The 72,089-nt window shown below is 36.2% G+C and overlaps 3 protein-coding genes and 1 long non-coding RNA gene across 5 annotated transcripts; 1 reads left to right on the top strand and 3 right to left on the bottom strand.

Annotated features, from left to right (window-relative positions):
* Positions 1–3,980: 3,980 nt before the first annotated feature.
* LOC145033680 (uncharacterized) lies at positions 3,981–4,810 on the bottom strand. The gene is made up of 2 exons (XM_078982246.1): positions 4,148–4,810; positions 3,981–4,055 (listed from the first exon to the last, which is right to left on the bottom strand). The coding sequence occupies exons 1-2, from the start codon at positions 4,607–4,609 to the stop codon at positions 3,996–3,998; spliced, it is 522 nt and encodes a 173-aa protein (XP_078838372.1). The 5' UTR covers positions 4,610–4,810; the 3' UTR covers positions 3,981–3,995.
* Positions 4,811–42,316: 37,506 nt separating this feature from the next.
* LOC145033679 (cotton fiber protein) lies at positions 42,317–43,143 on the top strand. Its single transcript, XM_078982245.1, has one exon. It carries the CDS (start codon positions 42,471–42,473, stop codon positions 42,945–42,947), a length of 477 nt encoding a protein of 158 aa, XP_078838371.1. The 5' UTR covers positions 42,317–42,470; the 3' UTR covers positions 42,948–43,143.
* A 4,179-nt stretch (positions 43,144–47,322) lies between these two features.
* Positions 47,323–49,396, bottom strand: LOC145033677 (uncharacterized). Of its 2 annotated transcripts, XR_013677651.1 has the most exons (7): positions 49,221–49,396; positions 49,013–49,126; positions 48,810–48,850; positions 48,538–48,624; positions 48,367–48,450; positions 47,556–47,612; positions 47,323–47,434 (listed from the first exon to the last, which is right to left on the bottom strand). It is a non-coding gene; the product is annotated as an uncharacterized LOC145033677 (long non-coding RNA). The 2 variants fall into 2 exon arrangements; XR_013677650.1 differs by having other exon boundaries at positions 49,013–49,396.
* Positions 49,397–67,207: 17,811 nt separating this feature from the next.
* LOC145035541 (zinc finger protein 6-like) lies at positions 67,208–67,789 on the bottom strand. The gene has a single exon (XM_078984067.1). It carries the CDS (start codon positions 67,787–67,789, stop codon positions 67,208–67,210), a length of 582 nt encoding a protein of 193 aa, XP_078840193.1.
* Positions 67,790–72,089: the final 4,300 nt, after the last annotated feature.

Below are 72,089 nucleotides of genomic sequence, written 5' to 3'. Positions count from 1 at the left end.
CAAGAATAACTCAGGGACTATAAATATAACTATAATTGATTTGTGAATTGCAAACTAGCATACATACCAAATATAAGAAAAATAAGAAAGGTTGTACATATTTTATTAATTAAAAATAACACATGTTGTTTAAATATGTGATCGCGCAACTTCATTTAATAAAAAGGTATATGTGTTTTGTTTTTCTATTGATTCTTGTAATTAAAGTTATACGTGTCAATAATTTTAAATGAGTAAGCATTTTAAACCGTACGAAAGATAAGGGATAGACGGTTTGAATTCTTGTATAAATAGCAACATCTTGAATTTAATTCATATATCAATGAAAGTCTTTCAAGAAATTATTTTTTGATATCGCTTCACATATTAGATGTTTTAGGCAATATAATAAGTTGGCAAGCAGTTTTAAGCTTGGAGCTAGGGGTGCAAACGAGCCAAGCTACTCGCGAGCTACTCAGGATCGGCTCGTTAAAAGCTCGACTCGAAACCGATTTTAAATGAGCCCGAGCCGAGCTCGAGCTTCATATTAAGCTCGTTTATTAAACGAGCTCGAGCTCGAGCCTATGTAACTAAGCTCGATTAGTCTCACGAGCCTAAACAAGCCTTTATAAAATATAATTTATTATTATTTTCATATATTAAAATAAAAACATATTTGGGAAATTATGGATTGCGAGTATTTATAAACGAGTTTCTTAACGAGCTTGAGCCGAACTTAAGCTTATTTAGGCACATAAAACGAAAAACGAGCCGAGCCTGAGCCCAAGTCGGGCTTGTATAATTCTTTACGAGCTCGAGCCGAGCTCAGTTAAAGAAAGCTCGAATCGAGCCGAGCTCGAGATCGAGCTTTGTATAACTTAAACGAGCCCGAGCCGAGCCTGACCAGGCTCGGACTCGGCTCGGATCGTTTGCACCCCTACTTGGAGCCATAATAGTAGTTAGTTTTCACTATCTAGTCCGGTGAGTGCATAGTTACTTTTATGAACATAATTTTAAAACAAGTATTAATTAAAATATTAAGTATCTGTTGAAAGTTTATATGTCAATTATATGCTTATTGATCAAAATATATGTTACATGTATATTTGATGATATACGATGTGTAAACCAATATGGTTCTATATGTGTTAAAATGTGTGTGTGTGTGTGTGTGTGTGTGTGTGTATATATACATATATATAATTAAATGATAATAATAATATAAGTATTATTTCTAAGTAGGTGGATATATATATATATATATATATATATATATATATATATATATATATATATTAATACATAATACTCTGTGTTAATGTATACACTAAATTAGGAAAGTGTTGCCTAAACAGAATTGATATTTTATATATTATAGTCTTTCCTAGCGATGAGACAAGTCTTAAAACTTAAAACGGATTATTAGTTCAATTAAGTATGGATATTGGGTAGCATCTAATTAAAGGTTGTGTGTAATGGGAATGGAGAGTAGAAGCTTTGCTCAATGAGATTAATGATCGGTGGAGTACGTCCTATGTACATAAGTACATTTTATACGAAGTCTTTTTCAAAGCTATATGTCTTAGGTGCTACTTATGTCGGGGTATTATTATGTTCTAGGCTACGAGTACTACTCATATCAGGGTACTATAATGTGCCAGAAATACTATCATGTACAAAGTCCTTTTGACAGCATTATATGTCGGAGTACGGGAGTACCTTATTAGTATTTCTCTATACTTTTGATGAGCTTTGTCTGTCAGATTTTCCTTTCACCAAGTAATTGAGGGAACTTCGTAGACTTCATAACATAATGGGTCATTAATAGACCATTACCAGGTATCTCTTATGGTATATTGCCAGATAGGGTAAGTCTGGGGGTAAAATACCTCACGGTGTCAGACCACTTGTAGGAAAAGTTTGGTGTTATATTGTCGGATAGGGTGAGTCTAGGGTAAAATACCCCATGGCGTTAGACCACTGCTAGGCGCAGTTATCTAGATAACTACCCCTGACTTAACTGTCTTGTAGTTTTTACGAACGGAAGTTCGTGGCAAAACGTATTCCATTCCCCTCATTTGATGTCTTTATTGATCCTCGTTTGGTGTCAGGGAATTTCCGATCAGCTTCATTGGTTTGTTATTCATATTGACCATTTAGGTTAGATCTCGTAAGATCATTAGGATCAGTATGTGGGGATCGACGGGATGGGATATATTGTTTTATAGATATGATATATCTATGTTAATGATAATAGTGGTTTTGCAGGTTTGAGATATTCATTAATATCACATTGTGGGATTGAAAACCTTGTATATCTCACTGAGTTTCCCAACCTGGCTCACTCAGTTTATATGTATCACAGGTAGTAGTGTAATACTACTGAAGACTCAAGTATGATGCTGAGAAAAGACATGCAATAGAGTTTAGGACCGCTAGGTCTTTACGTTGTTGTGTACGAGTTATGACATCCATAGAGTTGTATTATTTTGAGACAATATTTTGGACTCAAATTGTTTTAATATACTGGGAATTTTCATAATAAAATATATTCATATTTGTAAAGGGTAAAGAATATTTTTTTTCGGCTCTGAAAATTGGGGATGTCACAGTTGGTATCAAAGCATTAGTTTAAGAAAACTAGGAATTGTGATGATTTCTAGAGTTAAGCTTAGATTGCTAAGTGAAAATGTGAGGTGTGTGTCTAGTATACTTAAGGTTGAATACCTAAATTAATAATAAATAGACACAAGCACTAAAAGATTTTTAGGTTATATGCCTTAATTAATATTATATGCTAATAGAATCGTTTTATAGCATGCCTTAGGTTGAATACCTTACTTGCTATAGTTTGCACTAGCATACTTTAGGAGAGATTTCATATATGCTAATATGTGATAATAGTTATATAACATTCCTTTGGTTTCTTGCGTAGAACACTATTACTTCAAGTGATTTAATTTTAAGGTTTGTTGCTGACCTTCGTTTGGAAGAGGAAATTTTATGTGTTAGGAACTAGGTACAATATTTCTCTTTACCATTGCCTATCATATGCAGACTGACGGCCAGAACGAGCAAACCATCCAGATGCTTGAGGATATGTTGAGGGCCTATGTTATATATTTTGGTGGTAGTTAGGACTCCTACATTCCCTTAGCTAAGTTTTCTTACAACAACAACTATCACTCTAGTATTTGTATGCTGCCATTTGAGCTTCTTTAAGGGATGAAGAGTCGTACCCCAGTTTGTTGGGGGAGGCCATTCGCAGGGGCATGGGAAAGACCGAGGTAGTCCTTCAGACGATAGATCTTATCCAGCAGATCGGGAAAAGGTTGCAGACAAATCAGAGTCGACTAAAGAATTATGCTAACAGACGTCGATCTAAGTTGGAGTTCTAGGTCAAGGATATGGTTTTATTGAATGTATCACCCTGGAAGGGTGTAATATGCTTCAAGAACATGGGTAAGTTATGGCCCCGATCTATCAGGCTGTTTCAAGTAGTTTCCAAGGTAGGCAAGGTGGCCTATCGATAGGATCTGCCTAAGGAGCTCAGTCAAATTCGCAAGACCTTCCATGTTTCCCAACTATGGAAGTGTGTTGTTGATGATTCAGCAGTGGTTTCGTTGGACGATATACAAGCTAATGAACACCTGAACTATGTTGAGAGACCAGTGGAAATTTTGGATAGGAATATGAAGGCCTTGCGCAATAAGGAGGTGTCTTTGGTCAAGGTTCAGTGACAACATCGGAAAGGCTTCGAGTGGAGTTAGGAGCCTAAGGCTAAAATAAGGGAACATTATCCAAATTGTTATAATACTTTAAATTATAAATCGTCTAATGACTCGGTTTCTTTCATGTCTGAACCGAAACAAATCCGTCGCATGATTTTATATATATATATATATATATATATATATATATATATATATATATATATATATATATATATATATATATATATATATATATATATGATCAAATTGTAAAAAAAAAAAAAAAAGGATTTTCCATAGCTTTCAATCGTCTTTGTAGTGATCAGCATGAACTTCCGCTAAGCAGTGGCATGGAAAGATAGCCTGCAAAGAATCATTCAAACAAATGTTTAATTAACTTCGAATTTCGGTTTTAATCACAATTCAGAATTTGAATAATTCATCGATTCACTTACATTGACTTGATTCTGCAAAACCCTAGGCCGCTTCATGGGATTTCCCGGTGGCTTCTTCCCAGTGATATAGATAAAATCCTGCTCAATTTCATGGTAACACAGCAAAGGGAAGAACTTTAGCCTATCTGCCCTCTCCCAAATTCTTTGAACTCTTGCTGATTCTTTATTGCAATTTGGATTGCCGATCACCGACTGAAGATCCTCGGAACTTATGTTATTCAGCTTCGGTTTCCTTGCCGGAATCTTTTCTTCCTCGCCGGCGCTAACTTTTTCAAAACCGACCTTCTCCGGAGTAAACAACGGAGATGACGACTTAAAACTCACCATTATCCGGGAATCACCGATCGATCTTTTTCCTTGTGGATTAACATCGTCCTCTAATTTGATGTTTCTTCGCATGGCAGAAGAATTGGCATCATGTTCTCCTGAATTTGGAGATTGTGCATCATCGACGGTTTGCATTGCAGAAACTTGATCAACTCAAATGCACCCAAAAAGGAAAAATACCCAAAATTAATGTTTGGGTGATGAATTTATTATGGGAAAGCAAGCAACATCGACGAGGGTTTTGATCTTGATTGATTTTGTTTGTGTGTCTTCTATGTGAAAATCACCGCCAAAATGTGTAGTACATTACGTACGGAAAAAGCCACCATATGTTTATCTATTGTGTATGTGTCACTAGTAATTTTTAAATAATAAAATTTGTAATGTTTTATTAAGTAACTAGTGGTGTACCTTCAAATAATTTTCTTTTGGAAAGATATTGTATTCATCGACACTTTGGTTTGTCGGTAGTATTGGTTTTTTAGGGTATGAAAAATAGAATGATATAACCGGTTAGTTTTTAAAAAAATATTGAACATGGATAGTTAGTTTTCAAGAAATCTTGAAAATGGTTTTTTTTTTTAAAGAAAACGGAATGTTATTGTTGGTTAGTTTTTCAAAAAATACGAGTGCAATGCTAAATCGGTTAGTTTTTAAAAGAAAAAGACCATACAATTTCGTTATTGGTTAATTTTTCAAGAAAACAGAAATTACAATGCTAAAAATCGGTTAGTTTTAAAAAAACAAAAATGAAAGTGCCATATTATAACTGGTTAGTTTTTCAAAAAAATATATTAAACGTCTATATTATAATTGGTTAATTTTTAAGAAATCTTGAAAATGTTATTTTTTCAGAAAAAAAAAATTACAATTCTAGTATTGGTTTTTTTTTTTTTTTTTTTTTTTTTTTTTGGAACGGTAATTCTAGTATTGGTTGGTCTTCAAGAATTTTGAGAGTGCAATGTTGAAACAAGGTTATGCAAGGGGTTTATGTTTATTGATTACCTAATCTATGTTTGAACCGGACAACTGCATTGCGAGTATATATAATTTTAAGTATTTTCATTTTTATATTTTTAATTTTTAAAACATCTCCAAATTTATTATTTTTGATATGGACAATGAGGCTTTTTTCTTGTCTCTAATTATCTACCAATTCACACCAAACATTGTTATTAAAAACATTTAACTACAACATTTTATTATTTGAAATACAAATAAAAATAAGTGAAATGACCTTTAATGAAGTGCAAGACATTACCATTTTTGAAACATTTTATGCATTTTCTTCTATACAAGTAATGTTTGTTTACTTCATGTTAAAAGTTTTATCCAATAGTTCATAATGATATGCAAACTTTTAAACTTATGAAAATGAACATATATAAATTTTGTAATACATTGTTTTGTTAAAGTCTTTATTGTTCATTTAATTAAATTTACTCTTATCATGTTTCATTTAGATTGATCTAAATTACGTTGAAAAAAAATATTATATGATTATAAAAAATTAATATGTTGTTTATAACCTAACATGTTTTCGCTGTAGTAGCAACGTAACATCAAGCATACAAAAATAAAACATGAAATCATTTCAATGAACCAACAAATGTAAACTTTGGTGCTTCTTCTTCATCATCATTACTTTCAACTTGAGTAGGAACCTCTTGTTCTTTTTTAGGTTCCACCTTTCTTTTAGTCTCTTTTGCTTGAGCTTTTTTTTTTTTTTTTTTTTTTTTTCGAAGAAACAATAGGTGAAGAACTTCTGTTTGTTCTACCACACCAAGGTACAAATTACATGTTCTATGATGTTCTATGATGCAACCAAAAAGGTATTTGAGACAAGATATGTGTTTAGGGCACAAGAGCTCTCTTTAGTCTAACAATTGAAGCATCATCTACTTTTAATGCGTGTTAAAAAGAAGTCTAATAGAAAGGATGTCATAACTAAAGAGGGTAATTACTAATTGGTAAACTATAAATAACCGAAGCAACACATTTAGTATAAAAAATCTAGGCATTAAGCATTTTACAAATTTGTGTCAAATTCCAGTGAAGAGAAATTAATATATTGCTCGATTTGTCTTTGGAAAACGTCAAATGAAGAAAAAGCTTTAAGTAAATGAATTTTAGAAAAATAATTTATCAATAAATGGTGAAACTTACATAGTCAATAGGTGAAGATCCAAAAAAAGAAGTGTTAACCTTTCGGATGATGACAAAAGATACCAGAATAAGTACTAGAACCATAGAAAATATAAGATTTCAAAGTAATGTTAAATTAAATAGTTTTAGTTATATTCTAAAAACTAGATGTAAACCAAATCAAAACTGACCAAAGTCGTAGATATTCATAATAAATAAAAAACAAACAAACACATATATACAATACATCCATGAATCTATACAAGTTGCCTGCAATAAAATAATTAGATCATGTTCAAGCTTCAGTTCAGCCTCACATATACACAATCAATACGAAAACTAGTAAAAATATAAAATTATGTAAGAAAACTTAAAAACAATAAAGATTAAACCTCCAAGATGCAAGTTTCTGGCTCAAGCTTCTTCAATTCAATCAAAACTCTATGTTTCCATCTAGTATATACGCCATCGAGGAGAAGCACATGTTTTTTAGTTTGAACCATAAGAGAGAAAATGTATAATCCTAATCATGTACAAACAATTTTAGAAAGAATAAGGACGATACTTCTATATTTAAAAAATAGGCAAATACTTCGATACATCACAAACACCTACGTTAACAAAGAACAATATCAATTATAGATATTGCCATGGAAACATTTATGAAGATGTAAACCATTTTGAAATTAGGAGATAATATCATGTATATGTTCTTCAATCTTGAATTACACAAAAAAAAAAAGTTGAAATTAACATCAATCCATCCACAAGATTTGATAAAAACAAGAACATTAAGGACATAACATTCCCACATCATCAAAGCTTCAATTAGTTTTGAGAAATAAATAGAAAATATAGACAAACATGATTAAAAAGGAAAAAAAATCCATTTACTGTTTCTCTTCAAAATACAAAAAGTTGTATCGTCGAATCCAATAAGTTGCCAACATAAACTTTACATTGCTGCAATTTTTGTGATTTTAAGCTTCTTTGGTGAATAACCGCCCTTGCTAGTCTGGTATAGAGTGTTTCTCATGCATTTAAAGGATCAAATGATATAAGGATCTCATGCTACAATTTAAGAAAGATAAATAATAAGTGAAAAAGTGAAAGTGTTAGAAATGTAGTTATAAGAGCATTTTGTATCACATGGTATTTGAAGAAGTTGTAAACATTGTTTCCAACCTTAAATATTTAAAGCTTACCCATTCTATGCCGTGAAAGATGCACATATCACTCAAGATTCATATTTTAACATCAAATAAGCCTCTTAAACAATGAAAAATATATGCTTTGATCTAACTAAGAGCAGAGATCCAACTTTTGTTAGCATTTGAAAGCTACCTTATATACATATCCCATTCAGGTTCTGATAAAAACCAAAAGGCTTGGGGACACATAATCATATAGTACTTAATATGGAGAAAGACATATTTATAGTGTTTAGTATACTTCTAGACCTTCAATTCAACAATGAAATCATGTTGTGGTTCTCTTGAACAACAAAATGCATGAAAAAAAGAACTCCTTCTTCAGAATAACACAACAAAATTAATCTAATCAAACATGACAAGCCTTTCTTCCACTGCACATCTTTAAATAGTCTAGTGAATGAAACAAAAGGAATCACCAAAAAATTAAAACCTAATGGTTAAGGCGTTGTCTTGGATATCTCTTTTAAATCAAAACCCTAAATTAGATAAACCACAATACATATTGAAAAATAGTTTCAAAGAAACAATCATCTTTATTTACACTCCTTATTAACTCATAGGAAAAAAAAATAAGGTTAAGGAATGTATTGCCTTTTTTAGTGAACAGCATAGCAGGGGGCATGCTTAGCCACCAGTTGTTGGCGGAGATAGGAGCATAAAAGATGGTAGTATCAAAAACGATGAGTAGTGGCAAGGTTCGGGGGTGAGTTAGGGTAGAGAGAGATGTGGATATAGATTGTGGGGAGTGAGTTAGGGTAGAACACATAGCACATATTTCATAGTTAATACTTTATATTTATGTGTTAGAGGATTGTAACTATACACTCACTTGATCAGAAGATGATCGGACAACGGTACAGCTTGTAGAAGTAGTATTCTTCGGTGAAATCGGGAGATCTTCAAAAAACCCAGGCTTCTCGCCAGAAGAGTTTCGGCTCGGAAATGTCACTTCTCGGGATCTTCGGGGTTCGGGACTTGCTTCAGGGCTCGGGAATGATATCAGGGCTTCGGGCTATTTCTTGCACGCAAAACGATGCAAAAATGAGAGAGAAAGGAAGAAATGAGCAAGGAAACTCGACTGCCATCGACTTCAGTTCATAGGGACTGAAACCACGATATAAGCTTGGCATAACCCAAAATTACGTTGGGCGTAGTTCGGATCAGGCCGGTGACTCTTCCCCCTTCGGATAATATTCGGATTTTATATTTAAATTAAATATTCTAATTATTTAATAAACTTAAAAAATTCATATCTTTCTCATACGAACTCCACTTTCGACGTTCTTTATATCTACGCGTAGGTGAGACGATGCGCTACAACTTTCGTTTAGACTCCTTCGGCTAATTTTGAATTTATTTTTATCATCCGACGTCCGTTTTTGTCTGTCTTTTTATCATTGCACTAATAATAATGAGATTTTCGATTCTCGTTTAGATTGCTTCGACCAAAAATCACTCGATCTCAAATTCGAGTTTCGGGTTGCATACTGTTAAGCTGAAACTTAGAAAAATCATAACTTCCTCATACGAAGTCAGATTTGGACGTTCTTTTTATGCACGCTCTCAGTTTAACGTATTCTATGACTTTCATTTAGATCGCTAAGACCAAATATCACTTTAACGTAAATTCACTATTTACATCGTGTCGTGTCGTGTCGGTTCTGTTCCGAAACTTCGACAAGTCATAACTTCTTCATTATAACTCGGATTTCAGTGTTCTTTATATGTATGAAATCCTTGTAACATATACTACAACTTATTTAAGATTATTCCTTCAAAATAATCTTCCATCAAAAAGTCATTTTTGATGCTTATTGTCCTTAAATTGACTAGCCCTAATCTACGAGCGTTCCAGGCAGCTCCTTTGGTCATAGAGTAGCATTTACTCATTAAGTCCAAGAAAAGGGACAAAACTCATAGAACTCCATATGGCTAGATCTCTAAGATATACAAGTAAAGTTCAAGACTTTATACTTTCTAGAGCTTCCCAAAGAGATGATGATCTTAGATATACAAGCTTGAATCCCACACCAACACTACTCAAAGAATCCTTTGTGATTTCTCCTACACCAAGAACACACACAAACTCAAGCTCAAAAAACACAAGGGCTAGGTCTTACAAGATCGTCTCAAGGAGGTTTGTAACACCTAGTTTATTTAAATAAACAAGTAAATGTGAGTCCCGGACTAATTTTTGAAGAATTTTAGAAATCGGGGGTTAAAAGAGTATGTTCGGGATTAAATTGAAAAGATATGAAGGCTGAAGGGTTTATTGGTAATGCAGAGATCTATTATGAAAGAAATTTATGGGATTAGGGCTTATATGTAAGTTTTGGATTCAGTTTGTAAAGATTTCGGAAGGCAGGGTTAAAAGTGTAAAATATGAACTTATTTTGAAAGAAAAAAAGGGAGGAGGGACCAGGATTGTAATTATGGGAAAGTTGTAATAAGGACCGGGTATATATATTCCGATGACTCATTTGTGAACCCTAATTCTAAAGAAGTGTTGGTCGCCACCCCTCCACTCCTCCAGCTGCCATCACCGGTTTCCCTCTTGCGCTCCGACCAGATGGAGTTCCGATGTTGCCACCTACTGTCGTTCTAGTCGTTGGTTTTCCGCCACAACAGCCAAGCCGCCAGAGGCGTTGTGCACCCGAAAGAGCCATCGAAGTCCGATGAGGGAAGTTGTGGGCATCGTTGTTATGTGAGATGTCAATGAGTCGCCTTTTCTGCTCATGACTCCATCTTCTTTTCTTGCTGGCATTTCAGCAAGTCGTTGTGGTTGTTGCATAGCTTCAGTGAGATGGAGACCGCCATCGTTGTTGCTGCAGTAAGAGTCGCTACTGTTGCTGATGGTGCTGTTGCTGCTGTCGTTATGCACCGCCCAGTGGTGGTTGCATCCCGATTCTGAGAAAAAATGAGTTTGGGGGAGTTGTTGCTTATCGAAGAAACAAAAGAAGCTTTCGCCACCACCATGAGGTGGTGGCTACCATCCCAAAATAATTTCGGACGCCGCCTTGAGCCTCCAGGTGGGTGGCTGGAGCATTATATGCAGTTTGAAGTATATGAGTGTGTGCCTTGTTTAACCGGAAATTCGTGAGTAGCCACTGCCACCACCGTGAGGTAGTGGCTGCCGCCAACCGCCACCGTCGGCCGCCATGGTGTGGTTGTGTGTGCGTATTAGTTAGTGTGTGTGTGTGTTAGTGAGTGTGTGTATTTTGGATTAAAGCCCTGTAATTGTAATTAGCAAATTGAATAATAAAAATAATAACCACCACTGTAAGGTGGTGGCCGCCGCCACAAGTCACCATTGACCAACACTACCCGAGGCGGTAGTGGTTGGTGCCCCACACGCAAAGCTTAATGGGCTTAGAGATTGGTTTTGGGCTATTGGGTCATGTTTCGGTGGAAAACCCTGCTTATGAGTATTTGGGCCTTAGACTTATTCGACCCACTTTTGGGCCATTGAGATTGGACTGAATATTATACCCAATTATTCCATGTCATTTAGCTAGTAGAGTAAAGGACTTAATGGATTAAGTCCTTAATGGGCTAAGTGAGAAAACCCTAATCTTTTAGAATTTATCAGGACACACATGAGAATTATTTAATAAGTGAAATATTAAATAATAATCATTGGCAGAAATTAATTTAAGAAATAATGGACATAACGAATTAAGTCTTTAGTGGGTTAAGCCCTTAATGGGTTAAGTAGGAAACTTAACCCTAATCGTCATTTTATGTGAAACCCTAGTTACAATTGGGCCTTGAGTTGGACCTTTCGATTGGGCTTTGGTAATTGGTTTATTAATAGGCCATCCAAGAATAATCAAATGGAGTAGAGTAATTAGATGGGCCTAAAGTAAGGCCCATATGAAGGATTAGACCTAATTTGGAAAATTGGGCCATAGTTTGGGCCTTTAGGGAAGCCCATGTAGAGGTTTGGGCCCAATTTGGAAAATTGGGCCATATGTTGGGCTTTGATCCCTAGTTGACTTTGGGCCTATGGATTGGACCTTGGGTTTGGGTAAGCCAAGCTTGGGGTAATGTAGTAATTATCTAAAGTATGTAATTATAGTTATGTAGTGGAACCCAATTATTAATTGGGTGTTATTTTCATGTTGACAGATCGGGAATCTGTCATCTAGCAGCTGGGGTCGAGTCTGCGGGACTTCAGCAGTGTGGGATTGAGTCTGCAGGACTTCAGCAGTGTGAGGTGAGTTTTCCTTCCAGTAGGAACGGGTCTATGGCCACAATGTCAACACGTCTAGTTAGCAGTAGTTCCGGACTTTGGTCCGATGCAGTAGTTCAATGTACTTGATGGCTTTTGTGATTCAAGCATGTCTTTGTGTTATGTGTTCCGGACTTCGGTCTGATGCAGTATGCAGTATATTTGTTTAAGCTAGTTGATATGTTTATGCTATGCTATGTTATGTTCAATCAGTTTCCAGACTTCGGTTCGATGCAGGGGACAAGGTCCCAGTCAGTTCTGGATTTCGGTCTGATGCAGTTAGTTCCGGACTTCGGTTCGATGCAGAGGACAAGGCCCTGGTTATTTCTGGACTTTGGTCCGATGCAGTGGGCAAGGCCCAATATGTGTTTATATGTTATTGTATGGTATGTGGTAGTTTGGGGAGACTTACTATGCTCTGTGCTTACAATTTTCATTTTTGGTTTCAGGTACTCAGTTTTCAAAAGAGGAGCTCAGGAAAATTGCAGTGCACACACCATTTGTTCAGCCTGGGATATTTATACTCTGATATACTTGACAGTTGTCACAATATTTTGATATAAATTGCTTATGATTTTTATGTGAGGTTTATCAACTATGGTTTTTATTATTTAATTAAATGAAATTTTCAGACTGTGTTTTTGGTATGTTTCAAGTTGGTATCAGAACCTTGGTTTGAGGGATTCAGGCACACTTACAGGTGTAACTGAACTCAAACTAAGAAAATAGTAAAAATATTTTCGAAAGAAAAATGTTTTCAAAAGAATTTTTGAGAAAGAGACTTAAAAAGAAAAGTGTTTTGAAAATGAGAAAAGGGTGTGGTGCATGCGATCAGCTGAGCTCAAGTAAGTACTCCCAAATTACCGATACAAGTTTATGTTATGATTATCAGTTTCAGTTTCAGTAGAACAGCATGCTATAATAGGACTAAGGATCTAGGAGGATGCCTTATGTGTCTACTATATGTGTTTCAGCTTTATGAGAACTGCATGCTAGTATTGGGTAGATAGCAGTAGGATAGCCTGTTTAGCTTATGCCTGATAGTATGAGCTTAGCATTGTATGCTACTACAGTTTCTCCTTATGAGGATAGAACTGCTTGAGTAGTTTCATGTGTCCGAATGCTTCTTGCTTTGTGCTTTGTGGGACTCTGAGTGATAGGAGTTAGCCATTAGGTGAATACATCACATCACATGTGAGCAAGGTTGAATAATCTCATAGTGCTGGATTTAGCCCTATTACGCAGCTCTTGTCTGAGTCCAACCGTTGTAGGGACGAGTCTTTTACTCGAAGGATTATCTGAGCCTCATCACATGTGATGGTATTCAGGTGATCAATAATTGGCATTATAAAGAGGCCTTCAGCAACAGAGGACTGGATTTGATTGAGTCAGGGATTTCCCTAGGGCAAGCCTATGGTGGAAGTAGAAGAGATCAGCAGTAGTGGTGGAAGGGAACTGGTGGAGTCAAGGCAGTACTTGAGGAATGTATGGATAGATGTGGAAGGTAGTATGGGCCCGTACTACTGAAAGCAAAGGATCCGTACTCGAATCAAGGAGGGCTGAGATTAGACCAGGGAACTTGTAGTGTTTGAGATCCCTCGAGTTCTAATGAATATTGTGATGTTAGTAAGGGTATATTACTGAGTATAGTGACGTTACGTAGTAGACCAGATGGTAGCTCTGGTGTCGACGAGGGATCATGCTCGGACTCTGTAGCCAAGCAGCTCGATGATCAGATGAGGGAATTCATTCCATATGAGATTATGAGCATTATCATTGACCAAACTCCTGTGATCCTCAGTGTGATCAAGGTAGGCATTATAGAGATTGATAATGAGAGGCCGAGTGCATTATGCAATGAGATAGCAGTCATGATAGAGAACCGTGCATTGATGTTTTGGGAATTCAAAGTTAGTGAGGCTTCAGATTTTCATGGGGATTAAAGACCCCATTATTAGCAGCAGATGGTTAGCAGATGTCACCAACACTTTTAATACCAGACGTTGTCTCGAAAGGAGACAAGACCTTACTTACTTCTTATCTCTTAAGGGATAGAGAAAGATATTGATAGGAATAGGTTAGTAGTTAGTTGAGTGATGATGCGGTTGATGCTATGTCATGGGATGCCTTTTAGACTAGATTTTGGGCAAAGTGTGCCCAGGCGATTGAGGCGCAACAATTGGCGGAAGAGTTGTTAGATCTCCACTGGACGACTGGGACTGTGGCAGAGATCACTACCAAGTCTCAAGAAAGAGCTTATATGGTACCGCAGTATGCAGCAGATGAGGAAAAGAAGAAGGTAAGTTAACAGAACATGTTGTAGAATGATAGCAGGGAGATCATGAGTATATCGGGGTGCAAGACCCTAAATGATATGACTTCTTGAGCTTGAGAACGAGATATGGACTTGGAGCACATTGGTAAGAGGGAATTAGATCAGTTGCTTATATAGAGGTGTCTCGGGAGAAGACCCTAGATTTCGGATCAACTTTTGAGGGACTAACAGGGTTAGATTCAGTATAGCACATGCGGCAAACTGCACGATGGAGTCCTGAGTTATCCTTGGTTTTTGTCTAAATCATATTTTCAAAAGATGTCATAAGCCAATTGCATGCCAAGAAGCATTAGCGAATAGTGATAGAGAAATTCCCAAGATTACGGGATTGGGAAACTACAACATCATCTTGGTTTATTCCAAGACTAAGGAGCAGCACGAGAAGCACCTGAGGGAGGTGTTAGATACTTTGAGGAGAGAGAGAATTTTTGCAAGGTTTTTTCAATTGTGAGTTCTGGTTGCACGGGGTGCAATTTCTTGGGCACCTGTTCAATCAGAAGGATATTCTATTCGATCCGGCCAAGATAGAGGTCGTGATGCAGTAGGAGACTCCGAGGTCTCCAATTGAGATTCAGAGCTTCCTGGGTTTAGCGGGTTATTACCAGAGATTTATTCGGATTTTTTTAGAAGTTGTGTGATCTTTTTGATTAGATGGTGTCGAAACCCTAGCAAGGATAAGCATGAGTTCTAGCAGATTGATCATGGTAAGGTAGGAAGAATTGAGAATTTTTCTATTTTTGAGTGATGTAGGGCATTAGCTGAATCAAAGTAGGGGAGAATCACCCAAGGAATCCAAAGCAAGAGCGGTTATGAATATGGGATAAGTTTCACATCATTTCCAGGAAGGAAGAAAGCCCAAGCGGTTGTATGATTTAAGGATAGTGCGAGATAGAAGATCGAAAAATCTTGCCAATAATGAGATCATGTTCTTAGAATGTTTGCCAGCAAGCCTTAGGGAATCAGTTTGGAGATTCTAGTTAGGACATGGGTCTAGTTTTGGATGTTAGGTCACGTGTATGCTCAATGTCGGATGTGTTCGGATTAGCAATCAGCGAAAGAGATAGTGTGAGAAAGTGATGTAAGTCTGCGGGTGTAGCCATAGCATAAACTAACAGTCAGATAGTGTCAGAGTGTTGTAAGTCTGCGGGTGTAGCCGTAGCATTCACTAACAGTCATATAGTTTCAGAGTGTTGTAAGTCTGCGAGTGTAGTCGTAGCATTCACTAGCAGCCAGATAGTGATAGAGTGTTGTAAGTCTGCTGATGTAGTCGTAGCATTCACTTGGTTGGTAGATAGCATGAGCACATTGAAGGAACAGTAGTACCCACCAGTTCGGGTGTAACAGTAAGGATATGGAAATCCATGGATTGGATTTCGGAATTATCTGGATGAATTAGATCTAATTGAGCCAGTGATAGGACTGTAGGGACGCCACTGCAGTTTCGAGACCGAGGAAGCAATGAATTGCTAAAGGTTGTTTGTTATATAAGGCTATAATTGGTCATGCGGCAGTCGCATTTAGCTGTGGGTTGGTAACCTCAGGAATCGACATGTGGAATCGATCAGTTAGATCAGAAGGCCGCTAGGGCCACAATGACAAGATAACTAGTGGCAACTAGCTTTAGAGAAGGATTTGTTCAGATAGTTTAGTGTTTCAGGCAGTTCATTGTTCAGACAGTTCAGTGTTTTCAGGCAGATTAACATTTCAGACAGTTTTGGGTCTCCAACAGTAATGGTATTTTGGGATTTTATGTTCGGTTAGAGGCACATATAGCTTGGGTTATGCTAAGTTACTTACAGCAGGATTATCCGATTTTGGTCAAGTATAAGTGAATCACAGGGATAAATGGATCCGTGATTCTGTTTTTCTAGTGGGAGCCTTAAGATTTCAGGAGAGGAGTGGGCAGCTAAGAGACAAGTAGAATGGATTCGTCTATAATGATTCAGTATGAGTGGTCTGTTAGGGATTCAGATCATTTAGAGACAACAAATTTTAGACAGAGCACATGTAATCTTGTTACGCGGTGTTCGTTCACCTGAGGATTTTAGGGCTTTGCGATGATTGGTCACAACTACCCTAAGAAGGCTAGGGTGTGCCCAGGATTATGGCCATATTACATGTGTAGTTAGCGTGTAAGGAATGATTTCGAGGATGAAATCTAATTTAAGTGGGAGAGAGTTGTAACGCCCCGTTTATTTAAATAAACTAGTAAATGTGAGTGCCGGAGTAATTTGTGAAGAATTTTAGAAGTCGGGGGTTAAAAGAGTGGGTTCGGGATTAAATTGAAAAGATTTGAAGGCTGAAGGGTTTATTGGTAATGCAGGGATCTATTATGAAAGAAATTTATAGGATTAGGGCTAAAATGTAAGTTTTGGACTCAGTTTGTAAAGATTTCGGAAGGCAGGGTTAAAAATGTAAAATATGAACTTATTTTGAAAGAAAAGAAGGAAGGAGGGACCATGATTGTAATTATGGGAAATATGTAATAAGGATCGGGTATATATATTCCGATGACTCATTTGTGAACATAACCCTAAAGAAGAGTCGGCCGCCACCCCTCCACTCCTCCATCCGCCATCACCGGTTTCCCTCTTGCGCTCCGACCAGATGGAGTTACGATGCTGCCACCTACTGTCGTTCTAGTCGATGGTTTTCCGCCACAACAGCCAAGCCGCTGGAGGCTTCGTGGACCCGAAAGAGCCACCGAAGTCCGATGAGGGAAGCTGTGGGCATCGTCGTTACGTGAGTCGTGAACGAGTCGCCTTTTCTGCTCACAACTCCTAATTCTTTTCTTGCTGGCATTTCACCAAGTCGATGTTGTCGTTGCATCACTTTAGTGACACGGAGACCGCCGCCGTTCCTGTTGCCGTAAGAGCCGCTGTTGTCGTCGATAGTGTTGCTGCTGCTGTCGTTATGCACCGCCCAGTGGTGGTTGCGTCCCGATTCTAAGCAAAGACGAGTTTGGGGGGGGGGGGGTTACTCTTTGTCGGGGAAATGAAAGAAGCCTCCGCCACCACCGTGAGGTTGTGCCTACCATCCCAAAATGATTTCTGATGTCGCCTTGAGCCGCCAGGTGGGTGGCTGGAGCATTGGATGCAATTTGAAGTATATGAATGTGTGCCTTGTTAAGCCGGAAAGTCGTGAATAGCCACTACCACCACCGTGAGGTGGTGGCTGCCGCCAAGCACCACCGTCGGCCGCTATGGTGTGGTTGTGTGTGTATTAGTTAGTGTGTGTGTGTGTGTGTGTTAGTGAGTGTGTGTATTTGGGATTAAAGCCCTGTAATTTTAATTAGCAAATTGAATAATAAGAATAATAACCACCACTGTAAGGTGGTGGCCGCCGCTGCAAGTCACCATTAACCAACACTACCCGAGGCGGTAGTGGGTGGTTCCCCACAAGCAAAGCATAATGGGCTTAGAGATTGGTTTTGGGCTATTGGGTCATGTTTGGGTGGAAAACCCTACTTATGAGTATTTGAGCCTTAGACTTATTGGACCCACTTTTGGGCCATTGAGATTGGACTGAATATTAAGCCTAATTATTCCATGTCATTTAACTAGTAGAGTAAAGGACTTAATGGATTAAGTCCTTAATGGGCTAAGTGAGAAAATCCTAATCTTTGAGAATTTATTAAAACACACACGAGAATTATTTAATAAGTGAAATATTAAATAATAATCATTGGCAGAAATTAATCTAAGCAATAATGGACTTAATGGATTAAGTCCTTAGTGGGTTAAGCCCTTAATGGGTTAAGTAGGAAACTTAACCCTAATCGCCATTTTATGTGAAACCCTAGTTTCACATGGGCCTTGAGTTGGACCTTTCGATTGGCCTTTGGTAATTGGTTTATTAATGGGCCATCCAAGAATAATCAAACGGACTAGAGTAAGTAGTTGGGCTTAGGGTAAGGCCCATATAAAGGATTGGACCCAATTTGGAAAATTGGGCCATAGTTTGGGCCTTTAGGGAGGCCCATGTAGAGGTTTGGGCCCAATTTGGAAAATTAGGCCATATGTTGGGCTTTGATCCCTAGTTGACTTTAGGCCTATGGATTGGACCTTGTGCTTGGGTAAGCCAAGCTTGGGGTAATGTACTAATTATCCAAACTATGTAATTATAGTTATGTAGTGCAACCCAATTATTAATTGGGTGTTATTTTGATGTTGACAGATCGGAAATCTGTCATCTAGCAGCTGGGGTTGAGTCTGCGGGACTTCAGCAGTGTGGATTGAGTCTGCGGGACTTCAGCAGTGTGAGGTGAGTTTTCCTTCCAGTAGGAACGGGTCTACTACCACAATGTCAACACGTCTAGTTAGCAGTAGTTCCGGACTTTGGTCTAATACAGTAGTTCAGTGTGCTTGATGTCTTTGTGATTCAAGCATGTCTTTGTGTTATGTGTTCCGGACTTCGGTCTGATGCAGTATGCAGTATATGTGTTTAAGCTAGTTGATAACTTTATGCTATGATATTTTATGTTCAGTCAGTTTCTGGACTTCGGTCTGATGCAGGGGACAAGGTCCCAGTCAGTTCCGAATTTTGGTCCGATGCAGTTAGTTCCGGACTTTGGTCTGATGCAGGGGACAAGGTCGCAGTCAGTTCCGGACTTTGGTCCGATGTAGTTTCCAGACTTCGGTCTGATGCAGAGGGTAAGGCCCTGGTTAGTTCCGGACTTCAGTCCGATTTAGTTTTCGGACTCGGTCTAATGCAGTGGGCAAGGCCCAATATGTGTTTATATGTTGTTGTATGGTATGTGGTAGTTTGGGGAGACTCACTAAGCTTCGTGCTTTTAGTTTGCAATTTTGGTTTCAAGTACTCAGTTTTCAAAAGAGGAGATCGGGATAATTTCAATGCACACACCATTTGTTCAGCCTGGGATATTTATACTCTGATATACTTGACAGTTGTCACAATATTTTGATATAAATTGCTTATGATTTTTATATGAGGTTTATCGACTATGGTTTTATTATTTAATTAAATGAAATTTTCTGACTGTGTTTTTGGGATGTTTCAAGGGTGGAGGCTGAAAGGGTGAGGCAAATGGGGATATAAGGGGGATTACTGGCTCAACCAAAAAAATTATGTTTTTCAACATATGATGTGTACGCTCCATGTACATTGATGTACGCCCAGTGTACTACGGTGTGCCCTAGTACGCTAAGCGTATACATGTACATATGGCGTACTCCCATTCCTTCAAAATTACAGTTTTGTCATTAGGGCTTCTCATGGCTACTTCCTTCTATTACAGGGACCAAAATGACATGAATTAATATTATAAGGATGAATTTAAAATTACTTGAACACCGGGGTGTTACGTAGCTCCCTCACTTGAACTAGACTTCTTCCTTGAAGTCTGTTGTAGTGAACAACTGAGGATAATGTTCCCGTATTTCAACCTCCAACTTGCAGGTCCACTCGGATCCCGTCCAACTAATCATAAACATCGCATCCTCCTTGATTATTTTGAAAACATTTTAAAAAATAATCTTTAAAATCTTTTTCCTTAGTTTGAGATTTGATTCATACGAGTGTTCCTCCAATTCACTTAAACCAACGCTTTGATACCAACTTGTAACATCCATAAAATTCATGAAAATTTTCAACTTTTAAAACAACCCATAAATCATCATTGTTTACAAAATAATTTTCAAAATATGTTTAATGTCATAGTTTTAGCAAAATCAGAAAACTAAACACGAGGAAGTGCACGATCATGCCTTCGCCTTCCCGTGATCCTCTTAGTTACCTAAAACATAATCCAAAACTGTAAGCGCAAAGCTTAGTAAGTCCCCCCCCCCCCCCCAATACAAACACACAACAAATAACACATAAACAATAAACATGTAATGGATCCACAACTAACAGACTTGATTACCCCTAAGCCCACAATATAAGTCTAGCTTGCCTTCGGCCCACAACTTATGTCTGGCTTGCTCCCTGGCAAATTAGTCCTCAGACTGAATATCATTAAGCCCTCAATACGAGTCTTGCATGCCCTTCTCGACCCTCAACTCGTATCTGGAATTCTCATGAGCCCTCAGTATGATGTTGGCTGCTCATACCCCCAACTGAAAGCAACATCCTTATTTGTCAACTTAGTGAGAGGAACAAAAATCTTGGAAAAGTCTCTGATGAATCTTTGATAATAACTTGCTAATCCGAGGAAGCTTTGAATATCTGATGGAGATCTCGGCACCTCCCACTTCATGACCACCTCTATCTTGGCTGGGTCGACCAAGATACCATTCTGATTGATGATGTGTTCCAAAAATTAAACCTTGTGTAACGAGAAGTCACACTTGGAGAACTTGACATAAAGCCAACATGTCATCGATAAAAACAATCATTGATCAATCCAACATGGGCCTACACACACGGTTCATGAGGTCCATGAATGTCGCCAGTGTGTTGTTGAGCCCAAAAGGCATCACAACAAACTCGTAATACCTATAGCGAGTTCGAAAGTCCGTCTTCTGAATATCCTCCTCCCGAACCCTCATCTGATGATAGCAGGAACTTAAATCGGGCTTGGATAACAAAGATGCCCCTGAAGCTGGTCAAAGAGACCATCAATCCTCGGCAAAGGGTAATGATTTTTTGTCGTCAGCTTTTTCAGTTCTCGATAATCAATACACATCCGATGCGAACCATCCTTCTTTCTGACAAAAAGGATCGAGGCTTCCCAAGGAGAACTCCTCAACCTAATAAACCCCTTCCCTAACAGCTCCTGCAACTGAGAGGATAACTCCTGCATCTTAAGCGGTGCAAGATAGTACACTCATCAGGTATCGAGACTCTCAAGGGCCTGCTCAAATTCTCTCACAGAATACTAAAACTACGACAAAATGAAGATGACACAAACGATCAACTCACACCCGATTCAAACAGCACAAGCATAAAATTCATAGGAAAAGTACATACATAATTGATAATATAAGCAGTATAAAAAAAATTAACTAGAATATAAAGAACACATACCAGCCATGATGTCTGGAGTTGTGTGGGCCTCCTTTGCTGTCAACTGAAATGTTCTGCCCTGAGCCCTAGGGGCCTCAGACTTCCCCTGGCGGCCACCAATGATACGCAAGGTTACTGGGACTAGAGTCTGAACCGCCCTAGATGCAATCCGAGGACAATATGCCTTTATGTGTCCTATCTTATTACAACTGAAACAAACCCGAAATCCCTTGGGGCAATCCCTAACCATATGTCCCTCCTTGCCACACTGATAGCATGTTGATCCGGACGACAAGGTCCCATGTATCCCTTGCAACACTTCCCTCAAGTGTGGTCCTTCTGGACTCCAACTCTCTAATCAATGGGCTTGGACCACTTAGTCACCGGCTGCACCTGCAGTGGCCTCCTATCTCTCCCCTAGGTCTCCCTTTCCTCCCTATCATGGATCTCCACCTCGATCTCTCTCCTCCTTGCATTCGTCTGCAGCTCAACTATTGTCCCGTATGTGGTGTTCACCACGAACTCCCTAGTATCCCTCCTTAGAATACTCAAATACTGAGCCACTTGGGTCTATTCCATAGACACCTACTCAGGGCAGAACAAAGCTCTCTCATGAAACATCCTGGTGATCTCAGTCACCATCTTTGTCTTTTGCTTGAGAGACGGGAAATCCTGGGCCAACCTTTCTTGATAAAATACAGGTAAAAACTTATCCCTATACATCATAGTGAACCTCTCCCAAGTCATCGTAGACTGTTGTACAAGTGTGTAATCAACTGTCACAAACTTATACTAGTCCTTCGCTCCTAAGCAAAGTAGGTTCAATGCGAATCGAACCCTCAAAATTTCTGGACATGATCAGTTATATAAACATCCCTCAATGTTAGTGATCCATCTCATAATGGAAATCAAATCCTAGGTCCCATCAAACTCTGGTGGATTTATGTTGATGAACTCCCGGTACCACAATGAATCATCCCCCTATGGTCTTGCAGCAACAAGATCTCTGGTGGCTGCGGAAACAACAACCTCACTGACAGCAGCATAACAGTCATCAAAAGTCGCAATCAGGATGGTCTTAACAAACCCAAGCATCTTCGGGATAGCCTATCGGATTGTTGTGGCCACCTCTACGGCAACAATCATGTGGATCTCATCATCACTGGCACTCGGCCTCTCAGGGTTGCTGGAACCTGAACCTTGGGTAACCACCATATTGATACACATAAGAAAATTATCATCAAACAATATAAAGTGTAAATACCCACACTCACACCCTTACAAGCTCTTTAGTCCCTTGAGCTTATTCCTCGAGCCACGTGCATATCCAGTGCTTCCTGTAGTACGTGCCCAAAACTACCTTCCAACCCATATTTGTCTTGATTTGTACCCTCAAGATCCTAAGTCGCAAGGACCCTACCTCCTCACATCAGCTAAGAACTAGCCCTATAGGTTCCTTGGAACCACTACTAAGCACCTAGACACTAAATCTAAACTACTCCCCAACATTGTTCCGCCTCCTAACACCTCCGTTCTCCTCATCATTTTCTTCACGTATGCCAATTGTACATAGTACGAAACTCAATAGAAATTCAAATAAATGATTCTACCTCAAATCCATAACCAAACAAGGAACAGGAAGAAAGGCCAAATCAAACATTCTATGGCTATAAAATCCTAAATATGTACAACTATGTAGCATACATTAAGAAAATAGTAAAGGCAAGTTCAATCTCACAAGAATGAAGGCATCACAAATCAGGCAGCATTTCACACTAACTCTGCAAGATTCCTTATCATATCTCTAGCTAGCATGCAATTCTCTCAGATCAGAATATAAGCATATCTGCTCTGCACTACTCAAAATATAAATTGAGGTATTTTGGGAAACTTTCGCTTAAGCGTTGGTTGATTGTACACACTGCTTCTCTAGTTATTTCCTCTTGTAAAGAGTCTTCATTTCTTGTTATGTTCTTAAAAAATGTTCAGATCCTTAGTTTAAGTTTCGAATCACCCATAGATTCATTCGAATCTCTCAAACTAGGGCTTTGATACCAAATTATAACACCTGAAAATTTGGACCAAAATTTTCATTTTTAAATTACGAAAAATCATATTTTCACAACCAAGTTATCGAATATAGGATCATCCCAAAACAACAAGTATCATAAAACAAGTCCAAGTAGTAAATTCCCCAGCGCGTTTGCACAATCAGACCATCGCCTTCCCACAGTCCGGTGAAGTACCTGCCACATATAAATCAAAAACTATAAGCACAAATCTTAGTGAGTTCTCTAAGATACCACATATAACAAAACATAAATAAACAACTATGGGCTATCCACAACCCTGGGGCTATCAGCAGTCCTGGTGAGCTAACAGTATGCACGGTGGGTTATCAGCAATCCTAGTTGGCTATCAGTAACCCCGGTAACATATAATTATCATAACACAACATAATAAAGAAGCTACACCCAAATTGCCATCATAATATATCCACCCTACTATATAGGTAAAAGTGAGTGCAGAGACTCACCTGATACTGATGATACGAAAAACCTAGCATCCGACCTGCTAGATCTAAACTCCACCTAGTCAATCCAATAATTAATCCTAATCAATGATTAACGTTCAAAAACTCACACACACATCCTAAATCCCATAACTAAACCTTATAAGGGCAAAAGGACCATTTTTCCCTTCACATGGTCTAAAAACCCTAAAACTTAACCAAGGGTCAAAACAAAAGTCAACACTCAGCGCGTACGCTGAGCGCACAACAACCTACGTCGGGTGTACAACTTGGATCAACATATAATGGGATCGAGACCAACTACGCAGGGCATAGCCAGGTTTACGCCTAGCGTACCCCGTCTTTTCTCATTTATACCAACTTGTCTCTTAAACTGTGACATCCCCAATTTCACGGCCAGAAAAGAGCGATTTGATTATGCTTTGTTTTTAAAATCAGAGTAATCTTTTAAAGAAAACAGTTGCGGAATTTGTTCCCAAAACAAAATATGATAAGAATTTATCAAAGCATTCCTTTAAAGAAATGTATTTCATTATATAACAAAATCTTAGGATGTCATGTTCCGATACAGACACATAAGCATAAACAGAACTTACATTTATTTACACTAATGATTTACTTCTCTTTTAATCTCTCAGTGAAATATGTCTTCGTATTGATACCTGTGATACAAAGAGAACTGAGTGGGTCAGGCTTGGAAGCCTGGTGAGCATATAGAGTTTTCGACCCACAATAATGTAATTATTATATTTAACCATCACACAATCAACCCACTTACCCATCCCCATTATCTTCTTTATTTCTTAGTATTTTACCCTAAGAATTCAACTACCCGTCATCCATTCATTCCTAAGGATTGACATAAGGAATTGGCACAAAATCTATTGCTACATAAGGCACATCTACCAACATCATCCTTTAAGCATCTCCGCCAAGATTACGTCATACACTATGAGGCGTGACTGCCAGGTTTATGACATTCTCTTTTAGGCGCATCTTCCGACATTTTCCTATAAGCGCATCTTCCAGGATTATCCCATAAGCACATCTGCTAGTATTATGATATTCTCTATTTGGTGCATCTACCAATATTATTCTTAAGCACATCTGCTAGTATTATGACATTCTCTAATTGGTGAATCTACCAATATTATTCTTTAATCATCTTACATACCTTATCATTTACCTCATCATTTTATCACATACCAACTATCTCATCTACCCATGTTCTACCCAACAAATTAGTACATATAAAATACATATACAGTTTAACTCATTTAAAAACCATATAAAACATCCATTCCACACTTATCTCAAATAAACAACATTACATAAACACATAGCATGTATTTCAAGAAAATACTTCATATTTATGTGTTAAAAGAAAGTAACTATACATTCACACATATAAACAACAATATATATACACATAGCACGTATTTTATAAAATACTTCATATCTTTGTGTAAGAAGAAAGTGACTATACACTCACTTGATCAAAAGATGATTGGAAATCACTACAGCTTGTAGAAGTAGTATTTTTAGGTGAAACCGGGATCACTTCACACACCGGGTTTCTCACGGGTAGAGCTTCAGCTCGGAAACTCTTTTCTTCTCGGGATCTTCGGACTTCGGGACTTGCTTCGGGTCTCGGGATGATATCGGGGCTTCGAGGGGGTTAAAATAGGGCTTAGAGGGTGTATCGGAAGTGGGAGAGAAGGGATGGAGCAACCATAATCGACTGGCCCTTCAAATCTATTTATAGGGCAAAATTTGCCCTTGCCACGTCGTGACACCTTTTCCCACATCGTGGGCTTGGTCGTCACTGCATGCGTCATTGCAAGTTGTGTCTGGGGTACTCCAGGAGGTGTCAGAATACTTGCCACGTCGTGGTATCTGACAGTTTGGTGTTTCGTGCCCCAAACTTCAGAAATTCATAACATTCGCATACCAACTCCATTTTCAACGTTCTTTATATCGACGCGTAGGTGAGATTATGATCTACAACTCTCATTTAGACCCCGTTGGCTAATTTTGACTTTATTTTTAATATATTATAAATATATTACTTATATATTATTTTTAGTAGGCCGGGACAGGAAAACTCCGTTCGAAATTCATAACTCCTTCATCTGAACTCCGTTTTTATCAGTCTTTTTGTAGTTGGACTACTATCAATGAGATCTTCGACTCTCATTTAGATTGTTTCGGCTAAAAAACCGTTCGATCTCAAATCGAGTATTCGGGCTGCATACCGCTAAGTCGAAACTTCGGAATATCATAACTTCCTCACACAAAGTTAGATGTGGGCTTTTTTGTTGATGCACGCTCTCGGTTTAACGTACTCTACGAATTTTGTTTAGATAACTAAGCAGAAATATCACTCTAACGTAAATTCACTTTTTACTTTATTCAATGTCGTGTCGGTTCTGTCACGAAACTTCGGCAGGTCATAACTTCTTCGTTATAACTCGGATTTCGGCGTTCTTTATATCTCCGGAATCCTTGTCACGACCACTAAAACTTAGTTAAGATTATCCACCCTAAATAATATTCTACCAAAAAGTCATTTTTTACACTTATCGTCTCTAAATTGACTAGCCCGGATCTACAAGCGTTACCATTATCTCCCCCTTAGGATGATTACATCCCGGAATCATCAACGAATTAAGGCTTGCATAATGATTCCATACGTTAACTCTTCATCCTGGGTAACAACCATAGCTTCTATTTTTCCTTGAAAAGTATTTAACTCTATGGTTTTCTTGACTGTAGACGATGCCTAATCTTGCATCTGCTTTTCGTACTATGTTGTACTCTCAATCGTAACCTCCAAGTTACAAAATAAGTCCTTATTGTGGACTCCTTCTTCTTCTTAGGATAAATACTTTCCTTTATCTATTGTAACAGACCGATGGGTCGTGCTCTAATGACCACTCATCAAATGATGCAATGCTTAGAATCAGGCCTCTTAGAGTTAAATTCCAAAATGGAATGTACCTCCCTTCATATTCTAATGTGATATAATCACATTCCATCACGTAGCATGCCTAGATACAGACTCCTTTAATAACGAGCGAGATACCATTGGTCGCATTAATTTCAACCTTCTGACTTACGTCCGATGTTACATCAAACTTAGTTCTCTGAACCATGTAACATACTCATCGTAGTCGGACTCAATTTGATATGACCACTAGGGTCGGAATAACAATCATCTTACTAGTCACTACCGAAACAAGGGTAATGACACACTTGAACAAAACGGAATCAGTTACTAGCTTCTTGGTAACCTTGTGACTTTCCCTGATCCAAGTGCGAGTCTTGTGCTTCCGGTAGTATATGCATCTACTACCTTTCACACCTACTCATACTCGTCCCAAGTATTGTCCCGCAGTCGACCAAGTCACCATACAAGAAAAATCATACAATCATTCAACACACTAGATAAAAAAACTAGGGTTTATATTATTTCCTTGAGACTATTACACAAAAGTTCAAGTTCACCCTATACTATGCCTCTAATAGGCTACCCCACATGTTACTATTCACATCGCTACTTTATAACTTGATCTTTAGATATAAAATCCTTATTCCCGATTCCTTGCATTGCCCTCTGCTTCATTAAGGATCATTTGAAATTCCCTTGCTTTTGGCTTTGGCGGTGCCTCTAGCCTTGCTGCTTGATTTTTCCTTGGGCAGTCTTGCTTAAAATACCCCTCTTCGTTACATTCGTAACGCACCTTTTTGTTGAATATACATTCATCAGCGTAGTGCCCATGCTTTCCACACTTGAAACATGTCACCTTCGAGCCACATTTTCCCGAGTGCTTCTTCTTACACTTATCGTACCACCTTGTTTCATCTCTTCCTCCCCCTATAGACTTCAAGAATTTTCTTTTCTCATTAGAACCTGAAGTTCCTTCCAACTTTCTCTTCTCGCCAACTTCAACCTTGCTGGCGGTTCTCCCCTTGATCATATTCTCAACAGACATGGCAGCCCAAATAGCTGCCTCTAGAGTAGGTGCCTGACGCACTAGCACCGCATACTCCCATGGGAGTCCCTTTGTGTACCGGTTGACTTTTGTCAGCTCATCTGGGACGATGCGCAAAGCAAACTCCATCTTGTCTATGAAGGCATTAGTGTATTCATCCACTGACATACTGTCTTTCTTCAATATCAGAAATTTGTTCTCCAACTCTAGCAGGTTTTGGGCCGAGCAAAACTTACGCTTGAATTTCACCAAGAACTCTGCCCAAGACAGTTGTAGTGGCTCATTAGGGCTTAGGGTCTTCCCTAGAGTGTTCCACTAGTGAACAGCGCCACCTCTGAACTGACGCACTGCAAATATGGTTTGTAACTTGCCCTTGCAACCACATGTCGTAAAGGCTAATTCCATTTCCGAAATCCAATCCATGACTCCAATCGGATCATCCTTCCCAGTGAAGGTCGATGGTTCGCAAGTCAAAAAGTCTTTGTACTTGCATCCAAGTCCATCAATTCCCCCCTCCTGATGGTTTTGTCTAACTAATGGTGGGTTGGCTTGACCAATAGTCCCACTGAAGTTACCTCCCTCCGAATGCCCTCCATTCACTTCGGGCTCTTCCACTTGAATTGAAAGTTCTTCACGATTCTGCAAAACAGACGTCTCGTTTCTTCGATCTGACGATCCAACATTTTTTGAATCATCATTTGTATACCAGTCATCGTTATTGGCTCGGGTGCAGTAGCTACAACAAGTATTTGCTCAATCACTAGTGGTTTATTCCTGTTTTCATTTTCATTTCCAATTCCACTTCTGGTTCTTACCATTTTTTATCTACACACCAAATATGGTGAATTCAGAACCTCAATCACGATAGATAATTAAGTCATCCTTATCACTCCGAAACGTTTACATGCTAGTTCTAATATCGTACTCGTACGCTTAGAATCCTAAACACATAATGTTTCCAGATCCGGTCGGCAATAGACCATAGATCCGAACAAATAATAGCATCAATTTAGCTATCATACAAAACATTTAGCACATAAAAGCATTTTAGGCATCATTCCTAAAATAAACTAGTCCTTCTGTCAATTTAGGTGTACTCTCTTACATATTTTAGATACACTCCTCATAATCATTACTTATCATTCTAAGTTTAAGTCTAGAAATTTCCAACAAATTCCTAGTTCGCTTAAACTAATGCTCTGATACGAACTCTGACATCCCTAATTTCACGGCTAGAAAAGACCGATTTGTTTATGCTTTGTTTTTATAATCAGAGTAATCTTTTAAAGAAAACAGTTGCGGAATTTGTTCCCAAAACAAAATATGATAAGAATTTATCAAAGCATTCCTTTAAAGAAATGTATTTTCATTATATAACAAAATCTCGGGATGTCATGTTCCGATATAGACACATAAGCATAAACAAAACTTAAGCATAAACAAAACTTACATGTATTTACACTAATGATTTACTTCTCTTTTAATCTCTCAGTGAAATATGTCTTCGTATTGATACCTGTGATATAAAGAAAACTGAGTGGGTCAGGCTTGGGAGCCTGGTAAGCATATAGGGTTTTCGACCCAAAATTATATAATTATTATATTCAACCATCAAACAATCAACCCAATTACCCATCCCCATTATCTTCTTTATTTCTTAGTATTTTACCCTAAGAATTCAACTACCCGTCATCCATTCATTCCTAAGGATTGACATAAGGAATTGGCACAAAATCTATTGGTACATAAGGCACATTTACCAACATCATCCTTTAAGCATCTCTGCCAAGATTACGTCATACACTATGAGGTGGGACTGCCAGGTTTATGACATTCTCTTTTAGGCGCATCTTCCGACATTTTCCTATAAGAGCATCTTCCAGGATTATCCCATAAGCACATCTGCTAGTATTATGATATTCTCTATTTGGTGCATCTACCAATATTATTCTTAAGCACATCTGCTAGTATTATGACATTCTCTAATTGGTGAATCTACCAATATTATTCTTTAATCATCTTACATACCTTATCATTTACCTCATCATTTTATCACATACCAACTATCTCATCTACCCATGTTCTACCCAACAAATTAGTACATATAAAATACATATACAGTTTAACTCATTTAAAAACCATATAAAACATCCATTCCACACTTATCTCAAATAAACAACATTACATAAACACATAGCATGTATTTCAAGAAAATACTTCATATTTATGTGTTAAAAGAAAGTAACTATACATTCACACATATAAACAACAATATATATACACATATCACGTATTTTATAAAATACTTCATATCTTTGTGTAAGAAGAAAGTGACTATACACTCACTTGATTAGAAGATGATCGCACAACACTATGGCTAGTAGAAGTAGTATTCTTCGGTGAAACCGGTATCACTTCACACACTGGGTTTCTCGCGGGCAGAGCTTTGGCTCGGAAACTCTTTTCTTCTCGGGATCTTCGGACTTCGGGACTTGCTTCGGGTCTCAGGATGATATCGAGGCTTCTTGGGGGGGGGGGGGAAGGTTAAAACAGGGCTTAGAGGGTGTATCGGAAGTGGGAGAGAAGGTATGGAGCAACAATAATCGGTGGCCCTTCAAATCTATTTATAGGGCAAATTTTTCCCTTGCCACGTCCTGACACCTTTTTCCACGTCGTGGGCTTGGTTGTCACTGCATGCGTCATCGCAAGTTGCGTCTAGGGGACTCCAGGAGGTGTCAGAAGGCTTGCCACATCGTGGCACTGCTTGCCACGTCGTGGTATCTGACAGTTTTGGGGTTTCGCGCCCTGAACTTCATAATTTCATAACTATCGCATACGACCTGCGTTTTCGACGTTCTTTATATCGACGCGTAGGTGAGATTATGCTCTACAACTCTCATTTAGACCCCGTTGGCTAATTTTGATTTTATTTTTAGTAGGCCGGGACAGGAAAACTCTGTTCGAAATTCATAACTCCTTCATCTGAACTCCGTTTCCGGCTGTCTTTTTGTAGTTGGACTACTATCGAAGAGATCTTCGACTCTCGTTTAGATTGTTTCGGCTAAAAAACCGTTCGATCTCAAATCGAGTATTCGGGCTGCATACCGCTAATTCGAAACTTCAGAAAATCATAATTTCCTTATACGAGGTTAGATGTGGGCGTTATTTTTATGCACGCTCTCGGTTTAACAAAATCTACAACTTTCATTTAGATCACTAATGATAAATATCACTCTAACGTAAATTCACTTTTTACGTCATTCAGCGCCGTGCCAGTTCTGTCGTGAAACTTCGGCAGGTCATAACTTCTTTCGTTATAACTCGGATTTCGGCGTTCTTTATATCTCCGGAATCCTTGTCACGACCACTAAAACTTAGTTAAGATTATCCACACTACATAATCTTCTACCAAAAAGCCATTTTTGACGCTTATCATCTCTAAATTGACTAGCCCGGATCTATGGGCGTTACATAAACCCTTAAGACATTTACTCCCAACCATAGATCTGGCCATTCCATGACGTCTAAACCATAAATTTATCATCTTTAAGCCTTTTCATGGCTAGAAAAGTCTCAAAGAAATATTTATGAATTACCAATACATTCTAATCCATTTTTCTCATGCATCTACTTTAGTAAGTGATCAAGCTACCATTTTTATGCAACCATAAGCCCTGTAATACGTGAAAGGATAGCTAAACCCCTAGAGTGCTCCAAACTTATAAGGACCCCTAGAGTGCTCCAAACTCATAAGGGTCAAATCTTTGCGTACAAAAACCTTAAAACTTCAAACATAGAGATTTAATAAAAGACTTGCCAATGTGCAAACTTTATACCTGAAAATGATGCACAAGGATGGGAGTTTCCTAGATCTATAAGCTTTCTAACACCTTCTTCTTCTTTACTAGATTCCCTCTTCAACTAAATGCACCAAAAACACCCAAATGAACTTGCAAGGCTCACACAACACTCAAACTCAAGATTAGGGTTTAAGGAAGGTTTGGAGCTGATAAGGGTGACGAAAAAGGGGACTTAATGTTCTTTAAATAGTGAGAAACAAAGAAATTAGGGTTTTAGAGTCTGGGCTAGTATGCCTGCCATACCACACGTACGCCCTACGTACTAGTTGGCCATCCGTGGTCCACACTCTGCATGGGTACGTTGTGCGTACCCTTAGATAGGGGTGAGCGCGGTGCGGTTCGGTGCAGTTATTAGCCAAAACCTCACACTAACTGCAGATGCGGTTAATCTATTTTCAAAACCGCTTGGTGCAGTTATTTTTAAGGTGTAGTTAGGCGGTCATTTTTGCGGTGCGGTTTTTTTTTTTTTTTTTGTGCTGTGGTTATTAACCACATGGATTTTGTGCGATTATTTTGTGTGATTTTTAACCACAGTATAGAGCTCAAACGGTTTTAAGAGTTCAAACATATTACTTGTAATGATAAAATAACCATAATGTATAAGACAATTAACTTAATCACAAACAACTAACATCTTAAAAACGTAAAAATCAATAGTAATTAACAATAAATATCTTAAAATTGTCTAATTTCACCATTTTCAAAGTTAAACATAACAGAAAACTAACACTTTTTTCTACTAGTAATTTATCCATCTTTCATCCATGAAACTTGTCTTATTTTTAATATTTAATATATAAAAAATTAATAAAAAAATTGTATATAATATATGCGGTGCAATGCGTTTATTTTGTGATTTTTGAAAACTAATAACCGCACCCACCGCAAATTTGCGGTTTTTGAAAAACAGAAAACCTCACCATCAATTTTTATTGCAGTTGTGGTTTATCCGTTGCTATGCGGTTTTTGCGGTTATTTTTAGTTGCGGTGTGGTTTTTGCTCACCCATACCCTTACGTACGTCCGATGTATGACTAGAATCATACGACTCTTCTTCCAAGGGACCAAATGTGCCATTTATATTAAAGATGCAAGAAATATAATAATTATAATACTTAAAATCAGGATGTTACATATAATCCTAAAGAGATAACTAAACTAAACTAGTTTTTCATATATGAAATGTTGACATGCTTAATGTAGGATAAAAGATAGGTACGAAGCTAGTGGTAGGTTTCAACATTATGTAATTCATGCAATATTTTTGTGTCCACTATTTGATCAGTAAGAGGATCATGTTTACACACAGGAGATTGCAACACCATCATCTTGTAGTATCATATTGTGTAGTATAATGCAAGTATACATTATATCTGTAATTCTCTTATTGTGTCAATTGTTATAATATGGCCTAACATGAATTAAGGAACATGAAAGCACATTTTAAGTCCTTTCTTTCTATTTCTCATTCCACCTTGAACCATTTTTTTTATCTCTATTGGATATGGATATGATTTCACAAATACTGTCCATGTTGGATATATCTCATCTACAAAATAGTGAACTTGCTTTTAATGTGCACCGTTCAAATTAAATGAACACTTGGGGTGCTGTTCCCTAGTATCTCTCATCAAAAAGTGGTTATTAGTATAAGGAGTTAAGATCAATGTTCAAATCGTCTACACCACAAAATTCATACAAAACCATAAAACTTGTGACTTCATTGCTTCTAGTATCATTGTTGTATACTAATACTCACCTCTCATGTATTGGCCTCTCAATTCCGCTATGAAATTTCTCCAACTCCAATTTGTTGTGGTCAATGATACCAAACATTCCATAGAATTCATTTCCAGTTTCATATGCATGGTATAAATTGACTGTCGCTGGATGTTGGATGACACAAATATTTGGATTTATATAATTGGAAAACACCATATCAGAAGTTTTGAAGACTATCATTTGAAGTTCTTTTTGACATGTTCAAATACTCATCTAACGAGTCTGGGTCACTTCCGTACACTATTTTACATATTGGTTTAGGTGCATTTTTCTAGTGCACTGAAACTTCTCTGATGTATTTCATCCCTTGTTTTCTAAAAAATATGGATAATTCATCTCTAGATCACCAACAATAGAAAAAAAAAATAAAAAAAAATAAAAAAAATAAAAATAAAAAAAGTCGCTCATCCGACACCTTCTGCGAAATTGTTTGTTACTAACGGTTGAATTAGTTGCCAAGAAATGTCATATTAGTAGTTGATTAACCTCTTAAGGATTTTTTTGGCTTAAGTTCTTGTATGATTAGTTGTGTCGGAACTCGCATTATTCTAAAGAAGTATTTATGCAGTACGAGATAATGTAACCAACAAACTAGCGTCGGTAGGTTTATCGACGGATGAAGATGATCCATAGGGATTTTCTTGATTACTATTTTTCTAACATTTACATTCATTACGTTGAAAGGTATATATGGAATTGAATGGAATTATAGAGAAAAATGAATGAAACTGAAGGTCAGATTGTTTAAGACGATATAAGTGGTTATTTATAATTAGAATACAAATATATATATATATATATATATATATATATATATATATATATATATATATATATATATATATATATATATATATAGCAACATAGTCTAGAAATGTGTTTTTAAATGAATCTCTATAGATGGGCTTGTGTGTATATGTAAGATGATGATTCGTTTAAGATGCAATTTTATTGAGATATTAAATATTATTCTATATTTTTTCTTAGATAAAACTACAAAAATGATCCCTGTGGTTTGTGAAAATCATCGTTTTGCTTCAAAAAGTTATAGACTAGCATCATTGGTCCACCACTTTGATTTTGTTATGAGTTTTGTTCAAATTGGTTTGAATGTTTTTAAAAAAGACAAGTTTCGCCTTTTTTTATTTTTTAGTTATTTACATTACCATAACTACAAAATTAAAAAAATAAAAAGTATTATGTGTTGTCACCTACCCTTCCCCTTACTATCTCTCTTTACATTACATACACCACCACCCCTTGAAAATTATAAATGACAAAACCACAACTGTCAGAAGTTATGAATGACACGACTACAACAATTCAACATAACCTACCTGAAACACTGTATCTGTTGGAAACCATCGCCACCTGTTGGAAACCACCGCTACAACCACCATTCTTTCCAGAAACACCTCCAAAACCTTCATTCTCTTTGTAATATGTCACTCTTTTTTCCAATGTCTTTCTCTTTATCTTGTGTTGTTTACCAAAAATCGCCAATATAGTCACAGCCAAAAATGGCATTTTCTCTCCACTTTTTCTCTTCTTCGTAGATCTGGAGCGCCATTTCCTATCTTCTCTTACGTTATCAACAAGAAACCACCGCCTACCAGAACCATAAGTTGCCACCTGAATGATGGGTTTTAAATACCGCCATTACTAGGGTTTTTGTTGGATTAAGGTGTCTAAACTCATAACTAAATTTGTATATACTTGTAATTAAAAACAAAGTCCTTTTTGGGTTAACTTATAACTAGAATTTTATTAGAATGACATTTGTAGAGAGAAGATAATCTATTAGTTTATTATGTGATTAATAAACTGATTGGAAATTATGATAAGTTAGTTGTTAATATATTATGTGATTAATATATTCATTAGAAGTAGTAATACTTAATTAAGAATTAATTTGGAAATTATTTCTAGGTTGGTTAGAATTAATTGAGAATGCAATGGTCGAGCTGCAATTGTTCAATAGTTGAACAAAGTAAGATTCTAGAACCTTCCATCATATGGACGGTTTTGAGGACCCTATTAGGGTTTCTAGAAGCCTCCAAATGATAAATTGGAAACTAGAAATTTACTTGATTTGAAATATTTTTATTATATGTTCAAATTTTGGATTTCTAGGGTTTCCAAGCAGTTATAAATAGTTGCATACCCCTAATCATTTCCAACATGCCCGCATACTTGGAGAATTTCGACTTCTCTTGTGTTCCTCCTCACTCCTCTCTTGTCTTCTAGTTTTAGAGTTTGAGTGTGAGCCATTAGATGCATCATACTTTTGGTGCTTGCTTTCTGAAGATTAAAAGAAAAGGAATAGAATAATCTATTGTCATAACATTTTAAAATGTATGTAACCCTAATCTCGTGATTTTTTTTATTATTGTTAAGGTTCTTGTAGTTCATTTTATGTTTCTTTCAATGTGTAAAGACATAGATCGTTATAAGTTTCATGTACCCTTCATTGTTAAGAGTATTTCTGCAAGTACATAATTTCTGGAACCTATAAGTTCCATAAGTTTTCAGATCAGGTGTGATGACAACGAATATGGAACATCGCATATCTAAAATGTCTCATTTGAAGATTCTTTGATATTGTTTGAATATTTTTTTCATGGAAAACTCAACCCTAACTGTGTTCTTTTTTTTCATCGCCCTTCTTCGGAAATCTGGAACATCGCTATCATCAGTGAGATATCCAACAACAATGTTGCCATCGCCCTTCGTCTTCTTCGGTAGTTGAACTCCTAGATCTTCGATAGCTGGCTAGGAGGTGGCGTTTCTACAAGTTTTCTCCACTATCGTTTTTCAGATCTAGCAGTTGGTGGCTGAACCCTAACGGTGAGTGACAGTTGGGTATGGACGTCTCTGGTGATTTTTCTAGTGAGCAATAGAGAGAGAGAGAGAGAGAGAGAGAGAGAGACTGAAGGGATGTCATTAGGGGTGGGGGTATTAGGTTAGGTTTATATTTTCTTTTTGTTTTGTTTTTAATTAGGAAAATTGTAAAATGAATAAATAAATTAGAAAAAAATAATAATAAGAGCAAAATTGTCATATTAAAAAATTATGAACAAAAACTACAAAAAAACTTATTATGGACCAGTGGTGTTAGTTCAAAACTTTTTGGATAAAAATGAAATATTTTTGCTAAACACATGGATCATTTTTGCTATTTTTTATTCTACTTATCCTTTTATTATATCAAGAGAATTGTCAAAATAAAAAAATGAGAATTATAAGAGCAAATTAGATATCCACATGTTATAATCTTATATAAGTATGTTATAATATTATATGAGTAACATGATTAATAGGAAGATAAAATAGAATGTAACACCCTAATTTTCATATATTGATTATATAACAAGTAATCGTTCCAACATCTCCCAAGATCAATTAAGAACTTACTTATAGACTAAACTATAGTGGAAGAAAAATAAAATAAAATAAAATATAGTCTTCAACCGAAGAGCTTCAGGTGTTACGTCTTTGCGGAACTCCTTTGTCGCTTGTTGATCAATCCTTCTCCTTAGCCATCTTACTACCACTTTTTAAATAGTTTCTGGGTTGCGCACATTTAAAGTTTCTAAAAGGGTAAGCCTATGGCTAGTGAGTTCATGTTGCACATACATGTCCATCACTTAAAAAAAACAAAAGGTTTGGTTGTATAGTTTCAATAAATCATACAACGAATATATCACCCGATGACATGATTTAGGGGAACGATTAATTATCCAGAGAAAGAACAAAATGTACATTTCCCTTCTCCTTGAGACAACTCATCATCCATTGTAATAAAGTACTTTAAATATCCAAGGAAATGAGTATGATTCTCAATCCCCATCCCCGCTGATCATACACATCTGTCATGCTCACAACGATTAAACACCCACTTGTTCCTGCTAAACATCGATCAAAAAACGCACACAATAGATAACAAATCCAAAATAACATTTGTACGCAACCATACTTATCAAAAACATATTGTCAATAAATAAATAAAACCATATAATAAATGCATGATAAACATTTATGTGCGAACAACCACAGAACACAGAAAAAGAAACTCATCTTAGAGCTGATAAGTCCTAACCGAAGCTTTATTGCTAATCTGCACCCTTAACTTGCTAGAAAGCTCTGAAAATTTTAAGAACTTTTAGCTCCGATTTCTCCTTCGTTTCTTTGCCTTTTTTTGCATTTCCTATGGGGTTTTCATTCGATTCCTCAAGCTATATATAATGCCTAAGTTTATAACTGATGAAACCGCTTTATTTTCTTGAATTTAATTCTTCTATTGAAGGTGAAGGGTTTTGTGATTAAGCATCATTATTTTTCTTAATTAAAGTCAATTACTCCTAATTAATCACCCAATATATTATTTCAATAATATAGTAGAATTATATATGTATTTATAAGTTTTTTTTTTATTTGAGTTATCACTAACTTCCCCCATTTGAAAATTTTTGTCCTCGAAATTTGTATTCAGTAAACAAATATGGGTATTGGTCTTCATATCTTGTTCGCTTTCTAATGTTGCATTCGATTCTTTGGTATCTCTAATAAATTAATCACCTCTACAGCTCATTCGTTAATCACAAGGAGGTCTAATAGGTCGGAGACTCTACCTTTACAAAACTGCACCATTTCTTTCCAAGAGAATCCGTTCAATATGAATTTTTCTCCACCTGAAACACTATTAAATTCCTTCGTTTAACCACCTAACATTTTGGTTGTTCGTGTACATCCACCAGTTATCCGTAATTTACTGAATTTTTCAGGTAGTTTTTTGGACAAGCTTAATTCCAACCATTTGTTTCTCCTTTAAATCAAATCAACATAGTGGTACACTTCATACCATACAACTTAACCAAAATTTCACCAAGTATATTTCCCCCAATGACACAATTTAAAGAAAACATTTTAGATATCTAGAGAAAGAACCAATGGTCCACTTCCTTTCCCACTTGGCACAACACATCCATTATGCTCAAGCAATTTAAATATCCAAAGAAATGAGTAACATCTCAAATCCTATCCCCTTCGGTCACAACACACCCGTTATGTTCTCGACTTTCATACACCCATGTTCCCACTAAGTGTGTCATCATACACCAGTTAAACAAATCTACAAACTTTCTACTTATCCTCTACCATGGATTCTTTCTGACTCTTCTTCGGACCACCCAGTAAACTAACAGTTACATCAATTCTTATCGTTTTGAATCTTACTTGATTTCCTTCCTTTGCTTATGACTTAATGTATAAGTGAAAATATTAACCTTCCATAATCCGTAAAGATCTTACACCTTCTTTTAATCTTGGTAATCCATGGACATCTACAACGTCCCATCCTTTTCAAGCACGTCCTGCAACTATTAAATAAACCCCCTCATCCTTGTTGGTGCTAACCAATAGGACTCTTGAGAACTCCCTTACAAATGGTACACATACAATATAATGTTCCCCTATGTGGTACCTACACCTAATAGTTCTCTTATTACAATCTATGTTAGCTTTTTTTTTTGACAACCACTTCATTCTATCAAAATCTCATAGTGCTACAGGTTCTAAATTTAGTGATGCTAAATAATTATCTATTTTATTCAATCAATCATTAAATTTCTTTCTTATGACTACAAAATGATCATCATCAATCTTTATTTCTAAAAGCCTTTGCACCAATATTTAGGCACTTACAAAAAGTAAAAACAAAAATGTTTTCATCGACATTCAATAACACCCATAATATAGAGTTTACTAAGAAAGTACATGCCACTTTATCGGGGTATCCTGAGATTCCTGAGTTGTCATATAGAAAACTCTTCCTTTTGTTCTTGTTGTTTCTGCCTTTTCATCTCCCGAACGATTCCATTTCTCTGTCATCATGTGTTGGTTAATGTTTCCCTTATTCTGAGGACAGTTTGACCTGATGTGATCTGGGGACTCACACCCATAACATACTTTCCCTACTTTACAATCTGAAGCGATATGTCCTACCTTTCCACATTTGTAGCAAGTTCTTTGGTTTATATTACACTCCCCTTCATGGAAGCGTTTGCACACAGTACATCGTTCTTTCCCAGACTGTTGCTCATAGTTGCGATCTAAACCAGAAGTCTTTCCTTTCTTTGAGTCTGTATTTGAACTTTCCAACTTCCTTTTTCTTGAATCCTTATTCTCACCCTGGTGATTCTTTTCGCGCTCTCGGCCTTCTGCGACGTCTATAGCAGATTGGAAGGTACTTGGTTTCTAAATTTCTACAAATTCACAAATGGTAGTTTTTAGTCCCCAAATATCCCTCTCAACCCTCCTTTCCCCCGTAGACACATAGAGCTCTACAAATCTAGCTTTCTCGGTGAACTTAGTAGTGTACTCTCTCACTGTCATATTCCTTTGTTCCAATGTCAAGAATTCTTCTTCCAACTGCTTGAACGCCATTCGAGGACAAAACTTTCTTTGAATATTTTTGTAAACTCATCCCATGTCATCCTCTTGGCCGCATCACGACCCTAACTTCTTTCACCATATCCCACCAATAGCTAGCCTCTCCTTTTAACATTGTCACAACATAAATCACCTTCATCTGCGCATTTGCTAGTATTAAATGTTCCCTCAATCTCCATGATCCATGTTGATGACAAAATGGTATCAATTTCTACATTGAATACGGGCAGCTTACAATTCATGAATGCCTTGTAACTACAACCCCGCCATTCATGGTTGTCATGATGCCTTGAGGGTTGTGCAATACTTAGGTCAGGATTTGTATTTGGTGTACTATACTCATAGTCTTCTTCACCTCCGCCCGAGTTACCTTCATACTCACTCATTATTTCATCTCGTGCCTGAGCAACTACATCTGACAAGGTAGCGTGTATCCCTCGAGCAATCTCATCAACCAACTCTTCTCTAGTGATCATGATTTTCGCACGACCCCTTCCACGACCTCGACCGCGGTGGGAGCCGGAGCTACCCTGGCCAAACGGTGCTGTTATAGCTCCTCGCCCCTTCCTCTACCCTTGCCTCCTCTTCCTTGGCCACGTCCACAGCTCGCATTAAGGATCATTGGAATTTTCGGTACATCTCCAGCTGCTCTAACATAAGCTCCAATTGGAATGTGTTCTTCTTTCGGGGTGACCCTAGCAAACCTTCCAGATCTCCTTGAAGACATGATATCTACAAGCTTAAGTGTTTATGCAAACACCTAATCTGCTTAAACAACACTCTAATAACAACTTGTAACACCGCAATTTTCATATATAGATTATATAACAAATAAATGTTCCAACATCTCCCAAGATCAATTAAGAACTTACTTATGTACTAAACTACAGCGGAAGCAAAATAAAATAAAATAAAATATAGTCTTCAACTGAAGAGCTTCGGGTGTTACGTCTTTACGGAACTCCTTTGTCATCTTGTTGATCAATCCTTCTCTCTAGCCTTTTTACTGCCACTTTTTAAATAGTTTCCTGGGTTGCGCACATTTAAAGTTTCTAAAAGGGTAGGCCTAGGGCCTAGTGAGTTCGTATTGCACATACATGTCCATCACTTAAAAAACAAAAGGTTTGGTCATATAGTTTCAATAAATCATACAACAAACATATCACCCGATGACATAATTTAGGGGAACAATTAATTATCTAGAGAGAAAACCAAATGTTCATTTCGCTTTTTCTTGAGACAACTCACCATCCATTGTACTAAAGTATTATAAATATCCAAGGAAATGAGTATCATTCTCAATTCCCATCCCAACCGATCACACACATCTGTCATGCTCACGACGATTAAACACCCACCTGTTCCTGCTAAACATCCATCCAAAAACATACACAATAGATAACAAATCCAAAATAACATTTGTACGCAACCATACTTAACAAAAATATACTGTCAATAAATAAATAAAAGTCACATAATAAACGCATGATAAACATTTATGTGCGTGCAACCACACAACACGGAAAAAGAAACTCACCTTAGAGCTAATAAGTCCTAACCGAAACTTTATTGCTAATCTGCACCCTTAACTTGTTAGAAAGCTCCGAAAATTTTAAGAACTTTTAGCTTCGATTTCTCCTTCATTTCTTCATCGTTTTTTTTTTTTTTTTTTTTTTTTTTTTATATATATATTATTATTATTACAATTCCTATAGGGTTTTCATTCGATTTCTCAAACTATATATAATGCCTAAGTTTATAACCGATGAAACCCCTTCATTTGCTCGAATTTAATTATTCAGGTTTTATGATTAAACATCATTATTTTTTAATTAAAATCAATTACTCCTAATTAATCGGTCATTATATTATTTTAATAATATAGTAGAATTATATATGTATTTATAAATTTTTTATTTGAGTTATCACATAGAAGGGTATTTAAATTTTTAATTTTCATTTATTTGAAGATTTTCATATAGACGGAACTCACATTTTAAATTTGTTGTCCAAAGTGCTAATATGATTCTTAAAAATAGATACTATAAAACTCGCATATTGCAATGGTCGTATTTAAAAGAAAACAAATATATGTAAATAATATGATCAATATAACGATGGAAATATAAATATATACATAATAAATTCATAACAATAATTATAATAATATTTATTTCTAAAATATTAAAATAAAATCATGTTACATTATAGAAAGGTATATAATAAAAGTACAAAAATTCAAAACTTGGAAAGCAAGAACCCTAACGGCTATCTCCCCACCACCTTTCCAACCTCCCATTTGATCTCCCAAAAAGGCAAAAACACCTTTTGACAGCCTAGACCGCCCCACTACCTCATGATTTAGTATATCATTTATAACTCCATACTTGAAAGACGCTATTTTCAGTTCAGTATAAAACTCCCAAGCTTCCCACTCAATACATAGACTATCATCATCTCCATTCTTTCCTTCTTCAAACAAGAAAATGGGTAAAAGAAGAATACCCATGTTGCAGAAAGTTTCAAATCTCATCAAACTCTCCATTTTCATAGCCAAAATGAGGTTAATCTATCTCAAAAAATCAACCAAACTCAACAAGTTTAAGTCTTTGAAGCACTACAACAGCTATGGGTTCCTTCAAGAACACCAGTTCTCACCTTCAAGCACTCCCCTAATCCGTTTTCATCGCCGCAAGACAAATGGAGTCCCGGTGTATTCGATTTGCTTTCTTTCGTGTTTTGGAGGGCGATATCATGGGGTGATGGCGGATGAGAATTATTCGTTTGAATCTGCCATTATCCAAGTGGAGAGAGAATGTGAAGAAGAAGAAGAAGAAGAAGAACATGAAGAAGATTCAGTAGATGAAAGGGCTGAGAGGTTTATTGAGAGATTTTATGAGGAGATGAAAAGACAAAGGATTGAGTCAGCTACTTTTCCTCTCAATAGGATGCTGGAATATTGAGTTCATCTCTTCAATTTTATTTATTTATTTTAATTATTTTCTTTAACTTCCACAAGATATTTTGGAAATAGTGGAATAAGTGAGGGTTGATTTCCACGAGAGTCGTTTTTTGTCATGTTTTAATTTATTCTTTTGAGTTCATCACTTCAATTTTATTTATTTATTTATTTATTGATGAATTTACTAAGATTGTTGATTTCGTTGTATCTATGAGGTCATTATAAATTTGTAATACCATAATAATAATAAAAAAATCATTTTTTATCTATGTGTTTCAGTTTGTGTTATTACTTCATTAACTTATATGTAGTTATTCACTAAGATCCAGTCAATCCTCCACTCTCATGTGTTCATTGGTGTTGATTTTCTTACCAAATACATAAAAAAGTAGTGCAATTATAGGCGGTAACATTGACAGATAAAACATATCAACCAAAATTTTAACCGCCATAAAGTTGAAACAAAAAGTTGATTACATCTCTTCTAGGATTAATGATTAAAAGATTAAGAGAAGCCAAGTCGTTATCTTTGATGGCTAATATTTTAATTATTATTAGCCCAACTCTACAAATCTAGCCCAATATGTTTGATCAATTACTTGATCCAGATTATTATTAAGACAAGAAACAGCTTTTTTTTTCTTCCTCGCGATTACGACCGTAAACGAACTGAACCTTCAACGAACTGTTCGTGAACTATTCGGCATGAAGTTTGTTTGTGTTCGTTTATTTAGTAAATGAACGAACACGAACAAAAATTCTCATTCGTTTAGTTAACGAACATAAATAATTGTCTCGTCCATTCAATTATGTTCGTGAACGTTCGTTTATGTTATTCGTTCACGTTTGTTTATGTTCGTTCATATAAGTTTCTTTTATCTTTATATATGTTTAATTGTGTTTGATTACATTACTATATTATATGTTCATTTGTGTTCATATATGTTTGTTTATCATTGATCGTTTATGTTCGTTTAACATGTTTTAAACATAAACAAATGAACATGAACAATGTAATTTGTTAAACGAACGAACACGAACAAGAAAATTTGTTCGTTTAACCATTTGTATTCGTTAATTTGTTTGGTTAAATTAAACAAACGATCACGAATAAGTCTCGTTCGGTTCGTTTACAACCCTACTCACGATATCTCTTTTTTATAATAAAAGAAAATAGCATGAAAGTCTTTATATTTTTGATTTTATTAAAAAATTATTTTTATTATTGCTTTTTTTCAGTTAAACCTTTAAAACTGGTTGTTGCTTACAATTGGGTTCAATTTTCAGAATTTTTGATTTTATTAAAAAATTATTTTTATTATTGCTTTTTTTCAGTTAAACCTTTAAAACTGGTTGTTGCTTACAATTGGGTTCAATTTTCAGATTGCAACAAAAAAATAATAGGTTTCCATGGTTAATGTAAACAACATACCAATATTGTTTTTTTTTTTTTTTTTTGCTAGTAGGATAAAATATATGTTTTTCTTTTCAATGCATAATTTAAAGCTCAAGTTTTATCTACATTAAGATTGTGTTTGGGATTTTGTCTTGAACTTTAAAATGATTTATTGATTTTTGGTGGTGAAAAAATGAGGTTTTTTTTTTTTCCTTAAGTATTTGGATTAGTTTTTGTACTGGGAAAAATCAGCAAATCAATAAGTTGTTTTTTAAAAGTGTTTATATTAAGTTATGCATGATATTATATTACCAAACACTTTTTTTTTTAGCTTATTGACTTTTTAAAAAGTTAATAAATCATTGTCTACACTGGTAACCATTATGAAAATCTAAGAAAGAAAAAAAAACCGTATAAGGTTTCATGTTTGGATTTTTTTAAAACCGTAGGCATATTAATATCAACGTTGTTTATTTTAATATATGTTCTATATAAACTAAGAATACTTATTATTAAGTTATCACAAGAATAATACTTCTATCTCTAGAGAAGACTGTTTTACATCTTCTCTATCGATTAGATGCACTATTTCAACCACATACTTAGTTTGTGGATGTATATTTCATATCAAATTTTGATAAGAAATTTTATCTCCGTATGATCTTCCTTTTAATCGGCTTTAATATTTAAGACATTTAATTTAAAAAGTTGTGTTTATTTATTATCATCTCTTAAAAATCAAAAAAAATCGTATTTATTTATTACCATATATCAATCTTATCCACATGACATTGAAACTCTACTCTCGTGATAACTCAACAATAAATATTCTTAAATTATATAGAACATAAATTACAATATACTATGCCGATACAAATATGCCTATGATTTTATAAATCTAAACAACAAACGTCATATAGTTTTCTCTCTCTTGGATTTTTATAATGGTTAGCATTGTAGATAACAACTTATTAGCTTTTTAAAAAGTCAAAAAATTAAAAGAAAACATGCTTGGAAATATGAAAACATGTATAAGTTAAGACAGATACTTTTTTAAAACAACTTATTGATTTACTGACTTTTTCACTATAAAAGTTAATCCAAATATTTCTTAAAACATTTATTTTCTCATCACCATAAATCAATAAGTCATTTTGAGGTTTAAAATGAAATCTCAAACAACCTCTTAATCTTAATATACATAAAACTTGAAGTTAAAAATTATTATGAATTGAAAAAAAATACCTATATTTTGCCCTATTAACAAAAAATCCACATTTAATATGTTCTTTATAATTAGAGATGGCAACGGGAGCGGGGAATACATGGGACCCCAATCCCCATCATCATCCCCAAATTCTCATTGCAATCCCCATCCCCATCGGGGAATATAAATAAAACTCTATCTCCACCCCCAACGGAGACTGGGGATCCCCAGTGGGGAATCAAAGATTTTTTTTTTCTCTTTTAATTTGAAAACTTTTATATAAAGAAAAACTTTAAATTTCAATTTTACCAGCATAAGTTTAAATAATTTATAAAAATATAAAAATAGTCATAAATTGGATAAAAAATATAAACTAATTTTCTACCAAATATAAATAAATACATGACAAATAAAGTAAAAAAAATTATTATAGTAATATTTGAGGTAAAATAGATAAACTAGATAGAAAAAAATTATATATAAGTTTAAATTAGATAAAAGAAAAAGAAAAAATATAATTTCAACAAAATAATTGCTAATGAGTTATGCTACTTGGATCAAATTGTATGTATTGTAAATTGTACTGAAAATATATGTTTTGTATCACTTTTATATATTAATATATATCGGAAAGGGGGGGGGGAATCCAAGGTCGGGGATTAGAGATATCCCCATCCCCACTTTTTTATCGGGATTCCCCAGTCAAAATGGGTACGTGTTTCGAGTTCCCCATTGGTAATAGGATTTTTTGTCATCCCTATTTACAATTTAACGATCAAAACGAGCAATTGGTTGTGATAACCTGAAAATTGAGCCAAATTGCAAGTAATAGTCAAATTTAATGATTTACTTGCACAAAAAAAAATTATTGTTGACTTTCTTATCATTAGAATAAAAATATAGGGATTTTTATACATATTTCCCTTTATTAAATATCAATCTCCAACAGTTTTAAAGATTTAAAAATATATTTGAATTTTATGTAGTTATATAATAGGTTATTGTGAAAAACAATTCTTTTGTTTTGCATTTATTATGAAAAACCCGGTCAACTTTTCTAAATGCTTTAAGATCAAATGTCTTTTATTTTTTTATACTTTAAATTAAATTATAACTTGTATAATATATAGAAATTTTAAATAATAATGAATCATCTGCAAAATTATCACTTACAGTTGTGGAATTAAAATATTTTTACTAAGAAAACCTTAATCGAATTTGTTCAAATTTCTTCCAAAATTTCTATTAAATGGTTCATAATGATATCTTTTGTTTTTGTTTTTTTTGTTTTTTTGTTTTGTTTTGTTTAATTTTTTGTTTTTTTTTTGTTTTTTGTGATTATAGAACTTAAATATAAAAATACATATAAAACTAGAGGGGGTTCTCCGCGCGTTGCGCAGGACGGAACGTGTTCGTTTTCTGAGACAAATAATGAAGTACATTGCATGAATTGGTTTCCACATTAGAGTATGTTGTTATTCTGTGGAATTCGCCATCAATTAGATGAGTGGAAAATGTAACGATAAATCATGTTAGTAAAAGAAATAGAATGTCATATTTGAATAGATTTTAAAAAAACAATGAAAGTACAATCTTATATTCTTCTTTGTTTTCGTTTCCTTGAATGATCAAATCACGCACCAAAAAAAAACATCACCATTTGTACTCCAGAGAGAAAACAGGTTGCAATAAATAAAAAGTTAAATGATTTTCTAACAAAAATCAAATATCATATACATTGCAGGTTACCAAAATTGATTTTGTGCTAGAATATCCCACCAAACAAAAACAACACCTTTTGTACTCGGAGAAAACAGGTTATATGTCTCCTTGCTAATATTTATTTTATCAATGGACACCATTGTTGACATATCTTTTGCTCGTTCTGTGATTAGCACAAAATTTCTATTCATTTATAATCAACATACTAAAATACTTTATAAAACAAGAAAAAAAAAACAGATTAATGGCATTCAAATAATAGAATATAAAATAAGATAAGTAACCTATATCATGTTTCCCATTAGTAGACCACTTGCTTTCAAAATATTTTTTCATTTGTCCTGTGAAATAAATATATAATATTAAAACAAAAAGAAAAAGAAAACATATATAATAGATTTCTCATATTGGTATCGAAATGTAAGTAGATTGCAAAAGGAATTGTATAAGAACTAAAAGTGTAATCCTAAGTTGCAAAAGAAATAATACACTTGGTGATCCTAAAATGATCAATTTAACCTTATTTCCCTTCCTATCATTATCAACTCTCATCCTAGTTACATAAAACCTTTGATTTACTTGAATTAGTGCAGAAGGCATCATTTAGACATATAGTTACTCATAAATGTAGAGGTGGAAAATTAAACAGGCAAAGAATTATAAATAATGTCAAAAATAAATAAATAACTCTTTAACCCGTCAACTCCATTTGGAAAAAATAATCAAACAATACCTATTGGAATCGTTCTTTAAGTGCAAAAAAGGGACCACGACTTTGACTTTCTTTGACTGATAATGAAGTTGTGATCTACCCAACGTTTTCACCTTAAAAAGTATAATAATATCTTAATCGCTACAAAAAATAATCAAGTGACTAAATTGATTTAATTGTAAAAAATCATTTCGCAAAAGATTGTTTTACCCTTTTGTCGTGTGAAACATAATAAGTGTAGTACTTTGTTCATCTTAAAATGTTGTATCAAGCCAAAATAAAAACTCAATATTACTTATCATATACATTGTAAATGGTCTTTATAATATTAGTAAAGTATATGTCACTGTAATGAAGTATTTATAAACATAGCTAACAATTACCGTTTTGCCCTCATTCAATTGTTGAAGCCTTTGCAGCACCTATTTTTGGTAAAAAGGTTGTCAACAGCACATCTCCAATCAGCCCTATCAATAATACAAAAGCAGAAAATTATCAATAAATTGAATGAATAAAAGTGTAAAGATTAAGTCATAAAAATGATGTAAAATTACCTGAAAACCACCAATGCTTTATCTCAATTCCACATAATTACCAGGGACACAGTAAAAGATCGACAACATCATAGTGCTTGGAAATCCCTGCAGTCACAGAGCATAACAGATGTAAGAAACATTAAGATTTGGTTGTAACATTTCTTCGAGCACTTGGTGTGCATTATCAAACTCACTTTCAAATATCACAATAAAGAATGAAAAAAAAAAATCCAAATTATACCGAAATCGAACAGTAGCTTCGTTTAAATCCGAAATGAAAGTCTGCTTACCTGCAACTTCGCATATTGCCTGTGGTGTAGACGTCGAACAGCTGAAAGTCGATAAAAATGATTGAAAAATCCGAATTCTAGCGAAATCGAACAATAGATTCGTTCAAATTTAAATAAATAAATAAATAAATAAAATCTTATGGTTACAGGCACCATGATATAATGAATCTTGCTTTCCCATCCAAAAAATAAATAGTACATACCCAGGTGTCAGAGGAAATTTGGAGTGGCATGCTACATTCCTAGTTCATGCAACATCCGCATAACAGACTCCACAGTAAAGGATGGTTATCGAAACATCATCAATTCCAACATCCCTATTCACATATGATTAAAAACCTTCAGAAATTGGAAATATTAAATTGGAAATTGGATTATTAATTTAGAAATTTAGGAATTTGATTACTAAACATGAAATTATAATGATATGGCGTTGGTAGAAGCAAAAGGACATAGCTTCAAGAGTCCAATTAGATGACCAATTAAAGGATACATTGCCACTCCCCTGATATCATTATCTATGTAGTATATGATATGTTAGGCATGGGGTGAAATCATGGTTCAATTGGTGATTTAGAATTTTTTATGCCAGGTGGACGCCATTCATCCCTACCTCGACCAAAAAAAGGTAAAATATTTATAGTTGGACAAATTTTCCCTGGCACTCCTCCAGTTGCTAGAAGACCTGCTCCAGTCATTAGTGCAACACTATAAACATTTACAAAGAAAATCTAACAAAAATAATTGTAACTTTGATAAAATATAAAATCATCACATCTATATGGAAAACTAATTAAATTAGTGTGACAATCGTCAATCTTGAGTCAAGTCAAGTCATCAAGTCAAACCGATCAACTCGATTAAACCTTGTGTATTAGGGTTTGTGTTATGTACATATTGTATAACTTGCTATATTAATGGGAAAACATCACTTGGGAAAAGTCTTGTGTTAAAATTTCCTAGGCCTTAGTGCTAATCAATGAACTAAACTGATAAAAACCATGTTGCATACTCATCAAGAGTGTGTAGGATCCTTAATCATGACTTAACGGGGCTCAAGAACCTTGCATTGCGGGGCCAAACACTCACAATTGTCACACATGGAACCTCTCTCAATCGTTTTCACTCTATCTCTCTCTATGACAAATCTCTCCCAAATCTCTCCAAGTATGTGAAATCTCTCTCTAATATCTCTCTGTATGAGAAATCTCTCCAAGAATGTCAAATCTCTCCCAAATCTCTCCAAGTATGTGAAACCTCTCTCAAATATCTCTTTGTATGAGAAATCTCTCCAAGAATGTCAAATCTCTCCCAAATCTCTCCAAGTATGTGAAATCTCTCCCAAATCTCTCTCAAATATCTCTCTGTATGAGAAATCTCTCCAAGAATGTCAAATCTCTCCCAAATCTCTCCAAGTATGTGAAACCTCTCTCAAATATCTCTTTGTATGAGAAATCTCTCCAAGAATGTCAAATCTCTCCCAAATCTCTCCAAGTATGAGAAATCTCTCCCAAATCTCTCTCAAAAAGTTCCCGTAACTTTTTAGAATCATTCGGATCATTCCGACCCTTAACCAGGTCAAAAACGGCTTAAAACGGGGTAAAAACGAGAAAAATGGACCTTAGGAACCGAAACCCTTCTCAAGGAGCCGAAGCTCCTTAAGGCTGAGACCTAGGACGGAGAGTACCAGACCGAATTGAGCCTCTGTTGGCTGAACCCGGAGGACCGAACCCCTGTAGCAGAGACCGAGTCTCGGTCTCTGTCTCCTCCTCTCTGTCGCTTCTCGCACTCTGTCGCCGCTTCTCACTCTCTGTCGCCACTTCTCGCTCTCTGTCGCCTCTCTGCTCTCTCTTCTCTTCTCTCGGTCTCTATTCTCTCCCCACCTCTCGGTCTCTGTCTCCTTCTCTCCTCTCTGTCTCTTCGCGCCTCTCTGTTCCCTCTTCTCCCCTCTCGGTTCCTACTCTCCCTCTTCTCCCCTCTCGGTTTCTGCCCTCTCTCCTCTCGGTTTCAGCATCAGAAGGCCGAACCTCGGCCAGAATTCGGAATTTTGTCACTTTTAGCCCCTTTTTGATATTTTTAACATTTTAAGCCCGTTTTTTGTGATTTTAAAGCAGGATTTTCTCCAGAAATTATATTTTAACATAATAAACCCTAAATATTCATAATTTAAACATATTTTGATGAAAATCATTATCTAAATAATAAAGATCTAATGGGGGATTTATTTAAGATGGAGTGTTGACCTTGCCTTAACTTATGTCACAAGCAACCACCCCACACCCACTCTATGACCAGCCATACCTCCCCACCTTACCTAGGTCACTTCAATGTCCCTTACACTCAATTTACACTCATTCCCACGTTTTTAGAGCTGGAACAAACATCCTCTCTCCTCATTTCTCTCATTTGCTCTCATTTCACTAAGTATCAAACACCACTTTTCTCTCAAACTTTTTCCACACCAATTTTGAGATTCAAGGCTGATTTTCAAGTGTTCTTCCACTCTTAGTAAGTATAATTCATCCTCCTTATGATTATTTCACTTCATTCTACTCAAATCATTGATTGCTTACACAAACTCCATAACTATAATGTTAGATTCTCGAAAATCTTCAAGGCATCTCCAAGTGTTCTTGAGTTAAACACTTCCATTCTTCAACAATCATCTACTGAAATCACTTAAGGTGAGTTCATAACCCTACATTTTCATGTTTTCTCAAGTTTTTAAGGTGGGGAATACAAGTTAAAACACCAACAACATAACTAGATTTTTCTAACAGCCTTCATCAGAAAAGTTCAACTCCATTCACAGACTGGTTTGGGCATCTTAAACATTTTTGTTTTCAAAACTGTACAAGGTGCAAATAGTTCAAGTTCTTAGCTTTAAAATGACTACTTGCACATCTCCATACGATTTTTCTACAATTTATGGTAATATTTACAAAACTGCCTATCATTTCAAACAACAATCCGGACCAGTATGTGATTATGGACTTTTTCACCCAATTTGGAGGTCATTAAAAATCGTGATAAAAATTATGAGTAAACTAGACACATTTTGTGAACTCTCAGAATTTACGGATCTAGTTTTCGACTTCGTATGATTTTTCCAAAACAGTGAAGAATGGCTAAAGTTAGCCAACAGCATGTAAATATCATAACACTTTGTATTATGTTGAGCAAAGTGTATAATCATAAGTTCTAATTATTGAATGTGTTTGTTTGTTAGTTTATCATCATGAACTGAAACTAAGTCATTCATAATAAATATTATTCATTCATTTTAGAACACGTATATTAAACTATAAAAAGTATAGTTTAATAAATTCAAAACACTAATACATTTCCATAAAAGAGTTCTTGCATATTACGAACATTTTAGATAAACTATAATAGGTATAGTTTATGATATATTGCATAACACACTCGTACTAAAAGAGTACATTCATACAGAAAAGGTTTACACTCACACACATTATACGTAAACTTGTTACCCTAAATTGTGAGACATTCTCTCTTTTCGTACGTCCGAGTGCGGAATATAATTCCTGGTAGTTATAATCAGAATCTCCTGGAGGGGGAACGTGATACTTGTATATAGATCTATATTGTGTTTGACACCCCACACCTTGCTGTTAGCTATAGTGGGACCTGCAGGTCTACGGGTGACAAATGTCATTTCATTTTCGCGACGCCTGAGAAACGTCGTGGCAGGTTCACATAGTCATAGTATGATTATAGTGACTCACATAGGGAGATAACAATTCATAAAGTTTACGGGATTTCATAAAACCTAAGTAGGTTTTAGGTTGATTTAAATTCACTTTTTATATCAATTCAAACTCATGACATTTTCTACTAAGTAAGAATGATTTCTTATACATTTTGGTCTTTGGTCATAAGGCTACATTATACGGATTTTAAGGAAAATATCGGATTTTTCTAAAACAAACGCGACATTTACATGAGAAAGACTTCTATTAAGTTTTATAACAAAAACTTATGAACTCACCAACCTTTGTGTTGACACTTTTCAAACAACTAGTATTCTCAGGAAATCACTAAACAGGTAATCAAGTGCTTTTGAGGATGGGACGTTAAAGCGTCAAACTTTTCATATTTTGTCAACATATTGTAATTGATTTTGAAACATGTAATTCATACAAGTGATGTAACTTTTTCAATTATATATATGTTGGTTGTGTTTGCTTAAATTACTATTGAAATTGTGGTTATGATACTATACATGAAGTCCTCCACCCCCGGACGTTTCCGCCATCCTTGGTTTGGGGGTGTGACAGATTGGTATCAGAGCACGGTTTATAGTGAATTAAGTATGTCAAACCACATAAGATATACAAACTATAAACACATTTGGGACTAAAAGTCTTTAATTCTTAAAACGCTTTAACGAGTTGTACTTTTAGAAAACAAATAATTTCTTGTTTTAAAGTATACTTACATGCATTATATACTCGCATGGTGTCATAACTTAGGAGAACATAAATTGACAGAGGAGGAGTCGAACATTATTATTACACCTTAGCATGTGTAATCAGTTCTGGGAGGGATATAGCCTGATCAACTATATCCGTCCGAGAAGTAACTTACGCACACTAAGGAATAGTCGTAATGAGCGACAAATCTGATAACCTAACTACACTCTATAAAGAACACGCTAAGAACCAAATATAAACATTTAAAAATAATATAGGAGTATTTGTACGTTTCTATAGCGCCAGGTTATTATTTTCCGATATGTGCTTCTTAACACCCCCCCCCCTCGGTTTCTCGTGCAGATGACATGGCAGGATTTCACATACCCGGGGACCCATACTTTCCCAATCGGGGAAACACGGGGTGGATCGAGGATGAGCCCGAGCAACAAATTGAAGAGGATCCCGAAGAGGAACCTGAGGAAGACGAACAAGAAGAAGAAGAGGAAGACGAACAAGAAGAAGAGGAGGAAGATGAAGAAGAAGAAGAGGAAGATGATGAGATAGTCATGTTTGGGAATGAAATGGAGGAACCACCGGAAGTATTCAACCCTCCTTACATCGCGAGGGTACCCGCACACCGTTTTGGATACAACGGACCTGAACCCCCTTGGGTAACAACGATCGAAAGGTGGAGCTGACAACAACGCCAGCGGTCACCATATGGCTACTAACGAGGTTACTATGATCTCACTCATGGTGGACCGGCTGACAGAGCTCTCCCCGTCACGATACAACGAATAGCAAGTATGGATGATCGTGGTAGGATGACGACCGATCAGGTCCGGGAGCTAAGCACCATCGTACAGTCTACCACTGATCGTACCAGAGACCTGGAACGAGACTCCCACCACAGAGACCAACTCATTCAACACCTTCTCGTTGCTCGAGCAGAAACAAGAGAGTATTGGGAAAGATACATGGCACTCAAAGAGAGAATGGTTGCAGCCGAACGGAGATTGGCGGAACTACAGGGCGCATCGACATCATCGCAACCTCCGTCAAAGAAGGGTCGTAGTGATTAGAACTTGTTACTATTCTCACATCTTGGTAGTAAAATTTTATGAGTACGCGTTGGTGCTGCTCTCTGTATGTAGGTCGACCCTGCGACTAAGTGATTACACTATTCAAAGGGATTTTGTAATGCCAAAGCTATCTTTTGTAACGATGTAATGTAGACCCTTATGTGGTCAAACTTTTCCCTCTAAACGTTATGTACTAAAAGTTATCAATGAAATTTGGCATGCGTTTTATTTATTGAATGTTTGGCACTAGACATCATAACTTGATCACACAAATAGTTTACGAATAATAAAGTTTTGATAAAATACAAGAGAGATGAAACCAGTAACACTCGACTCGTTATCACTATTGAAGTCTTACCGACTGGTCATTTTTTTATTATGACTGAACCATGCCACCAAGAAGAAGACCAAGACCTTCCGACAACACAGTGTCGCCTCCACCACCACCTCCGCAGTTTGATCCTGCGATGTTTCAGGCTACTGTAACGGCAGCCGTGGCGGTAGCAATGTCGCAAATGGGTACCAATGGTTCTGGCAGTTCTGGATCCGGAGCTACCGATTCAATTCATGGGGACAGCACGGGGCGTACGAGGGAGTGCTCTTACAAAGACTTCACAAATGGAAAGCCCGACCCTTTCAATGGAAGCGGGGGCGTCATCACGCTAGTGCAATGGTTCGAAAGGACCGAGGCAGTTTTCAAAATCTGCGCTTGTCCAGAAGCAAGCAAGGTCAAGTATGAGGCATTCACTTTCATTGGAAAAGCACTTACTTGGTGGAATAGTCGAGTTAAATCGCTTACTCCTGCAGTAGCTAACGCTATGAGCTGGGAGGATTTGAAAGCCTTAATGTTAAAGGAATATTGCCCGAGGGGCGAAATACAAAAACTTGAAAAAGAACTTTGGAATCTCAGGATGTCCGACACTGATCTTGAAACTTATACTGCCCGTTTCAATGACCTAGCACTCCTCTGTCCAACAATGGTCACTCCAGAAGAGAAGAAGGTGGAACGATACCTTTGGGCGCTGTCATCCCAGATTCAAGATAGTGTATTGGCCTCGAAACCCACTACCTTTGAGAGTGCCAAGGAATTGGCACAACAACTCATAGATCACAGGGCTAGCCGTGGTATCGTGATAACCACCACCGACCGAACAAAAGGAGGGAACAACAAGAGGAAATTCTGGGGCAATAAAAAGAAACAACCGATGCAGGACCCCGCCAAAAAGCAACAGATTGTTGTTGTCCGTGCCGCCACTACTGCTGTCACTCCAGCGCCGCCGAAACAGTACACGGGAACTCTTCCCAAGTGCAACAAGTGTAACTACCACCATAACGGTGCTTGTCGAGAGTTACACTGCAATAACTGTAACAAGAAGGGACATACTGCACGATTCTGTAGAGCGACTATCCTACCCGCCGCTCAAGCCGCTACGACCGCCAACACCGGAGCAAGCCAAACCTGCTATGGGTGTGGTGAAACGGGACACTTCAGGAGGAACTGCCCCAAGGCACGAGCCCCTAATGTTGGGGGTGTAGGAAGAGTCCTAACTTTAGGGCATGGAGAAGCAGTCAAGGATCCCTCTGTGGTTACTGGTACGTTCCTCCTCAATAACTCTTATGCATGCGTACTTTTCGATAGTGGGGCAGAAAGAAGTTTCGTAAGTCACCAATTCAAACATATACTTAAGCAAAATTCCCAACCACTAGAAGATTCTTACGTCGTAGAAATGGCAAATGGAAAGGTTGAGCGCGCTAACGATATTTACATAGGGTGTACTCTCACTCTAGACAACCATTTGTTCAAAATTGACCTTATGTCGGTCACCATAAAAAGTTTCGACATAATCATTGGTATGGATTGGTTAAGCCTTCATCGTGCCGACATTCTATGTTACGAAAGGGCCGTCCGCCTCAATCTGCCGAATGGCAACATTCTCACCGTTTATGGCAATAAACCTAGTGCGAACCTACAAATCATCTCTTGTGTTAAAACCCAAAAGTACCTCCGAAAGCAATAGCATGCATTCTTAGCCCACGTCGTAGACAAGAAACAAGTGGTGAAGGACATCAAAGAAATTCCAGAAGTATGCAACTTCCCTGATGTATTCCCAGATGATCTGCTAGGTGTACCACTCGCACGACAAGTCGAATTTCGGATCGACTTAATCCCAGGAGTTACCCCCGTCGCCAGGGCTCCATACCGCTTAGCACTGGTAGAAATGCAAGAACAGTCCAACCAGTTGAATGAACTGTTGAGCAAAGGGTTCATCAGGCCAAACTTCTCACCCTGGGGAGCACCAGTCCTATTTGTAAAGAAGAAGGATGGATCTTTTCGCATGTACATAGATTACCGAGAACTAAACAAACTCACTATCAAGAACCGTTATCCCCTACCCCGAATCGATGACCTCTTCGACCAGCTCCAAGGAGCCAACTACTTTTCAAAAATCGACCTGAGGTCGGGCTATCATCAACTACGAGTTCAAGAAGAGGATATCCCCAAGACAGCATTCAGAACTCGCTATGGACACTACGAATTTGTAGTGATGCCATTCGGATTAACAAACGCGCCTGCGGTGTTCATGGATTTGATGAACCGAGTGTGTCGACCCTTCTTGGATAAATTCGTCATCGTATTCATCGACGATATCTTGGTCTATTCGAGAAGCGAAGAAGAGCACAGACAACACCTACGACTAGTTCTGGAGATTTTAAGAACTGAGAAGCTTTACGCCAAGTTCTCAAAGTGTGAATTTTGGCTCCGTGAAGTAGGATTCCTTGGCCACGTAGTAAGAAAGGAAGGAATACATGTGGATCCCTCAAAGATCAAAGCAATTGAAGATTGGTCAGCACCTACAACGCCAACAGAAATCCGACAATTTTTGGGACTCGCAGGCTACTATCGAAGATTCATACAAAACTTCTCCAAGATCGCTAAGCCCCTCACCACCTTGACTCAGAAAGGTGTGGTGTTCAAATGGGAAGATAAACAAGAAGTCGCCTTCCAGACACTAAAGCAAGCCCTATGCAGCGCACCAGTCTTGTCTCTTCCAGAAGGAACTGATGATTTTGTGGTGTATTGCGATGCTTCGAATCAAGGCCTCGGCTGTGTGCTCATGCAAAGGGGAAAAGTCATCGCTTACGTATCAAGGCAACTTAAGACACACGAAGTTAATTATACCACCCACGACCTTGAACTGGGAGCAGTGGTGTTCGCCCTGAAAATCTGGAGGCACTACCTCTACGGCACCAAGTTCACCATCTTCACTGATCACAAAAGTCTTCAGCATATTCTCAATCAGAAAGAACTTAACATGCGCCAAAGAAGATGGGTAGAATTGCTGAATGACTACGAATGTGAAATTCGCTACCACCCGGGAAGGCCAATGTAGTAGCCAATGCCTTAAGCAGGAAAGAATACTCGGGTCGCCGAGTAAAATCCCTAGCCATGACCATCCACTCCCAACTGGCCACGCAGATCAAGGATGCCCAGTTAGAAGCCTTGAAACCAGAAAACGTGGAAAACGAAGCACTAAGAGGGATGGATAAGAACCTGGAAGTCAAAGAGGATGGAACTCGTTATCTCATGAACCGAATTTGGACACCGAAGTTCGGTGGGTACCGAGACATTGTAATGAACGAGGCCCACAAGACTCGATACTCCATTCATCCTGGGTCAGATAAGATGTATCTAGACCTCAAAAGGTTATACTGGTGGCCAAACATGAAGGCTGAAATTGCTACTTATGTGAGCAAGTGCCTCACTTGCACCAAGATCAAGGTAGAATATCAGAAGCCATCAGGACTACTTCAACAACCGGATATACCCGATTGGAAGTGGGAGCGAATAACCATGGACTTCATAATCAAACTACCTAAGACATCAGGTGGGCTGGATACCATATGGGTTGTCGTGGACTGATTGACCAAGTTCGTGCACTTTCTGCCAATAAAGAAAACGGATAAGATGGAGAAGTTAACCAGGACGTACATTAAAGAGATCGTGCGACTGCATGGTGTACCTATATCCATTATCTCTGACCGAGATAGTAGATTCACCTCGCGGTTCTGGCAGTCCCTACAGAAGTCTCTAGGAACTAGGCTTGACATGAGTACAACCTACCATCCACAAACCGACGGGCAAAGCGAGAGAACCATCCATACATTGGAAGACATGCTGAGAGCCTGTGTGATAGATTTTGGTAAGGCATGGGATACCCATTTTCCGCTTATCGAATTCTCTTATAATAACAGCTATCACACTAGCATTGGAGTCGCTCCATTTGAAGCTCTCTACGGTCGCAAGTGTAGATCACCTCTGTGTTGGGCCGAAGTCGGGAATACTCAGCTAGCTAGAGGGCAAACCCCTGATAGCACCCTTACTGGGCCTGAAATCATAAGGGAAACCACAGAAAAGATCATTCAAATTCGCGAAAGACTGAAGGCGTCTCGTGATCGACAAAAGAGTTATGCGGATAAGCGACGCAAACCTTTAGAATTCCAGGTCGGAGATCAACTACTACTAAAAGTTTCCCCCTGGAAAGGGATGATACGTTTTGGTAAATGTGGGAAACTAAACCCAAGGTACATCGGACCGTTCGAAATCCTTGCCAGGATTGGTCCTGTGGCGTACAAACTCCGACTACCACAAGAACTTAGTAACGTACACCTTACCTTCCACGTATCCAACTTAAAGAAGTGTCTGTCTGACGAGACACTCGTAATACCGCTCGACGAAATCGAAGTTAATGAAAATCTCCACTTTGTGGAGGAACCCGTCGAGATCATGGATCGAGAAATCAAGAGAACGAAACATAGTCGCATTCCCATAGTGAAGGTTCGTTGGAACGCGAAACGAGGGCCTGAGTTTACCTGGGAACGCGAAGATCAAATGAAGCAAAAGTATCCGCATCTTTTCCGAAACCGTTAAAGTCCCAGCCGAATTTAAATTTCGGTACGAAATTCCCTCTAACGGGGGGATGATGTGACAATCGTCAATCTTGAGTCAAGTCAAGTCATCAAGTCAAACCGGTCAACTCGATTAAACCTTGTGTATTAGGGTTTGTGTTATGTACATACTGTATAACTTGCTATATTAATGGGAAAACATCACTTGGGAAAAGTCTTGTGTTAAAATTTCCTAGGCCTTAGTGCTAATCAATGAACTAAACTGATAAAAACCATGTTGCATACTCATCGGGAGTGTGTAGGATCCTTAATCATTACTTAACGGGGCTCAAGAACCTTGCATTGCGGGGCCAAACACTCACAATTATCACACATGGAACCTCTCTCAATCGTTTTCACTCTATCTCTCTCTATGACAAATCTCTCCCAAATCTCTCCAAGTATGTGAAATCTCTCTCTAATATCTCTCTGTATGAGAAATCTCTCCAAGAATGTCAAATCTCTCCCAAATCTCTCCAAGTATGTGAAACCTCTCTCAAATATCTCTTTGTATGAGAAATCTCTCCAAGAATGTCAAATCTCTCCCAAATCTCTCCAAGTATGTGAAATCTCTCCCAAATCTCTCTCAAATATCTCTCTGTATGAGAAATCTCTCCAAGAATGTTAAATCTCTCCCAAATCTCTCCAAGAATATCGTCTCACCGATGTCCGGTGAGACGACGACCGTGACTTTTCCACCCTGACGGCGTTTTCTCAACTACCTAACCCCTTCTAGATTTCATCAAGTGTATATCATGTTTTATTTGGGTGTTATCGCTTCAAAAATCTACTGTCATGTTTTATTGGGGTGTTATCGCCTCCAAAAACTACCTATTTAATTCTAATTTGCCTCTTCATGGATAGTTCTTCAGTTGAGCAGCCCAGGTGTTTGATGAAATGCCTGACTCAATCTATATTATAAATAAAGTCTTTTTTTGTTCAATTATGAAATCAAACCTCCATCATAGTCGACAATCTGAATCAATATGTTGTTTGTACTTTGTGTTTGACTTTCAATATATAATTTCTGTAGGGATTGGTTTTTTTTGTGCGATGCTTTGCAATCTGCGTGAAAGAGGGCTAACTTCTTCCATACCAGCACAACACTGTTCACGCAGGCTTCAACATGGGCATAATTTTTTAGGTAATTGTTGGTTTTGTTGCTCATCTACTTATTTCATGCCTTTCTTTTTCTATTTCATCAGTAGTAATAACCACTTGCACAAGATTAATCAGCTTGGTTTACACCCAATGGAGGTTGGGACCCTGCCCATGCTTTGCATGTAAACACAAATAATACTCTTATAAAAATGTTTTTTTTTAATTTCTGTTTATATGCTTTGTTTTTGAGTTATCATGTTGGTTTTCACTTAGTGTAGGTAAGTCTGTATCATAAGGTTACTGAAAGAATACATCTAGTGTCATTTTATTTTGACTGCAAAAGCCTCATGAAAAATCCGAGTTATAATCGATGTAAAGTTATATTATACCATAATACCCTTTTGAGCCTACTTATCTTTGCGTCATTTATCGTAAATTTATCATTTGTTTAACTTATCAGGCTATGAAAAACTATAATTACGATGATGGCCCTTTACTAGCTTTGTGTGGAATCACTATCGAGAGATAACTTGCTCAAGTTGAGGGTCCTGTTCTTTAGACACCAAAGGTTTGTGTGATAGGATAGGGTTATTTCCGTAATTTCATATATTCATCATGATATTTTTCTCATTTACTTTTTTTTTTAAATTACAATTGTAGGTTGGTAATAGAGAAGACATTTCTCCTTCTAATGGGCGATGGAACTTTAATAAGAAGGTATTCTATTGTTATTTTGTTGTCGCCATTTTACTTTCAACTTTTATATATATTATCTTTTTTTCTGGTTTATTTATTTTTTATTTTTTTTATTATTATTTTTTTTGGTAGAAGCTTTTCACTCCCATTAAAATTGAGAAATGGGTAGTCGTCAATTTTTCAGCCAAGTTGATGCATGTCATTTTATTTTGACTGCAAAAGCCTCATGAAAAATCCGAGTTATAATCGATGTAAAGTTATATTATACCATAATACCCTTTTGAGCCTACTTATCTTTGCGTCATTTATCGTAAATTTATCATTTGTTTAACTTATCAGGCTATGAAAAACTATAATTACGATGATGGCCCTTTACTAGCTTTGTGTGGAATCACTATCGAGAGATAACTTGCTCAAGTTGAGGGTCCTGTTCTTTAGACACCAAAGGTTTGTATGATAGGATAGGGTTATTTCCGTAATTTCATATATTCATCATGATATTTTTCTCATTTACTTTTTTTTTTAAATTACAATTGTAGGTTGGTAATAGAGAAGACATTTCTCCTTGTAATGGGCGATGGAACTTTAATAAGAAGGTATTCTATTGTTATTTTGTTGTCGCCATTTTACTTTCAACTTTTATATATATTATCTTTTTTTCTGGTTTATTTTATTTTTATTTTTTTTATTATTATTTTTTTTGGCAGAAGCATTTCACTCCCATTAAAATTGAGAAATGGGTAGTCGTCAATTTTTCAGCCAAGTGTGATGCATGTTATCTTTTGCGGGATCTCATAAATTATGGAAGAAATAAAGGTATTGTAGGTCAAAGTCAAATGTTTACTTTACTTTTCTTTCCTTTGACTTGATTTTGATTTTTGATTTTTGATTCTCATATTAGTTATTTATCGTCCCTTTTAAATAATGGAAGAAGACCCACAAAACTAAAAGTTTGGACCCGTAGTATGTGTGGAAAAAATGTCTGAATTTTAGCAAAACTCCTTGGTGCCCCTCACTTTTAGCAAATATAAATATGATGTTATTATGAGTTACATATTGCTATTATTGGTAATAAAGATTATAACTACATTGCTATAATTCAAATGGTATGTATATAGTTTGTATTCTCTATACTATACTAAACAATTCAGTTGTATTCCTATTAACTTCTTGTAATTGTTTTTATCAGCAAGGTAGCGATGACGCGTGTAACTTTTCATTTTACTGATTTCGGCCTCGCTTTTGTTTTCTCTTGTCTCCACTGTCAGTTTCTTTTTCTTTTTGTGCTGATTTCATGATATGAGAAACTTTGGTGTGTTTATGTGTTTGTGAGAAGTTGACTTGTAAGTTTTGAATTTGCTTTTCGGTTAAGATTTGTATGTAGGTCAAAATTTTCGTGTGCCGTTTGGATTTCTGTGTAGGTGAAACTACAAAAGGGTATAACTGTATGGCTGGTATGGTGTTGCTGGAGGTGGTAGCAGCTATAGTTGATCAAACCAGCGGAAATTGCAGAATGTTTCCAACAATCACCACAAACTTATCTTTGATAGTTAAATTCACGGTTTTTTATATCAAGGAATCAGCACAAGTTATTACATGGTTTGATTGATACCCATAAATTTATGGTATACTCTTTATTGGTTTGGAATTTCCTTATAACGTATAACTTTACCTAATAGTTCATAGTGGGTTAGTAGAGAAAACCAAAATCGATGTCTGATTACTTTGCAAGAAGTTTAAAACTGTTAATATATTGATCTGAAAGTTAAGTGCAATAGTAAACATATGATTATTTGGATTTATAAATATAGAAAATTTGTTTCGTTGGTTAAAGTTAAAATGATGAAATATTTTCCATCTTTGTTTTGTAGTTGCTGGAAGTTTAGACATGGAGTATTTACGAAAAATGAAGTTTTCATATGAAAGGCATAACAAATGTTGTGTAAGCCAATAATATACATTGGTTTGCTTTTCTTTATTAAATCTTTGTTTTTATATATACTTGAATGTTTTTTAAGGTTTATAATATTTGTTTAATGTTTTGAAGAATATAATTAAGATTATTTGAGTGTCTCAGTGATAGATAGTTTTTTTATTGGGACTACTACCAAAATTAGGATTCAATGACAGTTTTAACCTTTTTCCCTGATTGTTTAGTTGCACTTTATAAAAAAATTATATGTGTTTAGAAATAATAGCAACCTGCAAGGTTAAATAAACGTTTATGTAAGATGAATAGATTATTATTGTAAACTGTAAAGTAACTAATAGTGTAGAGATGAGAGACTTACCAAACTTAAATGAAATGCAAGTGAGAAAACACATGGTGAACAATAAAGATAGAATAATTAGACAATATCTTACAAGGGCATTCTGGTCATCACTAATTATACAACATATTTTCTTTTCCTTAATTGCTATTTGGTTTGATTATGGTTGTGATCATTTCAGGGGTCACGATCTACTTTTGTTCAACTATATTGTATCTTACCTGTCTTCAAAAAGCAACAATTGATTATACGTTTTGTAAGATTGCATCCAGAACGGGGCACGACTATAATTTGGCTTCAAGAAAAGCCCAACAAGCAGGTATATAAATAAATTTATATAAGGTTTTTATAATTTTTTTCCTAGCTTGGAAGAGGTCTGAAGATAGAGAATGGCTTTAGAAGTTGCCGAAGGCAGATGGTCTGAAAAAATCGTATCCCGGTAGGTATTCTCTCATTTATGTAAATGACTGAAATACCCTTTGCCTACTGCTGTGCTGTGTATAAATTATAAAATTGGGGTTTTGATCTTGTGCAGCATGCGGTTCTTTAGGGATTTGGTTATTGCTACTCCTGGTATTTATCAAGTTACACTTGGGCCTGAAGCAGAATTTGAATTATTAGCAACTTATGGCTTATGACTTCATTATTTTATCCAAATTTTATTACCTTCAGCTCAGATGTGGTCAACTTTGTTACAAACCAACTTCGGGAACATGGAGATGTGCATGTAATTAGTTTCCATGAAATAGTTTTCTAGAAAAACAAAAGTTTATAAAATCTTTATTATTTTTATACCAATATATTGTAGGTTGCATCTGAAGCTCTAGCTCAAATGGCCTTGGTATGTAATGAATTTCGTACATATTTTCACCTTTTGATCATAAGTTTCTCACTTCCCTTGACTTCTAAGTTGTTTTATTGCAGAACCAATATTCTCAAGATAATGTAACCATTGTGATTGCTGATTTGGGGAATGCATATTTTTTTTTTAAAATAATGATGCAAGTGTAAAAAAAAAAAATTATACCTAAGTTTGATGATTGGAGTTTATGTTGGTGTTGGTGATGGGCGAACGGATTGGGATTTTTTTTTGTATCCCTAGATCGGATTGAATTTGGATGTCAATAGACAATTTGATTTGTCTGCTCATCGTGAAAAACGATCACCATCTGAAAACGATGCTCAGAAACTCGAACGTTTGCTTACCAAATTCTTTCCTTATATATGTCATTTAATTGACTGTTAAGATGCTATTAGTAATTTTCATAATTTGGTTAACTTTGATATAGAGTCGACTGTTAAGGCTTTAGCTGATTGCATGATTGATGCAAAAGAATACTTAGATGGTAATGAATTGCAATCACTCACAGGTGTTTCGAGAAGAAGAAAACAAGCTACAGGTATGGTTTTTTAAGTCTTTTTCTAATAAAAAATCTAATCCATTCATTGTCTATAATTTCCATCTTCCAAAAACTAAAATCATTTTGTGATTCCAATCCAACCGTGAATGATGCAGCTAACCTAACTTTAATTTATTGCAATGAAACGAAATAAAAAGAAACACGGCGCTAAAGACGCAGCTAATTCCCCTCTAGTTAATATGGTTATGTATGCTAATCTTCCTGCAGTTATTTGAGGTGTCTGAATATGATTTAATAATTGGTCACGTTATCTTGAAAGGGTCTTGATTGTGCATCATTTTCTTTCTTTGTAAGTGAATTGGCATTATCATGCATGCATGGTCATGTACTTTGTTCGATGTGGCGGTTTTTAGCTTTGCTATGATTTTTTTTCCCCCACCGTTTAGTCTTGCCCTATATTTAAAAGTAAAACATCATAGCTTTGCTATGATGTGGCAATCGAGTAGACCAAAATCTTTGTATTCATTTTGGTTGAATATATAATTGACATCCATCTAACCATAATCACACGCAACATAATGAGCTATCAGTTCACATAAGTCAAGTCTTTGTGAGTTGTGACGAATGCTCAAGTCAATAATGTATTTAGTGGTTAAAAATAAAGTTCTTTATATGTATAACGTTGAATATATGGTCAGACTCCTTGTATTTTGTGTTATATATACGTAAGCCCTCATTATAAAACAAACTAACAAATATGAATTACTAGTTAATTAAAGATCGAACAATAGATAAAATATATTGTACTTTTTATATTTTATAAATAAAGGAATTACCGTTATATTTTGATGAGTATATGTTGGTGATTTTATATCACTAATATTATTTAAGTGTAATGTAGTTAATTTCTTGATCAATGTCACTTTGACAATTATCGAACAAATTAGTATGGTGCGGAGTGCACATTTGTTTGATTTTGTCATTGTTGAAAGTATACTGCTATTTAGAGGTGAAGCCGCTGAACTGACGGGGATCCGGGGGCAACGCCCCTGGGAGCGAGGTCCAAGGGGTAGAGCCCCTGGCTGGGGTCAGGCTGCCAAGTCAGCGCAATTTTTTTTTTATTAGTTATGTTACTATATAAAAAATGTCTCAGAAATCCGTATTTTGATAAAAACACCCGGTTTTGTGACATTTATAGACCCGGTTTTATGATAGTTTATGACAGGTAATATGACCGTTTTTAGATAGGAAATTATTTATATATAACTACCATATGACATTTTTAAGACAAAAAGTTAATTTTCTGTTATAGATGATCAATTTCAGATTCTCTTTTGGGTACAGATTCATAACATCTTCTTCATTCTATATTTTAGAAAAATAGTGAGTTTCATCCAATTAGAGATTTTGAGTGTACCATCGAAATGTTTTAATCTGAAAGTGTTTCACAACTCTCATTGATCCAAGTATACCTATACCCCGAATTTCTAACAGTGTACAAGTGGATTATCATTTCCACTTTTCATCAAAGTAACTTACGTTATTTCTTATTATCAAAAACTACATGAGAAGACCAATTTAAAGCAAAATTTGGTTAATATGTCAAGTGCAGCATCCACAATGGTGAGTTTAATCAGAGGTTGAATGAGGTGACAAGTCTACCTGTCATTCAATAGATGAAACTTTAGGGTAATGAGATACCACATTGACATTCAATGAATTTGGAGCTCAATGATTATTAAACTCTTCAACGGGAAAAATGAAAGTTTTATAATCTTGAATACATTTATAAATTAGGTTTTATAATTTTCTATTGAACTTTATAGAGTTAAATGCATTGTAGGAAAAAATTTTGATCGAGTTATATGAAATATAGAAAAATGATGTGGCAATTCATTGAACTCTATGGAGTTCCATGCATTGCGGATGTCCTAAGAATTTAAGTTGTATAATTATGTTAAAACGAAGCAAAAATTATATTTATTATCATTAAGTATTATGTGATTAAATTAAATAGTTGGAAAAAGTGCAAAGAGATATATAGTCATAAAGTAATGCTTTATTTTCAATTTTGCTACTTACAGTTATATAAAAAATAATATTTATTAAAACACACAATCTATACGACGGATGTCGAATTTAGATTTCTGTGTAGAATTCTGCATCGTCTCAACAAATATTCTTACTTAAAGAAAATTTCGAATATCAATCCTTACGGTGCTACTTCTTTTAACTTAATTAACATATAGAAAATTATATATATATATATATATATATATATATATATATATATATATATATATATATATATATATATATATATATATATATATATATATATATATATATATATATATATATATATATATATATAAACAAATAATTATTGACAAATCCTTGTAGGTGAAAATTTATCAACAGCTAATTAGCTACTCTTAGCTTGAGTTTACAGAACTATATATGACCAGGCTCCAAGACGAAGAGAGTAAGCCGCTGCTTAGCTTAAAGGCTCAGATGCAAGTCTATGTCACCAGAGTTGCCCGCCCTATCCCTATTGGAGGACCTAGTGAACGGAGGCCCGACGTAACTATGCTCAACACCTGTCAAGCTTGACATCCCTACACCACCGATTGCCGACGATGGAGCAGCCCGTGACTCGTATGCATGGGGAACGCCGAAGTCCTGAGCGGCGTATGTGATGTATGCCCATGGAGGAGAAGTGGATGTCGTGGATGGAGGCATGACTGGGCCACCTCGAAGGAGGAGGCGGGGTGGAGGAGCCATGGCGGAGATCATAGTTTTCCGGACGGCGTTCCGATTGGCTTTCAATTGAATACGTTTCAAGTGCTGACGTTCTCTCTTATGGGCGTTCTGATGGCCGCCCAAAGCTTGTGAGTTTTCAAATTCCCGGAAGCAGTAGTGACACTCGTACTTACGGCCATCATAGGAGGCGGAGGAGGAGTTGGATGGTATTTTGGAAGGTTTTGCGTCTTGATTCTTGGAAACAATGATGCCAAAGAGCTTCAGTTGGGTTGGTTTGGCGGTAAAAGGCTTTGGTTGATGATAATGATCATGTTCTACCATGTTATGTAAATCTCTCTCTATTTCGGATGTATGTGTATATATTGGTTTGATATTGTGTGTAGTGAGTGTGTGTATGAGACAGACAGAGAGATGTACATAGAGGAAAATTGTTGCATGGATTGCTGTATTTATGAGAGAGAGAGAGAGAGAGAGAGAGAGAGAGAGAGAGAGAGAGAGAGAGAGAGAGAGAGAGAGAGAGAGAGAGAGAGAGAGAGAGAGAGAGAGAGAGAGAGAGAGAGAGATGTACTGATTAAATTTTGTGATTTACACATATTCTGTATTTTGTTGTGTTAATTACTTACATTTCATGTATATATCTTATACTATTATCATTAAAAACATGTTTAAACTAACGCATAGTGCATGTTTTAGTTAATACTCAGACTATCTTTAAAACACAAATTTCATAACAATGAAAAATATATAAAACTTTGTTATAATCCGTAAAATTCATGTTGACAAAGTAAAACGATTACGCATTAATCATTGGTTTCTAAACATTTATACTTTTATACAAAGTTTGATATATTAACCATAATTATATGATCGTTATTTTAAATTAAAATGATCATTTGTACAATAAAATAGAAAATTAAATAAATTGAATATAAAAATAAAAACGATCATTCCTTAAAATAACATTTTTTTTAAGTTAGAAAGTAATGTAATATAAAACACATACATGGAAAAAAACGTGATAAAATAAATTACAAATCCATATTTTACATGGAGCAATTTTGATTAAAGTACAATGATTTGGAAATTTACATGGAGCAATCGTGACATTTCTAATTTGATAGGTAAAAAGATTGATTTTGTTTATATTTTATATAAAAATTAGAGTACCATTTTAAAGAAAAATGCTGCGGAATTTATTTCCAGAAAATATGATAAATATATTATCAAAGCATTTTTGAAGAAAAATATTGCTGAATTTGTTCGTAAAAAATATGATAAATGTTGCGGAATTTGTTCCAAAAAAATATGATAAATATAGAAACATAAACATAAACATACCTTATTTATACTAGTGATTTACATTTCTTTTAATCTCTCAGTGTAATATAGTTTCATATCGATACCTGTGATATAAATAAACTGAGTGGGTCAGGTTGGGAAACCTCGTAAGCATATAGGGTTTTCAACCCATAATAATATAATTATGATGTTTAATCATTAAACAGTTAACCCAATTACCCATCGCCATTATTTTCTTTATTCTTAACAATTTACTCTAAGGATTGACCTAAGGAATAGGCACGAAGTCCATCGCTGCCAGGGTTTTATTAACAGACACTAAGTCCATAGTTGCTGATGTTATGTATAAGGCCCTAAGTCTGTAGCTACCACCGTTCATTTGTAAGGCACTAAGTCCATAGTTGTCAGAGTTTATCTCATCTTTCAACAATATTATTTTCAGGAGTCCACCCGTACTACATGTCATTGGGTTTTTAGATTGCACCGGGTGAACATAGCATTCACAACACTTATAGGTTGCGAGTTTGTTAGTGTTCCACTAGACTGTCTACAATAGTTTGTGGTTGTCAATTGGTACATCGCTTCTCACCATATTTTACCACTCATATATCATCGCTCATCATTCATCTCGTCTTTAATCGTTCATCATTTATCTCATCTTTAATCTACCCATCATAATTATAGGTATAAAATACATATACAATTTAAGACAAATAAAACATGTAGATTTTTGTTCATCTAGCATAGATATCAATAACACAGATAACATGCACACATAGCACATAATTTGTATTAAATACTCCATATATATGTGTAAGATGAAAGTAACTATGGACTCACTTGTAGCGTACTTTGATAGAGTCTAACTAGAAACGGTCAGCGGTCTGTGATCATCGGGCTCGGGACGGGAAACAGCTTCAGCAAACGAGAGAGAGAGAGAGAGAGAGAAAGAGAAGAGATTTAGGTGTAAGGAACGTTAGAGTCAAAATAGTTATTTATAGGCTGGTTTTTGGCCTATCATGCCGTGAGAATCAATGCCCACGTCGTGTGTCATGGTTGTATCACATCGTAGCTTTGTCATCTGTGTTTATAGCTCTGAAACGTGTCCGGACGACTTCTCACATCATGAGAATGATATGCTCACGTTGTGAGCTTCCAAGAGTCATCCTGTAGACTTCCCAGGTGTTTTCTAGGCTCGATTACTATTTGTTTGACTCCTCACGTCGTGGGAATTAATGCTCACGTCGTGAGTCCAGTCAGATTAGGGTTTCTGACACGTGTCACGCTCTCAGACAACTATATCTTCGGAAGTTCATAACTTTTTCATATGAGTTTACGTTCTTTATATCCACACGTAGGTGGAAACATACTCTACAACTTTCATTTAGACCCCTAAGGCTAAAAAGTATTTTATCGTAAACTCACTTTTTAAAATTTCCGGTGTCGTGCCGGTTTTATCACGAAACATCAACATATCATAACTTATTCGTTATAACTCGGATTTCATCGTTCTTTATATGTACGGAAACCTTGTGACATATACTACAACTTAGTTAACATTATTTATTCTAAATAATATTCTATTAAAAAAATCATTTTTGACGTTTATCGTCTCTAAATTGACTAGCCCAAATCTGTGGGTGTTACAATTATCTCCCGCTTAGGATGATTACATGCCGGAATCATCAACAAAACAAGGCTTGTATAATGACTCCATGTGTTATCTCTTCATCCTAGGTAATAAACGTAACTTCTACGTTCCATCAAATGAGCAACTAACTCCTGGACTTCTAGATTGCAAGCGATGCTTAGTCTTGCACCCACTCTTTATCCTATATTGGACTTTCAATCGTAACCTTTGAGTAACAAAATCGATCCTTATTGGAGACTCTTAATGCTTATTAAATAGATTTAACTTAAGAGAAGTTCTTTACTTCAATTATCATAACAAACCGATGGGTCATGTTCAAATGACTTCTCATTGCATGATGCGATGCTTAGACTCAAGTCTTTTAGAGTCAAATTCCATGATGGAATATACCTTCCTTCATATTCTAATGTGATATAATCACATTCTAGGATGTAGAACTTCTAGCTACTAGCTTCCTACATTAACAATGATCGCGATACTTCTATTGATCGATTCAATTATCTTTCATTTCAATCTTCTGCCTTAAGTTGGATGTTACATTGATCTTGGTTCTTTGAACCACGTAACATACTCATCTTAGTCAGACTCGATTTGATATGACCACTAGCATCGAATTAACAATCATCTTCTTAGTCATTACCGAAACAGTTGTAACGACAAACTTGAACAAAATGGAATCAATTACTAGCTTCTTGGTAACCTTGTGACTTTCCGTGATCCATGTGCGAGTCCTGTGCTTCCGGTAGTATAGGCCTCTACTAACATTCACACCTACTCATACTTGTCCCAAGTATTTTCTCATAGTCCTTACTTCTTGTTTACTAAAATCACAAAACAATTTAACACATACATATGTGTCCAAATATTTAACGCCCGTAGATCCGAGCTAGTCAATTTAGAGGCAATAGGGGTCGAAAATGACTTTTCTACAAAAGATTATTTGAAATAAATAATCTTAACCAAGTTGTAGAATATGTCACAAGGTTTCCATACATATAAAGAACACCAAAATCTGAGTTATAACGAAGAAGTTATGACTCGTCGAAGTGTCGCGACGGAACCGGCACGACACCGGGAAGCGTAAATAGTGAATTTATGGTAGAATGAGATTTAGCCTTAGCAATCTAAACAAAAGTTGTAGAATATGTTAAACCGAGAGCGTCCATAAAAAGAACACCCAAATCTGACTTCGTATGAGGAAGTTGTGATTTTTCGAAGTTTCGGATTAGCAGTATACAACCCGAAATTCGAATAATAGACCTAGTGGTTTTTAGCCGACACAACCTAAACGAGAACTGAATATCTCATTATTTGAAGTGTAACAATAAAAAGACAGACAAAAATGGACATCAGATGAAGAAGTTATGAATTTTTAACGGACCAATCCTGTCCCGGCCTGTTAAAAATATAAAATTTAAAATAAATTCAAAATTAACCGACGGAGTCTAAACGAAACTTGTAGAGTACGTTTCCGCCTTCGCGTGGATATAAAGAACATCGAAAACGGAGCTCTTATGTGAAAGTTATGATTTTTCTAAGTCGGGAGGGTGTTGTGCGAGTTTGGGTGACGTGGCGCGATCACAGCCGTTGCTTCCTCCCCAAGGCTAGCCACCAGATGGTGACACGTGGCAGATTACGCCTAGCGTAATTTTGAGTACGCTCAACGTAACC

Source organism: Lactuca saligna, chromosome 3, assembly GCF_052625555.1.
Source record: "Lactuca saligna cultivar CGN05327 chromosome 3, ASM5262555v1, whole genome shotgun sequence".
NCBI classification, from domain to species: Eukaryota; Viridiplantae; Streptophyta; class Magnoliopsida; order Asterales; family Asteraceae; genus Lactuca; species Lactuca saligna.
This window is presented reverse-complemented; position numbering and strand designations above follow the sequence as displayed.

Bases quoted from the DNA above. Each gene is read 5' to 3' on its own strand.
- LOC145033680 (XM_078982246.1), bottom strand. From the start codon at position 4,609: ATGCAAACCGTCGATGATGCACAATCTCCAAATTCAGGAGAACATGAT. The intron at 4,056-4,147 runs GTAAGTGAATCG...GATTCTTTGCAG, and splicing joins TTTTGCAGAATCAAGTCAAT to GCTATCTTTCCATGCCACTG.
- LOC145033679 (XM_078982245.1), top strand. From the start codon at position 42,471: ATGGGTAAAAGAAGAATACCCATGTTGCAGAAAGTTTCAAATCTCATC.
- LOC145035541 (XM_078984067.1), bottom strand. From the start codon at position 67,789: ATGGTAGAACATGATCATTATCATCAACCAAAGCCTTTTACCGCCAAA.